Source organism: Humulus lupulus, chromosome 6 (assembly GCF_963169125.1).
Source record: "Humulus lupulus chromosome 6, drHumLupu1.1, whole genome shotgun sequence".
NCBI lineage: Eukaryota > Viridiplantae > Streptophyta > Magnoliopsida > Rosales > Cannabaceae > Humulus > Humulus lupulus.
The window spans coordinates 23,011,150-23,081,866 of NC_084798.1; the positions used below are offsets into that span (position 1 = coordinate 23,011,150).

At 34.9% G+C, this 70,717-nt stretch overlaps 15 protein-coding genes across 15 annotated transcripts; 10 read left to right on the forward strand and 5 right to left on the reverse strand.

The window, feature by feature from the left end:
* Nucleotides 1–5,414: 5,414 nt before the first annotated feature.
* Nucleotides 5,415–6,030, reverse strand: LOC133783880 (auxin-responsive protein SAUR24-like). The gene has a single exon (XM_062223483.1). It carries the CDS (start codon nt 5,882–5,884, stop codon nt 5,603–5,605), a length of 282 nt encoding a protein of 93 aa, XP_062079467.1. The 5' UTR covers nt 5,885–6,030; the 3' UTR covers nt 5,415–5,602.
* A 762-nt stretch (nt 6,031–6,792) lies between these two features.
* On the forward strand, nt 6,793–7,455 carry LOC133783881 (indole-3-acetic acid-induced protein ARG7-like). Its single transcript, XM_062223485.1, has one exon. The coding sequence runs from the start codon at nt 6,955–6,957 to the stop codon at nt 7,255–7,257; it is 303 nt and encodes a 100-aa protein (XP_062079469.1). The 5' UTR covers nt 6,793–6,954; the 3' UTR covers nt 7,258–7,455.
* Nucleotides 7,456–19,685: 12,230 nt separating this feature from the next.
* LOC133781896 (protein SICKLE) lies at nt 19,686–21,673 on the forward strand. Its single transcript, XM_062221007.1, has 2 exons — nt 19,686–20,803; nt 21,277–21,673. Exon 1 carries the CDS (start codon nt 19,857–19,859, stop codon nt 20,658–20,660), a length of 804 nt encoding a protein of 267 aa, XP_062076991.1. The 5' UTR covers nt 19,686–19,856; the 3' UTR covers nt 20,661–20,803; nt 21,277–21,673.
* A 524-nt stretch (nt 21,674–22,197) lies between these two features.
* On the reverse strand, nt 22,198–23,053 carry LOC133781898 (auxin-responsive protein SAUR21-like). Its single transcript, XM_062221008.1, has one exon. It carries the CDS (start codon nt 22,697–22,699, stop codon nt 22,403–22,405), a length of 297 nt encoding a protein of 98 aa, XP_062076992.1. The 5' UTR covers nt 22,700–23,053; the 3' UTR covers nt 22,198–22,402.
* Nucleotides 23,054–23,417: 364 nt separating this feature from the next.
* LOC133781899 (auxin-induced protein 15A-like) lies at nt 23,418–24,018 on the forward strand. The gene has a single exon (XM_062221009.1). The coding sequence runs from the start codon at nt 23,569–23,571 to the stop codon at nt 23,848–23,850; it is 282 nt and encodes a 93-aa protein (XP_062076993.1). The 5' UTR covers nt 23,418–23,568; the 3' UTR covers nt 23,851–24,018.
* A 1,282-nt stretch (nt 24,019–25,300) lies between these two features.
* On the forward strand, nt 25,301–26,242 carry LOC133781900 (auxin-induced protein 15A-like). Its single transcript, XM_062221010.1, has one exon. The coding sequence runs from the start codon at nt 25,651–25,653 to the stop codon at nt 26,050–26,052; it is 402 nt and encodes a 133-aa protein (XP_062076994.1). The 5' UTR covers nt 25,301–25,650; the 3' UTR covers nt 26,053–26,242.
* Nucleotides 26,243–27,240: 998 nt separating this feature from the next.
* Nucleotides 27,241–27,846, forward strand: LOC133781901 (indole-3-acetic acid-induced protein ARG7-like). The gene has a single exon (XM_062221012.1). The coding sequence runs from the start codon at nt 27,355–27,357 to the stop codon at nt 27,655–27,657; it is 303 nt and encodes a 100-aa protein (XP_062076996.1). The 5' UTR covers nt 27,241–27,354; the 3' UTR covers nt 27,658–27,846.
* A 1,261-nt stretch (nt 27,847–29,107) lies between these two features.
* Nucleotides 29,108–29,651, forward strand: LOC133781903 (auxin-induced protein X15-like). Its single transcript, XM_062221014.1, has one exon. It carries the CDS (start codon nt 29,204–29,206, stop codon nt 29,480–29,482), a length of 279 nt encoding a protein of 92 aa, XP_062076998.1. The 5' UTR covers nt 29,108–29,203; the 3' UTR covers nt 29,483–29,651.
* A 196-nt stretch (nt 29,652–29,847) lies between these two features.
* On the reverse strand, nt 29,848–30,183 carry LOC133784843 (uncharacterized). The gene has a single exon (XM_062224116.1). It carries the CDS (start codon nt 30,181–30,183, stop codon nt 29,848–29,850), a length of 336 nt encoding a protein of 111 aa, XP_062080100.1.
* A 17,006-nt stretch (nt 30,184–47,189) lies between these two features.
* Nucleotides 47,190–47,820, forward strand: LOC133781902 (auxin-induced protein 15A-like). Its single transcript, XM_062221013.1, has one exon. The coding sequence runs from the start codon at nt 47,318–47,320 to the stop codon at nt 47,618–47,620; it is 303 nt and encodes a 100-aa protein (XP_062076997.1). The 5' UTR covers nt 47,190–47,317; the 3' UTR covers nt 47,621–47,820.
* A 2,124-nt stretch (nt 47,821–49,944) lies between these two features.
* LOC133781904 (uncharacterized) lies at nt 49,945–50,512 on the reverse strand. The gene has a single exon (XM_062221015.1). It carries the CDS (start codon nt 50,498–50,500, stop codon nt 50,177–50,179), a length of 324 nt encoding a protein of 107 aa, XP_062076999.1. The 5' UTR covers nt 50,501–50,512; the 3' UTR covers nt 49,945–50,176.
* A 6,174-nt stretch (nt 50,513–56,686) lies between these two features.
* Nucleotides 56,687–57,441, forward strand: LOC133781905 (indole-3-acetic acid-induced protein ARG7-like). The gene has a single exon (XM_062221016.1). The coding sequence runs from the start codon at nt 56,948–56,950 to the stop codon at nt 57,248–57,250; it is 303 nt and encodes a 100-aa protein (XP_062077000.1). The 5' UTR covers nt 56,687–56,947; the 3' UTR covers nt 57,251–57,441.
* A 2,699-nt stretch (nt 57,442–60,140) lies between these two features.
* LOC133783882 (auxin-induced protein 15A-like) lies at nt 60,141–60,768 on the forward strand. Its single transcript, XM_062223486.1, has one exon. The coding sequence runs from the start codon at nt 60,275–60,277 to the stop codon at nt 60,575–60,577; it is 303 nt and encodes a 100-aa protein (XP_062079470.1). The 5' UTR covers nt 60,141–60,274; the 3' UTR covers nt 60,578–60,768.
* A 1,630-nt stretch (nt 60,769–62,398) lies between these two features.
* Nucleotides 62,399–62,677, forward strand: LOC133784844 (auxin-responsive protein SAUR21-like). Its single transcript, XM_062224117.1, has one exon. It carries the CDS (start codon nt 62,399–62,401, stop codon nt 62,675–62,677), a length of 279 nt encoding a protein of 92 aa, XP_062080101.1.
* Nucleotides 62,678–63,841: 1,164 nt separating this feature from the next.
* On the reverse strand, nt 63,842–65,726 carry LOC133781906 (pentatricopeptide repeat-containing protein At1g80550, mitochondrial-like). Its single transcript, XM_062221017.1, has one exon. It carries the CDS (start codon nt 65,529–65,531, stop codon nt 64,164–64,166), a length of 1,368 nt encoding a protein of 455 aa, XP_062077001.1. The 5' UTR covers nt 65,532–65,726; the 3' UTR covers nt 63,842–64,163.
* Between the last annotated feature and the right edge of the window lie 4,991 nt (nt 65,727–70,717).

Here is a 70,717-nt window from a genome sequence, read left to right on the forward strand (position 1 = left end):
AGGTCGTGACTCTAGGCAAGTTAGAGACACATGGCTGCTGGAGGCAATTAGTGTCGTGACTTGGGCTTACAAGTCGCGACTCAAGGGGAAGTCAGAGGCTCAACAAAGGGGAATTCTGGACATGGGCCATGACTTGATGATGCATGAGTCGTGGCGCCTGAGGATTTACACAGAAGCAAAAAGCCTCAAATATAGACACGGGCCGCGACCCAGAGAAGGCCAAGTCGCAACCCGCATATGAAAAACACAGCTCTTATAATTTTTTTACTATAAATTCGTATTTAGGGCTTAATTAGGTCTTAGGTCAGTTTTTAATTACGTTTTTAAAGATTAATTTTGATTCTTAGGCTAGTTATTCTGCATTTTTATATTTTTCTTTCTTCTTTAAGTTTATGAATCTTATGTTCTTGAATTATTATTTTGTTGATTTAGTCATGTCTGATATGAACTAAACATTTTTTTATCTAGGGTTTAATGTAGTCACTTGGATTTCTATCTAATCTAATTATGATGTTCTATTGATTTTTATTCTCTATTCTAATCTATATAATGTGTGTTTAATGCTAGTAAATATCTGATCAATATTTGCTTGATTTATGATTTTGATTCAAAATTCGAAAGATGAGAATTGAATATGCAATCGTTATATAGACATAGGTTACATATTGGATGAAAGTACCTATATGACTTGTGTAGTAATTAGGTTTCCATGCTTAATGTCTTCTATATATTTAAGTTTATCACAGAGATGTAGAAAACCTGCATATAGGTTGAGATCTTATATCTTGAAAAAGAATAGGAATCAATTTATGTTAACCTGCTATTAGAATAGGAAGAAAGAAATTTAGAACTGATTAATAAAATTAGTAGAATGAAAAGTTGATGAAATTAACACCCTAGGTCTTTTTAAGAGTGATTTAAATCTCTTAATTAGATATTTTTGTTCAAAGTTATTTACAAGTTTAAATTTAAATTCATTCATCTAAATTTTAGTGGCCAAATAGAAATTAAAAGAACAATTGTTGGGAATTGGAAAACAATCTTCGTGGGAACAATACTATACTTATCATCTGTATTACTTGAATCGATTGCGTGCACTTGCGTATATATGTATTTTCGCGATCACAAGGCCCTATCAGTATAACTCATGCTTCATATTCAAGCATGCAGATAAGGCATATATATTTCAATTAAACAACTAAGCATATAACCATAGTAATAGGTACAAAACCCTGAGCCGGGCTTGTTTTTAGCGGTGAGTATACATGCCCAGCCGGTCTTCAGGAACCCTTAAACCTAGACTGCTCTGATACCAAGTTGTAACGCCCTCCTAATCCAAAACAATTACATTTTGTAATTAAAATAGTGCTTAACTCGCTAAACGAGTCATTTGGACTTAAATCGTGTAATTAAAACCAACACAAGATTTAGGTACTAAAAATTTTGGTCAAACAGTAACCACTTCATTAAAAGAGTTTAAGTTTGATACACGAGATCCCAAAATAGTTTATAAACTAAAACAGATACAACATAAATACAAAGGCCAGCCTAGGCAGCAAAATCAGGGTCCAACCCTAGTTCCAACAAGCAACCTCGACCGTGGTGGTCGAGCAGGCCGCATATATACATCCCGCCCTTGAAGCTCTCTAACTCATGGTTGATCTAGATTTTCCTTTCCTTTACTTGCACCACGTAGCACTCGTGAGCCGAGGCTCAGCAAGAAAATATAACCATGCTCATAAGCAGTAAATCAATAGATAACAAAATTGTAAATAACATGCTAAGCAGTAATAGCAATACGCAAGTATGCATTCAATCTAAATAAGCAGCCATAGAGCCACGCTAGGGCCTTCTTTCCCTATTTGCTTTTTCACCAGCCTTAGAGCTAGCCAAGCGTACCTCATGATTTCTATTCCAAGCAGCCATAAGGTCGTACAAGCGTATATCACGCTTTTGGGTTGGCCTAACCACATATGTCTGCGTTCAGCACGCTATTTCCGCCCTCGACTTATAATCCAAGCTTTTCAATCAGATATAACAGGTAAACATACATCACTTAACACAGATATGCACATCGCAGTCAAACATGTTTAATAAAACATTCTAAGCACGGTTATAACCATGTTCGATAACTGGGGCTCAAGCCCTAACTACAGTCCAGGTGCATTTTTCTTACCTCAAGTTCCAAGAAGATAGCGTATGGCGACCCCGAGTGCGATCATTTCCTCTCAAGCCTAACGGTATACCCTAGTCACGACCATAACAAGGAATAACTATAAAGAAACGAACCAATAAAGGCTTCTTGACCAAGTCCTAACCTCCTGGGCCTTGAATTATACTAAAACAGGTAGTAGAACCATTCCTAAGCCTTTAGGTTTGGGTTCTCACAACTCAAAACACAATTTTCCCATTTTTCCCCATTTGAGCTGCGGTGCACCCCTAAAAGAGCCACAACGCTAAACTAGGCAGAGAGCCCATGCCCAAAATCCCCTACACATGCGTCGCGACACAATCCGCTAAGCGTCGCGACACAATCCGCTAAGCGTCGCGACACTAAGGCGGTTTGAGGTACCCTTGCCTTGACTGAGTTCATGCGGGCTGGCCGCGGCGCTCCAAGAACAGCGCCGCAACGCGACTCCGCAACCTAGAATTCCTTCCAATTTTAGAACTCACAAATCCTCCAAAAACCATCCCAAGACACGGTTTTGACGAAAATCGACCATAGGAATGGTCTCAGCAGTACAGAAACACAACAATTAACTATCAAAACTTACAAAAACTCCACTGAAACTCAAAATTCAAGAAAACTTTTAAACTTTCAAAAACCAAAACCAAAGTTCAGAAAAACTCAGATTACCTCTGCCAAGAATGATTCCCAGTTGTTCTTTAAGCTTAGCAGCCTCTAATTTCCCCCAAGGCAACTTAACTCCCACCAAGCTTGCCTCTAAACTCAAAGAATTCAAGATTTTTCTCTCAAAATACACAGAAAACTAGAGAGAGAACGTGAGAGAGAAGATAGAGAGAGAGCATTGTTACTTCTAAGTTAATCAACTCAGTCAGCTCAAGTTAATCCAAGGGTCCAAAAGACCGAAATACCCTCACTCACTTACTTTCCTCTCAAAGCCCGCTAAGGGCAAAATCGACATTTTGACTTTCTAATCCTGTATAACTCAAAAATCCCAATTAATTCCCCCACTATTTTTTTTTCCAAAATACAACTCATACTCCAATGAGTCCCAGTACCTCATCGAGTTACCAAAATACCCTTTGGCTCACCCCGAGCCGGGTATTAATCATTGTTGTGACTAAACCGCTATCTTGCTCAAAAGTATCAACTCCTGCCAAATATTTCATATATATCCACATAATAATATGTTCTCAATCACATAATACAATATAAACACAATTATACAATCAACAGGTCAAAATTACAAATATGTCCCTTTAAATAAAAGTGAGCCTTTTACGCATATATTAATATACTTAAACATGCATAATCAGTCATATCATAATATAACTCATACAAATCACATAATCACATAGATATTCAATTAAATCATATAATATTCCAATAATGCCCTCATGGCCCCCTCATGCCCTCGTTGGAATCTAGTCAACCCAAATTTTAAATATGACCATTTTGCCCCTCATTTTAATGATTGATTTGGTCTTCTTTTATTTTTGTTAATTTAAAATAATTTAAAAATATTTTCTGAATTAATAAAACAAAAAAATGCTTTATAAATTAATTAATGAAAAAGTAATTAAAAATAAATTTTAAAATAAAAAATAAAATAAATTAATTTTAAAATAAAAATATTTAATAAAACTGTTTTAATTAATTAAATAAACTTAAACATTTTTAATTCCAAATAAAAGTATTAAAAAAAACTAAAACTAATATTTTGAAATTAATTAAAGTAAACTAAAAAATCTAATAATTTTTTAAAGTTGTAATTAAACTATTTTGTTTGAATTTAGTTTAAATTTTAGCTTTTAAGTTTAGAGTATTGATTTTAATTTTTGGGTTTAAGTTTAGGGATTAGATTTTATTTTTTATTTTTGTTTCCTTTTAATTTATTAATTTATAATTTTTTTGTTTTTGTTTTATTAATTCAAAAAATATTTTAAAATCATTTTAAAATAATAAAAATAAAAGAAAATTAAATAAATCATTAAAAGGAATGACAATATGGTTATATTTAAAATTTAGGTTGACCAGATTTTCGCAGAAGGTACCAAATTATTACAAAGTGCAAACAGATGATATCAAATGATTATTTTTATAAATATAGGGTCTTCGAAGATCACTTTCGGGCATTAAAGAAGCTGATTTGAAGTCCAAAACCATCCCAAAAGGCTACTTCACAGTCTATGTTGGAGAGGAGCAAAAGAAGCGACATGTAGTACCTCTTTCGTACCTAAGTGAGCCTGCATTTCAAGAATTGCTAGGCATGGCTGAAGAAGAATTTGGATATGAGCATCCTATGGGAGGACTCACAATACCTTGCAGAGAAGACATCTTCATTCATCTCACTTCTCGGTTGAATTGATTGTAAATCAGAAAACTAACATAGTTTTGCAGAAACAATTTTGTAGATCATATACTTTGACTACTTGTGAAAGTTGTACATAGAAATTGCTCATTTGAGTCTACATGTTCTCCTTTTATTGGAAATTAAACTGAGATCTTTGGAAAGATTTATGTCTTCATGATATACTTAGTTCAGTTTTGACATCTTTGGACAGATTTATGTCTTCATGTTATACTTAGTTCAGCCATTTTCTATCAAATAAAATCTGTTATAGTAAAACAAAACATTCATCCTTAAGAAGACAAGCAGATTCTTATATAATAACGAAGGCAAGTAATTGTATATTGAATAAGTGAATAAATAAGTTATGCGAAATTTGAGTTTTATTTTTCAATTGTTGATCATATATAGAGCCATTTCAGATCCCTCATAAGCTCAAATAAAGACAATAATTTAATTCTCAAGTCAAAGACTAAATAATATACCATTTTGATTTAGAGACTAGAAATTAAGTGATGTAAAATTAGCAAGATGGGTTTATGACTAGAGAAAACGGTTGGCCCTTCTATGATAATTAAGTTATAGAAAGGAAAGAAACTTATTTCAAGAATTTGAAACATAACTTGTTCTGAAGTTTTGAAAACAGTATATTACAAACAAATTAACTCCCAACCGAACTCATATATGTTGAAACATACACTCAATTGCTTAGTATTTGAATTTTAAATTCCTATGTATATTGCTGATTATACATATTCTATGTCAAGAATTTACTTTGTACTTTAAATTTTTTGGTTTTGAAAATGCCAAAAAAGATAGACCAAGGACTTGGGCAAGGATTCTATGTCAGATTCTTAAGATTAAAAAATAAATAAATATATAGTTCCAATCTCATAAAATTCATGAAAGAAAATTTCAATAATATTGATTTGTATCATTCTTGAGGACAACTTTCTGTTAATCCCCAAGAAAAAATATTTACAAGGTATATGGTATTGTCTGCCTAAAAAATTGTAACACTAAATATCGTTAGTTGTTATCAACTGTTGGTGTCTAAACTCATACGATTAGGAGCTTAAGCTAGAAATAAGATCGATGAAGGCATCTTCTGTGCAGGGAATTGTAAGAGCTCCCATTGGATGATTGAAACCGAATTCTTCTTCAGCTTGACTTAGAAAGTCTTGAAATGAAGGCTGGTTCAAGTATGCCACAGGGATCACAAATCTCTTCATTCTGCTTTCACCACCAACATAAACAGTTAAAAATCCTTTTGGAATATCTTTTGTGCTTGAAAAAGGCCTCTGAATGAGTTGCTTGGCATGAACTAAGCTTGCAAAGCGGAAACCCATGATGGTAATAGTAGGAGTGTCTAAAGGAAGAAGAATGAAGCAAAAGTGGGCAGAGATATTTAGGAAAACTTGCAAGGAGAGATTTTAATTTGGGTTTGAGAACTTGGGATGGTGTTGATCCCAGTTGTGTGTATTTATAATCAATATTACATTTGATAAGATATGTAGGACAGATATATCGATCTTACTGAAATGAATGGTCAAGATAAATTAAAGCAAAATAGCTGAAATGTATGGGGTCTAGTGAGGCATAGTCCTTGTGCAATCACATGGTTTTGTCTTCCTAGTCATCTTTACAGGTATTCATTTTTTCTCTGCAATTTTCTTGTTCTTCTTCCCAGCCCCACCACACCAACTCAGAACAAAACACTTGTAATTAGATGTGTTGGGCTTGTCTCGTATCCACATGGACACACATTTTTTCATATCAAAACTAAAGCAACCCTTAATGTGAATTCTTTATCTGATACTTCAATGGCTACTGCTTCATTATGGGACAAAATTTCTGCTTCTTAATTAGTTATGCTATTCATTGCTTATATGCCACTCATATGTTCTTTGTCAACATAATGGAGAAACAACTTCTTAAAAAACAATATCTTATACAAAAAATTATTATTTGCATTATCTTCATGTTTAGTTGCAGGATAAGACAGCATGTGATTATATATACTAAGATAATCTCTCAAAATGCCTATGTGCTTAAATTGAATGTTACTCAGTCAATCAAAGATAGCTCTAAGCAATAAACATGTTTAGGTCCAAAGCGACATCAAGATTACCTTGCAATGGACATGGTGTCTCCTTCATTAAATGACAAAGAAAGAGTTGTAAGACAATACCATGTGATGTGATATGATATCTGTAGCCCACTTCATAAGCTTTCACCACTCATTCAAACCAACAGAACATATCCTTCTACTTTTTTTCAAATATAAATAAGCATAAGATTGGAAGCTAACCATCAACGCAACAAATCACATAGCCAAAGGTTTCCACTTCCTTTGAGATCTTCTCTCCATTCTTCATTCTCAACTATTCTTCTTCCTTCTCTACATACATCAATCACTATGGGTTTCAGTTTGCCAAGAGTAGTTCCAGCTAAGAAATTGCTTCGACGATCTCTTTCCAATTCAAACAAAGCTGCTTCAATGGCAGTATATGTCCCTAAAGGCCATTTAGCAGTTTATGTTGGAAAGAACGAAAAGAAGAGGTTTGTTGTTCCTGTGTCATTCTTAAGCCAGCCTTTATTTCAAGAGTTGCTTATCCAAGCTGAAGAAGAATATGGATATGATCATCCAATGGGAGGCCTAACAATTCCCTGCACAGAAGATGCATTTATCGATACCATCTCAAATCTGAATGCTTCATGAGACTCAACAAAATTAGGCAGATTAATTGCGACATTTTTGTAAAGCGACCAATGTCAATACAATATAGAACATTTTTTCCATGTTAGATTTTATTCTCTTTTCCTTGAGGAGTGAATTATGGCTCCCAGAACGAGGATGTAATGAAACATGATATATACATAAAAAATATATATATATATATTTTTCTATTTTTTTCCAGATTTTCTTATTAATTTCTGTCCAATTCATTTTCATTCATCTCAACATGTATCAGGACTCTTAAAATGCTTCAGAAATTTGGTTATTATTTCTTTTCTTAGTTGCAATTTAGTAACTTTCAGAGTTTGTTTTAACTCACAGTTGTTCTGTACATACACAGAAATTACTAATCCAATTCATACTGTTAATGATATTTTCTTGTTATAATTATAGAGTTTCTAGACTTACTAAACAGAGCTTTAACTATAGCTTAGCTGTTGCTGTGTTAATATTACAGAACAACATCACATGGTAGGTCAGTTGATGCTATTAATCAACATAAATATATCAAAAGTTTGTAACCATTTAAAACTTGTGGTTTTGAGTAGGACCTTGAATGCTATTGTAATAGGCTCTGTCCCATCAATCCATGTGATTTTAAATTAGTCGGTAGAAGGATCAGTCAATTAGAAATTACCCAAAATTGGTGAACTATGGTATGATATAAGGAGAAATAATTTGGTGATTCATATAGTAGAAATAAAAAAAAAAATTCAATGTTACTTCTCATGACAATATGCCTTTCCAATCCTCATCAATATTTTAATGCAAGACTTATTTTTGGACTATTCTTTATTTATAACATATATGATGCAGAGGATTAGATTCAGGAGTGAGAGTAGCCTTCACTGTTTTTGGAAGTTTTATATCATTATATTGTTCTTTATCATGATAAACAAATGGATCTCCTGTACTAGGAAACAAGATTAGTATGTTATAATCGTTTAACTGTAGAGTCAAAAGTAGCAACTTTATTGAGCTGAATCTTGTTGTTTTTCATGATAAAGAGTAGTTTTCAGACAAATATTATTTTCTGATGAGCAGATAAAGATTGTAAGACTAAGACTGCTTTGATTTCAATTATAGATGTGTGTGACCCTTGAAATTGGGACATGCCTTAGACATCTTTATACAAAATTTGTGATCTGAGCTGGTTTGGTGGGGCTAAGAATGAAGAGCAACAAAACTTTAGATAAATATGAAGGTATGATTAGTAGGAAGACAATACCATGTGATTGCCCAATGGCTAATGCCTCTCACCAGACCCCATTGTGTACAAGATTATTGATTATATATACTCATGAAAACAGGTTCCATAGCACCACAACTCCTCACATTCTAAAGTATCAAACCTTTCTTTCTTCTCTGTGATCTCTTTATTACCCCACTTTTTCTTTCTTTACAGAATTTTACAACAATGGGTTTTCGCTTTGCAAGCTTAGTTCATGCCAAGCAACTCATTCAGAAACCCTTTTCAAGTTCAAAAGATGTTCCAAAAGGGTACTTGGCAGTTTATGTTGGGGAGAAGAGAATGAAGAGATTTGTGATCCCTGTGTCATTCTTGAACCAGCCATCATTCCAAGACTTGCTATGTCAAGCTGAACAAGAGTTTGGATTTGATCATCCAATGGGAGCTCTTACGATTCCCTGCAATGAAGAAGCCTTCATCCAACTTGTTTCTCACTTAAAAGTCTAATGATGAGTAGACAGAAATAGAAGACAACTGCTAACAATACTGCTGATTACTACAATTTTGTAAAGGCATATAATGCCAATACCGTGTACATATTTTTTTCCATGGAGACCAAAAGTTAAAAGTCCCCAAGAATGATACAAAAAAATACAATTGCATGTATTTTTTCTTCAATGATTTATTTGCACAAATTTTTTTCCCTCGTATATTGTGATATAGAATCTTTATCCATTCTCTTATTCTACAAATAGGAATAGCAGCTCAGCTTGCAAATGAAAAAGAATATCTTGAACCACAACTTTTATTTTGTATTTTAGTTTTAAAAAGAAAGAGATTTATTTATAATTACAGAAAGGAAACGTTAATTACTGATAAATGAGTTTTAGACTCATTTATCTATGTGTTTTTTTAGGAAAAATATTAGGTGTTTGTTTTGTTTTTTTCTATTTTACGTTTGTTTTTGTATGTTTTCAGGTGTCGAAGGGCTTAGGTGACTTAGGTGTGGAAACATGGTGGAAAAATTGACAAAATGACAAAAATTGATGGAAAATGTGTTTCGGAGTACTTCCTGCGACCGCAGGAAGTGTGTCTTGCGGCCGCAACTTTAGAGGAGTTTTGCATTTCTAGAGCCTTCCTGCGACCCCAGGATATATCTACAAAAGAGAAAAACCGCAGATTTTTATTTAAGGGCGTTTTAGTCATTTCATGTTTAACAAAACACTAATTAGGTTTAAATGACGATAAATGAGAGGGAAGGAGGCACTTTTTGATATCTGGACTGGGAGAAGAGGCTTAGGAGGCTTTGGATGAAGATTGGATTGATCATCTTGAGTTCTTTTCTTTTCTTTTCTTTTTAGTTTTAGTTTATGTTAATTTCATGTTTATGGATTTCTTAATGATAAACATGAACTAAATTTCTGTTTAGGTTTTCTAATTGACTCTCTTGAAACTCTATTATGGTTTAATGCATTTATCTATTTCTTCTTCATCTGAAATCTATTCAGTTTGTGTTTATTGTGTATGTAATTGATTGATCACCTTTTACATATGAATTATGAATTTGAATCAAAATCTGAAAAGTGAGATTTGAATATGCTAAATTGAATAGACATAGATTTCAATTTAGAATGAGAGTATCAAATTGGTTTATGTGATTTATGGATGTATTGCTTCCTATTGTTTGAATTGACCATAGAAATATAGGGAATTCACAGTAGGTCGAGTTTTCTATTTCTTAACTCGAATAGTTAACACTTTTGCATGCCTATCATTTCAGTGAGAAGAATTTCAGTAGTAATTGAATTAAATAATAATAGAGTGGATAGTAGAGAAGATTATGATTCCTAATTATTTTACAGTGAATTTAATCCTTGTGTTCTTGTTATTATTTGATTTCTGCAATTTTTATTTATTTCTATTTTCTTGTTTTAAAAATTCACAAATCTAGTTTTCATTAGTCAAATAGAAACTAAAAATTAATTATTTGGTAATTGATAAATCAGTCTCCGTGGGAACAATATCGGTCTTACCGGAATAAACTACAAAAGCGATTATGTATACTTGCGTAGCCTTAATTTTCGTAACAATTACTATGTCATAGCCTTGTTCTTGTGAATACTTGATTTAGACCATGTTAAGGAGTAGTTGTTGTGTTAGTTAGTTATTAGTGCTTGTATTAGTTTGTTATGTTGTTAGGTTCGATCACCAATGGCTCAAGCTTCAGATTCCACCAATGGCAGTGCCTCTTCTCAAGCTGCTTCCGCTACTATCACTCTTCCAAGAACAGATCTCGTTCAATTCTCGCACAATCTTTCCATTCGATTAGATGACCACAATTTTCTTCCATTGAAACACCAAGTCTTTCATGCCATCCTTGGGAATCGTCTTCAGAAGTTCTTGGATGATTCCAACATTCCACCAGAGTTTTTGACCGATGTTGATAAAGCTGCAAATCAACTCAGTCCAGAATATCAAGATTGGGAGCAACAGGATAGCTTGCTCATTACTTGGTTTCTTTTTCAATATCTGAGATAATCACCAATCGGATGATCAGACATGATTCTACAGCCCAGATATGGTATGCCCTTTCTGATTATTACACATCTCAAAATCGAGCCATAAGTCAATTTTGAACCCTTCTTCGTAATACTCGCATGACTGATTCTTTAGGTGAATATTTACTCATGATAAAAACCATTGTTGATACTCTTGTCTCCATAGGCCATGTTACTTCTGAACAAGATCAGATTGAAGCCATCTTTAATGGCTTACCCAAAGATTATGAAGTTTTCATTACCTCTGTTAACACTCGAACTTACCCCTATATTGTAGCTGATATTGAAGCTCTCTTGATGGCCCAAGAAGTTCGGATTGATAAAGGAGCTAAGGAGTTGGATATTGTCACTGTCGAGGCTAATCTTGCTTTTTAGTCCCGACCAAAAAACCTTCGTGGAGGGTTCTTCAATGGAGGTTCCCGTGGTGGCTACCCTCAATATGGGTATAACCCTCAATCTTTTGGACACTCACCCTCATTCCACAACCAAGGTGGTCGTGGTTCCTCTTACTATGCTCGTGATACCCCTCTTTCCCCCTTCGGAAGTGCCAAAAGCTACCCAGGTGCTAGTCGTGTGTCTTACAACTCTTGGGGACAGAAACTACAGTGTCAGCTCTGCCACAAGCAAGGTCACAATGTCAAAAATTGCTTCTACAGGTTTGACAAATAGTTCCATGGCCCTGAATAGTTCCAGAATTTTTCCCCAAATTCTTGGAGTGGTGATATGCAAGCTATGTTAGCTACGCCCGAAACGGTATCAGATGGCAGTTGGTATCCTAATTCTGGAGCTACTCATCACCTTACTCCAGAACACAACAACCTCATCCACACATCTGAATACTTTGGTGATGAGAAGATTCACATGGGCAATGGTACAGGTTTGGATATTAACACATGTTTGCAATCTTCATTTCATACTCCCATGCACCCTAAACCCCTTTACTTATGCAATTTACTTCATGTACCCAAAATTACCAAAAATCTTCTTAGTGTCTCCCAATTTGCACAAGATAACCATGTATTTTTTTGGTTTGTGTGAAGGACCAAGCTACATGGAAGATCTTTTTGGTTGGGAGGCAGCACAAGGGTCTCTATTGCTTTGATCCCAAGCTAAATTGCTAAATTTCCACAATCTGTTTCATCAGCTAGTTTTTCCTCTCCTCCTCAGTCAAACTTTCATGAAATTTCTAATGTTATGTGCCTAAGTAGCTCCATTTTTGTATCCCCTAGTGTAATGCCCCGAAATCCCTAATGTGGTTTAATGGCTGGATTAGAAGGCCGGGAGGCCATAATTGTTTCATTATGCCATTAAATGATTATATGCATGCTTATGTGAATTATATTATAATATGATGTTAAATGCATGCATGTGGGTCCGCATTTGATTATAAGGGTATATTAGTAATTTGGCCCGTTGATGGTATATTTGTATATATTGGTGTATGTTCGTGATTAATTGTTGAGGCCACATTATAATGTGGATTTGTTCGAGATATTCGGCATGAGACGATCTCTGAATATAAACTATCGATTTGGTCTTAACAGGCTTAAGCTTGGGGCTCGGGGTGAGTCTCGGGGTGTTTTGGTGAATAGAGCGTTGCCGGGAATTAAATGGTAATGAGATATGAATTATTGGTATTTGAGGATATTGAGAATAACGGGAATTGGAGTAGAGGATAAAGGTCATTTTTGCCCTTACTAGCCTTTAGAGGGTTTTATTTAACCTAGGGGCAATATGGTCTGTTGGCAAGGGTTATATGGGATTCTAGTATACTATAGAATAAGCTGAAGCAATAACAGAGCCAAGTTTCCCTTCCTCACGTTCATCATCATCCTCATGTTTCCTTTGGAGTTTTTGATCCCAATTTGAAGAACTAAGCTAAGGAATCAAAGTTTGGAGCTTACGACTTTAGTTCAACTATTGAGGAGGACTTAAATCCAGCTTGAGGTAAGAATTTATCCATGAAACCTTAGTTATACTATGTTTTTCTTATGGTTTTCAGTTGTGAAATTTAAAATGTTAAGTTGAGAATTAATGGAAGTTTTTGGAGGAAATTTACTTGGGTTTTGATGCTTGTATGGTGGGTAAGTTATAGTAGCAATTGAGGGCTTTGCTTGGAGATGTTGGGGGAGTTTTAATGAGGTTTTAGATTGAGTTCGAAGGGAGGAAAACATGGTTTTTGGCTGAGTTCCAGGTGGGGTCGCGGCTCTGTTCTAGAGCACCGCGGCCCAAGCTTGAGGAAGAGGGTGGAGGGAGCTTCAGGGGCCGAAGGGTCGCGGCCCATGCTGGGAGCTGAAGGGAGGCCACCTCTAGTTGAGGGGTGGGCCGCGGCATGGCCAGAGAGGGTCGCGACCCTTAGTGGCATTTTGGCCCGAAATAGGTTTTTGGCTTGGGGATTCAAGCCTTAGGCCTCGGGATCGATCCTACTACCCGATTTAGTAGTATTCGATGTCTCAGAGGCTAGGTTTTGGTTTGGGAACCTTTGTTATTCATTTTATTGATGGAGTTCCATAATTGGTTATGACCAGGTGACCGTCAAGGAATTAAAAGGTTGATCGTTCTCAAGGATCGTTCTTTTATTCATTCTCGCTTGAACCAGAGGTAAGAAAACTGCACCCTATATGTGACATGCGTGGTTATTATAGAGGCATGTTGGTTGTTAAATGTGGACATTGATTGCATATTAAATGCTTAGCAAATCTTGCTTACTTGTGTATGGTACCGACTATTCAGAATCGGCACTGGTCGCGTATTACTGACCTAAGAGTCGGGAACGGCATAAATGTCATGAACGCAAAGCCGATAAAAGATTAGATCTAATCGATATCAGTGTTGAATGACTCTAGGAGCATTAATGCTAGACCGAACCTAAGGTCAATGAAAATTACAAGTGCTTGACTAGTTACTCAGAGCTAGGGCCAAAAGCCTAGGTGACTGCTTTGTCAGATGGCTAGGGAGCGAAATCCCATGGTTGTGAATCTATGGTCACTCGGTAGGTTATGATAGTGGTTGTTTCATCGAATACCTATCTTGATAAGCTAGTGAAAGGATCACTTATTTGTAAAGCCCCGGTGACCCTATCGTCACATGGCTAATGGGAACATAACCCACCTTAGTGACTTTTACAACTGTCACTCCTTTATTTTGGACTGAAATTCCTGAATGATTATTATGATCATTGTTGATATTATATTCATGCTGTATTGAGTTTTCTTGCTGGGCTTTGGCTCATGGGTGCTATGTGGTGCAGGTAAAGGGAAAGAAAAGCTCACCCAGCCTTGAGTGGAGAGCTTAGGTGGTGATGTGTACATATGTGGCTGCTTGACCACCACGGCCAAGGAGTTCTCAGGGGAACTAGAGGGTTTACCCTATTTTTGCCGCTTAGATCGGTGAGTTGTAAATTTTACATAGTAGTGACCATTTTGTATCATAAACAACTTGTAAACGTTTTATGGGCCCATGAACAGTTTTATGTTTTAAATAAAATATATCATTTCCTTTTGATTGGTTTTCCACCTCAACCTATTAATAACACCTAGAAGCATGTTTTTAACCAAAGAACTCGGGTAGCGAGTTAAATTCACAATAACGGTCTTGGGGTAACCAGGGCGTTAAAACTTGGTATCAGAGTGTGCTAAGGTTAGGGTTCCTGTAGACTGGCTGGGCATGTACACTCACCACTGAAGACAAGCTCAACTCATGGTTTGGTAACTATTTATGTAGTTATATGTATAACTGCTTAAATATATTATAAATGCTCTACTTGTATACATGAGACACCATGTTAAACCTATGCCCTGAATGTTGCATCTTCAGCAACAGTGTGCTAATTAGTAATGATATGGCTGACACGTACTTATTAGTATTGTGGATTGTGAACTATTATCTGATACATGTTAAGTGCTAAATGCTATGATCATGTATTGATTTGTATATTTGTATGTCTATGGAATATAATAATTATCTGCTTGTTCTTGGACCGTAAGGCGGCAAGAGGTTTAGTTATCACTACCTGACTTGCCGTATTGACTATTGTTTCAGCAAGGTATAAGTTGATAAGAATGAACCCGGGACAGACAGATACATCAGCTGGCCAGAGTGATCAAGGCCAGAATAATAATAATCAGGGTCAAGAAAATGACCAGGGACAGATTCCACAGCCATCTCCTGCAAACTGGCAGCAGTTGTACCCGGTTACTTAAACAAATATGAAAAAAAACCCAGAAATCAGAACAGATCGTGACTGTAACCGGTTACAGTTACGTTTTTGAGGGGAAAAAAATTAAATATGAAGTGCAAAATCAGATTTGAAATGGCAAAACAAGATGTGAAAAAGAAGAAGAATAACAAAGAGAATAAAAACAAAACTAGAGAAGAAGAAGAAGAACCAGAAGGGCGGAGGTACGTCGCCATCAGGGGCAGGGGCGAGGGTGGAGGTAGTATCGCCGGTAGAGGGCTGAGATGAGAGAACCAAATGGGGGAAGAGAGGAAGAAATGAGAAAAGAGAGAGATATTGTGAGGGAGAGAAATGAGAGAGTGAGAGAGAGTTTTGTGTATTTATGATTATGATTATTTATTCTATGTAATTACCATATTTTAAATTTTTATTTTTCAAACCTTACCATATTTTGTATAATTATTTCTTTTCCCATAAATATAGAAACTGTGTTTATTTTTTAGTTTATACATTTTTGGACCCTGTGTTTTGTCCCATTACCTATTTGGACCCTGTGTTTTTGACAAATTACTTTTTGGACCCTATGTTTTTGTAAAATGGTTAAAATAGAACCCTAAACTCAATTTTGATAAAGAAAAAATTGAATATAACAACACATTTTTTAAGCAGAATGATTTTATTTTTGTTCTGAATTGTTAGTTTGGTAAATTATTTGTGATTTTAGTTGAAAAATCATTGATCAAAATCGGGTTTAGGATTCTATTTTAACAATTTTACAAAACATAGGGTCCAAAAAGTAATTTGTCAAAACACAGGGTCCAAACAAGTAATGAGACAAAACACAGGTCCAAAAAAGTATAAACCCTTTATTTTTCCTATATATTTATATATATATATATACTAGGTAAAAATAATGTGCAATGTACGTTTGCTTAGTTTTAAAATTATAAACATGTTTATTCAAACATGTATTTATTTTTATTATTTCTTAATTATCATATAATTATCCACTGCTCGGACAGCAACTGGCCATACTCTTTTTTCCTTGGCATATGGTTATGAAGCTATGATACCGGTCGAGATCAACCCCCTGTCCCATCGAAGAAGCACGTACGACTAGGACGAGAACAATCAATTACTGGCTAAATCTTTGGATTTTATTGAAGAAAAGCGAGAAAAGGCAAGCATGAGAGTTGCTGCTTGTTGACCACGATTTTGGCCAACTGCGAGTAGATGCAAAAACGACAATAAACCTTGAATAGAAAGTAAATAACACAAGTAATTTTCATAGTAGTTCAGCCCCAATTTGTTGATAATAGCCTAATCCACTTAAGAGTTGTGATATATTTAGCCTATACTTAAAATCAGATGAACCTTAGTCAACTGAGTTTGTCAAGTATAGGTAGGAAAATACAGTGTTTCTCTCTCTGAACTCTCAGAAAATGCTCCCAGAATGCCCCAAGTAATGGTCCCAAAGTCTCCAAACTAGGGAGTTTTCTTTCAATCCCCGATCCCCCTAAATGATTCCATGAGCCCTTTATTTATAGGCTCATGGATCGTACATGAGAAATATCCTGTTTGACGAGGTCCTTGGTTGTTCTAACCAACTTTAATTAATAAAATATAAATAAATTCAAATTACAACAATATAGCTATTACTTCGGGATATCTGAGAGATTCCTGCGGCAGTTACGAGTGAGTCGGGTTGAAGCTGTTACTGAGGCTTTACTGAAAAGTCACATGACAGTTAACTCCTGAGATTCTGATCCATCCAGTCGACTAAATCCATTCCCTGAAGTGACTTGTCGGCCAAGACACATCACTAGTCAGCCATGGCATATCACTGGTCGCCCATGGCATATCACTGATCGGGCAAAGCACATGACTAATCGACCATGGCATATCACTGGTCGGACAAATCACTTCTGACCAGGTAAATTTATTTCTTGACCAGTAATATCACAACTCCGCATGTCAACTCCCAACCTTTTCACTTTCTTAAATAACGCATTTATTGACTATTAATGTGTCATTTACTGATCATGCAGTGCCATTTGTCTATCTGATTGCCACATTATTGAACAAAAATTTTGGGGATAACAGGTATTTAACTAAGTATTAATAAACATATCTGGTCCAGTTCTATATATTCTCTAATATATAAAGTACCTCCACTAAAGTGTCCTACTACATTAGTGATCTGGATTTAGATCATATGTATTCATAATACTAGTAGACCGTACTTGCAGCAATTAATCTAAAGATTCCATAACTTTATTGTACTGCAAACTATTCAAGTTCATTTATCTCAAACACAATCCTCCCATACCAATACGTGTTTGAGATCACATATATGAACTTAGGAATTTTTTTGATATTTACATAATATTATCACAGAACAATATAGTCCATAAAATATATGCATAACAAATTCAATCTATTTATTTATTTCTTAAAACAATGTCTACTACATATGCTTTCATGGCACAATCCCCAACACTATGATCATGTATCAATTTGTTTATCTGTATGATTGTGGAACATGGATGAATATCTGCTTGTTCTTGGACCGTGAGGCGGCAAGAGGTTTAGTTATCACTACCTAATTGGCTGCATTGATTGTTTCAACACAGTATCAGGGTTGCTAAAGCTAAAGAGTTCAGCATATTACTTCAGGCGAGTCTATCAGTGATTGAATATGCTCTGAAGTTTGATAGATTGACAAAGTTTGCCATGGAGTTGGTGCCCACTGATGGGACCAGAAGGGAGAGGTTTCTCTAGGGGCTATAGACTAGAATAGCCCGGGATGTTCACATTACCACTGTGGCTGGGGTTACTACTTATGCACAAGTGGTTGAAAATGCGCTCACAGCTGAGAGTGCAGATAACAAGATCTGGCGAGATAATGCAGCCAGAAGAGAGTTTAGGAGGGCAGGACCTCCATTTGTGGGTACAGGTAGGGGCGAAGGCCCCAATGATCAGAAGAGTATTCTCAGTATCAAAATGTCTGTACAAATGAAATCTCCAATCTATTTATAGACTGGTTAGCAAAATATCTTCCCTTTTATTTCGATAAGTTACAATTCAAACATAAAATACATATAATTAAATACATTGATAATATAATATCTCATGATAATGAGGATTTATTATCAGATTACAACAAATTCCCAAGGAATAGAGATTTTCTAACAACAACGGCGTTCAAAATGGACCACCGACATCGAACATTCAATTTATACACTTTCGAGATCGACCAACATTACGAGCTCGTCATTCTGGTTACTCTCCGCTTTAACTAGTGATTTCATCGAAATTTGAGTGTAACAATATTGATGTAAGTATTAAATAAATAAATATTATTATAATATTTGAATTCATATTAATATAATTAATAAAAAATTAAAATGATATATTATTATCATAATAATATTTTATAACATTTAAATTAATATTAATAAAATTATTAAATATCTAGTATATTATTATAAGAGCACTCCCAATAGATACTCTATTCCATCATTTAAAATACTTCCCAAAAACATACATTTTTCTATTTTAGCTCTAAGTTTTACATTATAACATACATCAGCTTCTCTATATATTTATCTACATTATTTAAATATTATATCTTTAAACATATTTTATTAATTAAAGAAATAAAATAATTGAAAAAAAAGAAATAATAAATATATACTAAATAGGAGAGAGAAAACTTATAAAGAAAAAAAAATATTATATAAAGGATATGTAAATGTTATGTAAATGTAGATAGTGATTAATTAGAGTTTGTGCATAACTATTATAAATATATGTATAAAAGAGCTGATGAAAGATATTTTTGTGAGTTTTAGCTAAATATTATAGAGAAAGTATATTACAAAATACATCACCAAAATATTTTTTTTTATAATTTACCTTAAACTTTTATATTATACCATACACGAGCTTCTCTATTTTTTCTCTACATTATTTAAATATTATATTATTTTAAAAATATTTTAGTTATTTTAATAAATAAAATAATTAAATATAATAGTATCACACTCGTATATATATATATATATAAAAGTTTATAAAAAATAATAAAATATTTATAGCTTGATGAATAGTATTTCACTACATATAGAAAAATACTATTTATTTAAGTAAAAAAATATAAATTTACATCACTTGTTGGAAGACTATTTAACTATTTTTTATTTATATTATAAAAAATTAGATATTTTAAGTCATTTATTAAGAGTACTCTAATAATATGTAAACCTCTCTAAAATAAATGAAACTATAGTCATCTATATTAATATTATACAGCGCAAGCAAGATGGAATGCGGTTTTTCCAAAACAAAGATAAAAATATCAACACTGAGAAATATGGGAGAAAATATTGATAGCGATATATAACAGTTGTAAAAAAAAAAAAAAAAAATCTTTTAATAAAAATATTCAATAAAATATAAATTAAATTATATTTCAAAAAATATCTCAATACAAAAGAAACCCTAGAGAGTCAATAACACAAAATCCCCCTAACCTCTCCGTGTCTCTGTAGCACTAAAATCCACGGCGGAATCCATTAATCCAACGCCACCGCACCAAGCGATCGACAACCAAATCCAAGCCTCCTCCACCTATCTCAACAAGGAAGGTACTCAGATGGAGGAATCAAAAGAAAGGAGAGAAAGATTGAGAGTGATGCGTGCCAAAGCTGATCAGGCTGAGAATTCTACGAACAATGAAACGACTCCTGCAATGCCTTTTTCTCACCTCTCCAATCCATTGGTCGACACCTCTGCAGCTACACCTTCGCAGGAAGCATCAAGGTTTGATTTTTATACAAATCCCATGGCACCATTTTCTGCCAACAAGAAAAGGAATACAGCAACTCACCATATTCCCTCACATCATTATGCGTATCCTGTTCCAGGACCCACTTCTGAAATGACTCAGGTAGCTCCTCAGTTTCAGAGCAATTACTATCCTTACCAAGGAAATTTAGGTCCCCCAAATGTGCCCGGTAGTACGATGGCTACTCAACCAAGAGGGCATAATTTTCTTAGTCCTGGATTTCGTCCAATGGGTATGGATAGTCCTTCTAATGCAGGAAGAGGTGGGAATCGGTGGCATGGTAGCAGCCTGAGTCCTGGCTCAGGCCGAAGAGGTGGACGACGAGGGATGGGTGGTCGTAGTTCCTCTACAATGGACAGACAATTGGGGCCTGAGAGGTTTTATGATTACTCCATGATTGAAGATCCATGGAAGTTTTTGACACCTGTTAGTTGGAAGGAGGTGGATGCTCCATTGAGTAGGTTGTACACTTCTGAAGCCTCAAGACCCTCCTTTGACATGCACAAAACTAAAGCTGAACATACTTCAAACAGTTTAAATCCTCAGCCAAGCCTGGCAGAGTACTTGGCTGCCTCTTTCAGCGAAGCCGTCAACGATGCACCAAGCCCATGACAGGATGTGGTTCTTGAATATTGAACTGTGCTAAGCAGTTTGTGGTTCATGTGCCATTGTTGAGCCAACCTCTATTTCAAGACTCGTTTCTTCCAGCTGAAGATGAATGCCTAACTATTTCCTGCCAGAAGAAGCATTTATTGGTGAGATTCAACAAACTTTAGGCAGATTCATCACAACAATTATGTAAAGCGTAGAGAAAGTACAAATTAGATTTTTCTTTCTTGTAGTTCTCTATACTTTGTGGAGTGAAAAATATCTCCTCGATTGAGAAATGTGTAATAATATGAATACGGTTGCTGTATAGAAATTTCAGTTAAAGGATATCTTTAGCCCAAAAATTAATATTTTTTTTAGTTCTTGTGTGCACGTATAATGCTTGGCCTTTACTTCTTTCCTATTCAATATAATATCCAGACTTTCTACCATGCCTCCCTCTGTTTCAGACATACGAATAGTCTCAATATTCAGGTCCACAACTACTTTGGTTTTCTTCTCAAAGATTGTAATGATTATGATACATAAGAAACTTGTCTGATCAATATTCAGGAAGTCAATCATCTTACATTTTTAGGATGATTTGAAAAACATAACCATGTGATTCTTTGTCTTTCAGGTGCTTATGTTTCATACATACTGGACTGGTATTTATCCACTAACCGCAGTCACTTATGATATGTACATACTTCTGTAACATCCCCTCACCTATATAATTTTTTTTATATATATATATATATTAACACACATTTATCCCATCAACTTGTTCTCATCAACGTATTCATATTATCTTCTGGTGTTTATTTGTTGGCTTTGTCAGCCAGACAAGTAGGAGTCAATGTTTTTTCCACTGCTGAAACTTTGAATGCATGGTGAGTTGGAAGTCAAAACCATGTGATCAAGAAAGTTGTCCCCAAGAATGATACAAATGAATTTTATTAGAAATTTTCTTTCATGAATTTTATGTGATCATTGGAACCTTTTTTCTTTAGAATCTGAAATAGATTTACTGTCCATGTTCTTGGTCTACATTCTTTTTCAGTATTAGCAAAACTATCTTCAGAATTGGTATGGTCAGAAATATACATACAAAATATTTTTTTCACACCCTTATTTGGATTAAGCAGAGGACAGAGTTATGCTCTACAGATTTGAAAAGAAAAAAAAAAGATGCTGCTATTCTTTCTGTAACAAAGTAATCAAAGAAGGGTGAAGCCTTTTCTCTTGGCGTATTTATGGTGCTTATTGTATGCCACTTATTGTCATATTCTTTTAATTTTTAGACTTTAAATCAAAATTCTCTAGCATGAAAAATGACAACACAAACTAATAGAGTTATAATCAATATACTTAATTGGTATTCGGGCAATGATCGATATGGAAAGGCTTTGTGATCAACAAACTAAAAACAACATTTTAGTTTTGCTGAACACTGCGTCAGGAAAACTAGTGACACTTGTTCAATATAGACAATTATTTCTGAAGTTACTTGCAATTTATAGGATTGTCTTAGTCTTCTTAAGGATGAGTAGTGCTTTGATTAAGAACTGCGTATGATTAATTCTAAGTACTTATCTGCTAAAGGCCAATAGGAGATTGAAGCAAGCAAAATAGAATTGATTTCAAATGAAAGAATAAGATGTAGGCACAAATGAGAAATTTCTTTTCACAACTTTCTCATGTGGTAAAAATATATGATCTACAAAATTGTTTCTACCAAATTATGTTAGTGCTATGATTTACAGTCAATTCAACTGAGAAGTGAAATCAATGAATATGTCTTCTCTGCATGGAATTGTGAGTCCGCCCATTGGATGCTCATATCCGAATTCTTCTTCAGCCATACTTAGCAATTCTTGAAATGCAGGCTCATTTAGGTACGAAAGAGGTACTACATATCGGTTTTTTTGCTCCTCTCCAACATAGACTGCAAAGTGGCCTTTTGGAATGTTTGTGGACTTCAAAGCTGCTTCTTTAATGCCTGAAAGTGATCTGCGGAGAGCCTTCTTTCGCTGAACAAAACCAGGCAATCTAAATGCCATGCTGATCTTTCAATGTATAGAGTTCACAAAATATTTTTTAGTAGAGAATGCGAGGACTCGATGATTTAGCTGAGTGGTTATGTTACCTATATATAGAGAGGAATGACTCATGGGGACGTTTACATCTAAGGCTTCTAAATAACTGGATCTGAAGGAGTTTGGGTACGTTTGGTACATATTTGGAGTCATAAGCACTTGAAACTCCACATGGCTTTGTCTTCCAAGTCATATTTTGAAGTTCGGTTGTGATTGGAACATTTATGCATTTGATCTGTTTAACCATTACCAAACAACTAGTGAACCCACTTAGAATTAAGATTTTCAGCAAAGAGACAATTGTGGCACATATCTGATCCATTAAATGGTCGGATAAACATTTCAAATGGAGGGTTGCATTTATTAAAATGTGTTTTTGTGGATATGGGACATGCCTAAGACATCTAACTTCAATTATCCTTTTCTTTTCATTTCTTTTTTTTTCATGGCGGGGCTGAGAAGTATAGCAAGAAAGTCGTAAAGAAAATTAAAGCTTAAATGGTTCTTTAAAAGAGATTAAGACAAACCGGCCAATCAGGTCGGAAGTATGGACTTTGAGTGGTGACTATAAAGACAATATCATGTGACTGCACAAGGACTATGCCTCACTAGATCCCATCTAGCTAATTTGCCTTGTAGTTTTGACCATTCATTTCGATATCTGTCCTACATTTTATCAAGGGCCTTGATTATAAATACACACAAGACTGGGATCACTATCATCCCAAGTCTTCATCAAACTCTCAACTATCAAGCCTTCCTTGCAAATTCTCTGAGATATCTCAACTCGCTTCTGCTTCTTTCTTCTTTCTTAAGACACTCTTATTACAAGCATGAGTTTCCTCTTTGCTAGCTTAGTTCATGCCAAGCAACTCATTCAGAAGCCTTTTTCAAGCACAAAAGATATTCTGAAAGGCTTTTTGGCAGTTTATGTTGGCGATGAGAGCAGAATGAAGAAATTTATGATCCCTGTGGCATACTTGAACCAACCATCTTTCCAAGACTTTCTAAGTCGAGCTGAAGAAGAATTTGGATTCGATCATCCAATGGGAGCTCTCACAATTCCTTGCTCAGAAGATGCCTTCATCGATCTTATTTCTTGCTTGAATGCATAATGATGACAGATGAGTATACACACTGACAGAAGACAATTATTGACAAAAATGATTTGTAATTATTTTTTGCCAAGGCAAACAATGCCAATACCATGTATATATTTTTCCTTAGGGACTGAGAAAACAAATGTCTCCAAGTGTGATATAAATGAATTCTTTCTTTAACAATTTTATTGAAGTTTTTCTTCCTTTGGATTCTGATGTAGATTATTATGCTAAATTTACGTAGGAGCAATGACAAAACCCACCACCATAGTAGCATTGTGATCAGCAGCTCAACCTTTCAAAATATTCACATAAAAAATAATAAAAGGATTGCAATGAAAGAATAGCCTGATTCTAGTATTGGTATGGAAACCATTGTTATAAGTTTACTACTCACTGAAGGATCATATCATAATAAAATAATGTCAGATAGCAAATAAATCAGTGCAACACTGAAGAGTTCAAGAGTTATGCTCATTATCTACCTATACCATATATATGTGTGATCGCATAGATCTTTAAATCCTAATCCAAGCAATTTTAAAGTAGCTCATTTCTCACAAGTTGGTTTTGATTTGAAAAGGAACTTATTTTAGTTTAACCCTTCAACAAGAAGTAATGATGTATAGTATAGTGTTGCTAATTCTCCTATTATTTACTTGGTAATTTCTGTTAAATGTATTTTTTCAGCTTAATTTCAGTACCTAATCAGATATTTTACCATGATAAATCATAGCAAAGACATTGTTTCTTTACAAGATGATTGCAAGAAAAAATTGGAAGGAAACACAAAACCAGCAGGCATAAACCTTTCCAATAGAATCTCTGCAATATACAAAGTTATCATGTGACCAGAAGAAATGTTTGAGCTATATCTTCTCTTTCTCACATGCATTGCAGTCTTTTAGAACATCTAGAGATGTCGAAAACAAGCTCTTCTGCCTAATATCTGCTTAGCATTTAAAATACTTGTGTGTCCTATTGTCAAATTTCATAATCTAACTCTGATATCATTGAAAAAAGATTGTATATGCAAATTAAGAAGGAACAATACACTCTTTCTCTCTAAATAGGAAAATAAATGTTCGAGAAAAATAAATGACTAAATGTGGATAGATTTGTCATGATGTTGTCTCTCAGCACATCTAAAAAGAATTTGGTTTGAGAGATTGAAACGGTAACATTGTCAGTTTCACATGCACAACCACTTTGTGGGAGATTGGATACAGGCAAACCCCACTCATTAGTTTTAATTGTGTAGAAAGAGGCTATGACTTTTGTGGCCAGTCAAATGACATTCTTATTAAAAATATTTCTACATTTTGTTGAGAAAAAACAGCCTGTAAACAATGAAAAAAGGCTTTGAATAAGAAGAAATCTTCTGTGTCATATGATAAGTAGACAACCGATGGTGTAGCAGATAATGATATGTCCCATTATGCATCAGCAATTGAAAGAGTAGATAATCATATTAAATGGAAGGTTGCTCTACTTTTGATATGAAAATGTGTTCCTTCAGATATTAGACAGGCCTGAGACATCTTACTGTAAATTTAAAATTCTGTGCACTAAATTGGTGTGGTGGGGTTGGGAAGAAGAGAAACAAAATTGCAGAGAAAAAATGAATTAGTATTGCATTTGATGATGAGTAGGAAGACAATATCATGTGATTGCACAAGGACTATGTCTCCCTAGACCCCATCCAGTCCAGCTAATTTGCTTTATAGTTTCTTGACCATTCATTTCAATGCAATCGATATACCTGTCCTACATATCCTATCAAGGGTATTATTCATTATAAATACACATAAGAATATGATCACTAGCATCCCAACTCCTCAAACTCACAAATATCAAGCTCTCCTTGCAAGCTTTCTGAGATATCTTTGCCTACTTTTGCTTCATTCTTCTTCCTTTAGACACTCTTATTACAATCATGGCTTTCGCTTTGCTAGCTTAGTTCATGCCAAGCAACTCATTCAGAGGCCTTTTACAAGCACAAAAGATATTCCTAAAGGCTTTTTGGCAGTTTATGTTGGTGATGAGAGAAGAATGAAGAGATTTGTGATCCCTGTGGCATACTTGAACCAGCCTTCATTCCAAGACTTTCTAAGTCAAGCTGAAGAACAATTCGGATTCGATCATCCAATGGGAGCTCTTACAATTCCCTGCACAGAAGATGCCTTCCTCGATCTTATTTCTCGCTTGAATGCCTAAAGAATGGCATACACATGCTGATTATTGACCGTCTAACAAAAATGATTGTTACAATTTTGTAAGGCAGACATTGCCAAAACCATGTAAATATTTTTCCTTGGGGGCCAAAGTTAAAAGTGTCCCTAAGATTGAGAGAAATTCATACTGCTACACTTTTTTCTTCATTACATGACAACTACCAACTTTTCAAATTTATATGCACACATAGAGCAGTAGAAAATAACTATTTGATTATCATCATAATAAATCTTTTTTGTCATATATTATTATTTAAAAAAAAATATTAAGTACAACTATTCATATAGACTAGACTACCATAACTAAAGAAAGTATCCGTATACATAAATATGTGTATATATATATTGTGTACATTCTGATTCTGGTGTACACGAGTCATTAGACCAGGCCAAAATATTGAAGAAATTTACGTTTGAATATTGGAGTAATATTCATTTCCATATTAAATTTAATTTTAGATTGAATTTACATTTTCATCGAAAGTATTTTAAATAAGATTTCGTTATATACTGATAAGATAATTTTGAAATTTCCAAAATGATATGATGGATTTTCTAGTTTAGACAAATTCAAAACAGAGGAAATATTTGCCACTATCCCATATGTTTTACATAGCATCTACGCATTTTGTTGAAGGTAGAAACTCTATGTTATTTACAGTTTAACTAATATCCAACACCAAGAGTAACGAGCTATATTTTATGTGGTATTTTTTTATGAAATGAACACTGTTTACAGCATTTTTGTTTATTTATATATCAACTAGTGATGAAAGGTAATAAAAACTTGTTAATTAGAATTGATTTTTCAGCCGTACAAACAAATCTACTATATGCATTATCTTCATGTTTAGTTGCAGGATAAGACAGCATGTGATTATATATACTAAGATAATTTCTCAAAATGCCTATATGCTTAAATTGAATGTTACTCAGTCAATCAAGGATAGCTGTAAGCAATGAACATGTTTAGGTCCAAAGCGACATCAAGATTACCTTGCAATGGACATGGTGTCTCCTTTCATTAAATGAGAAAGAAAGAGTTGTAAGACAATACCATGTGATGTGATGTGATATCAGTAGCCCACTTCATAAGCCTCCACCACTCATTCAAACCAACAGAACTTATCCTTCTACTTTTTTTCAAATATAAATAAGCATAAGATTGGAAGCTAACCATCAACGCAACAAATCACATTTCCAAAGGTTTCCACTTCCTTTGACATCTTCTCTCCATTCTTCATTCTCAACTATTCTTCTTCCTTCTCTACATACATCAATCACTATGGGATTCAGTTTGCCAAGAGTAGTTCCAGCTAAGAAATTGCTTCGACGATCTTTTTCCAATTCAAACAAAGCCGCTTCAATGGCAGTTGATGTCCCTAAAGGCCATTTAGCAGTTTATGTTGGCGAGAACGAAAAGAAGAGGTTTGTTGTTCCTGTGTCATTCTTAAGCCAACCTTTATTTCAAGAGTTGCTTGTCCAAGCTGAAGAAGAATATGGATATGATCATCCGATGGGAGGCCTAACAATTCCCTGCACAGAAGATGCATTTATCGACACCATCTCAAATCTGAATGCTTCATGAGACTCAACAAAATTAGGCAGATTCATTACAACATTTTTGTAAAGTGACCAATGTCAATACAATATGTAGAACATTTTTTCCACGTTATTTTTTATTCTTTTTTCCTTGAGGAGTGGATTATGGCTCCCAGAATGAGGATGTTATGAAACATGATATATAAATAAAAAATTATTTATCTATTTCTTTCCAGATTTTGTTATTAATTTCTGTCCAATTCATTTTTATTCATCTTAACATGATTTAATCTTGAGGACTCTTAAAATGCTGCAGTAATTTGGCTATAATTTATTTCTTTAGTAACTTTCAGAGTTTTATCTAATTCACAGATGTTCTGTAGAAATTACTAATCCAATTCATACTGTCAATAATATTTTCTTGTTATAATTATAAAGTTTCTAGATTTACCAAACAGAGGAACTTTAACTATTGCTTAGCTGTTGCTGTGTTAATATTTACAGAACAACATCACATGGTAGGTCAGTTGGTGCTTCTAATCAACAGATATATATATATATATATATATATATAAACCAAAAGTTTGTAACCATTGAAAACTTATGGTTTTGAGTAGTGCCATGAGAGAGTGGCCAGAAGTTATTGTAATAACTATAAGTGGCTCTAATCCATTAGTCCATCTGATCTATGGACCAACTGATTTTTCAAAATAGTCGGTATAAGATTCAGTCACTTAGAAATTATATAAAAGTTGAGAAATATGATGTTGGATTATTCATCATGACACTATGCCTTTCCGATCCTCATCAATCATTTTATTAAGAGTTATCTTTGGATTTTTTTTTGACATATGTATTATGCAGAGGATTAGATTCAGGAGTGAGACAAGCCCTCATTGTATTGCTCTTCAACTTGACAAACAAATGGTTCTTATGTACTAAGAAACAAAATTAGTGTGATTTAACTGTTTAACCAAACATTAAAAAGTTTTAACTTTAATGGCTTGAATCTTCTTGTTTTTCAGGAGAAAAAGTACTTTTCAGACAAATATTATTTTCTCTGCATTTTCTCATTAAATGAAATAAAAGGAATAAGTTAAAATGTTCTCTGCATTTTCTTATTAAATGAAATAAAAGGAATAAGTTAAAATGTTCTGTGCCACTAAAAGATAGGCCATGCCAGTACAAGTTGTACCACTGATACTGATATGATCCAGTACATGAGCAGATAAAGATTTTAAAACTAAGGCTGCTTTGATTTCAATTATAAATGTGTGTGACCCTTGAAATTGGGACATGCCTTAGACATCTTTATACAAAATTTGTGATCTGAGCTGGTTTGGTGGGGCTAAGAATGAGGAGCAACAAAACTTTAGATAAATATGAAGGTATGATTAGTGGGAAGACAATACCATGTGATTGCCCAATGGCTAATGCCTCTCACCAGACCCCATTGTATACAAGATTATTGCTTATATATAGTCATGAAAACAGGTTCCATAGCACCACAACTCCTCACATTCTAAAGAATCAAACCTTTCTTTCTTCTCAGTGATCTCTTACTTTTTCTTTCTTTAAAGAATTTTACAACAATGGGTTTTCGCTTTGCAAGCTTAGTTCATGCCAAACAACTCATTCAGAAGCCTTTTTCAAGTACAAAAGATGTTCCAAAAGGGTACTTGGCAGTTTATGTTGGAGAAAAGAGAATGAAGAGATTTGTGATCCCTGTGTCATTCTTGAACCAGCCATCATTCCAAGACTTGCTATGTCAAGCTGAACAAGAGTTTGGATTTGATCATCCAATGGGAGCTCTTACGATTCCCTGCAATGAAGAAGCCTTCATCCAACTCGTTTCTCACTTGAACGTCTAATGATGAGTAGACAGAAATAGAAGACAACTGCTAACAATACTGCTAATTACTACAATTTTGTAAAGGCATATGATGCCAATACCATGTACATATTTTTTTTTCCTTGGAGACCAAAAGCAAAATGTCCCCAAGAATGATACAAATGAATAAAATTGCATTTTTTCTTCAACCATTTGTGTGCAATTTTTTTCCTCTTATATTATGATATAGAGTCTTTATACATTGTCAATTCTCTTATTCTACAGTTATAGCAATAGCAGCTCAGCTTGCAAATGAAAAATAATATCCTGGAACACAACATTTATTTTGTATTTTAGTTTTAAAAAGAATGAGATTGATCTATTGATACAGAAAGAAAACGTTAATTACTCTGTCCTAGCCTTGTTCTTGTGAATACTTGGTTTACTAAGGATGAGCGTGGCACCTGAAAACCACTGAAATGGTAATGGCTCTTCAAACAAAAAGTGCCCAACTAGGCCAGAAGTGAGAAAGTTGGTAGCAAAATTGGTGACCGTAGCTTGAAGAGAAGAGAGAGCTCTAAGACTGTTGACATAACATCCCCACATTGTGAGGTTGAATAGTACTACCAAACCATACCTGATTATCTGATGAGAGCTAAAAAGCTTGGCGGATATGGCAGCTAGAGCGGCGTTGAGCCCCGCTGACACTGCCCACCCGTACCCTGCTTTCTTGTTCTTCATACCCCTCACGCCGTTGTATTCGATTCGGATCTCTAGCAAGAGGGAGGAACCGAGTGGAAGACAGTTCAGTTGCCAACCTACTGATTTAATTAATTTTTTTTCTTTAGGATTTATTTTAGTAAATATATTAATTAGAATAAGTTTTAAAATAATTAATTTGACTTTTAATTTTTTGGCCAATAGTGTATTAATTTATCTAAACTTAGCCTTTTGGATTGATTTTGTTATAATTTGAGCTAATTTCTTTATTATAAAAAACAATGATTTAGCTTAGAGAGACTGCATGCATGTACGAGTTATTTTATTGAATAGAACTCACTGCTAAATTGAGATGATGACGGGTGTCAAAGCGAATTCACATTATATTCAAAAGTAGCAAAAGTGAAATAAATTGAATGTAAAGGAGTACCCAATTTTTTTGTTTTTTTTTTGCCAGTAAATCATCTTTGTAACTCAAGATTGGGAGTTCAAACATTCACACCCTCCATTTGTACCTATTATATAATATTGTATAGATTTGTATCCTTTTTATATAATATTGTATATAAAAAACTTATAATTTTACATTAAGTAGTTTGTTGTTAGTATTTACTCATAAAATTGCCCAAATTGCAAATTATTTATTGAGCAAGCACTCTAGGGTGCCCAACCCTCTAGGACGTGGCATATCTTATTAGTGTGATTTAGTATCAAGTCTCATATATTTTAATTTAAATTCAATTTAATGAAAATATATGGAACCCGATATTAATATACTTCAATATCAATTGAGTCACTTTGTAACTGATGCTAATGAAATGGTATTTGCGTCAGTTACAATACTAACACATCTAGATATAGCAGTGTTTGCATCAGTGGGATACTGACAGTAATAGAGGGAGAGTTAGCGCCAGTGGCTAACTGACGCTAAAAAGAAATTGTATATGGGTCGAAGCCCTTTTATCAAATACCCTAATGATAATAACAAACCCTATCTCTCAATCTATCATTTTCTTTATCTCCGCCTCCCACACTTTCTTTTCTCTACCTCCATCTCTCTCTTCTCTTCTCTTTGTTGTCCTCTCTCTCTCTCTCTCTCTCTCTTGCTTAGGGATGAATGTCGGAGCTTGGGCTACTCAAGGTCGGGGATGGAGATGAATGTCGGGGTTGGGGATGAACAGTAAGGTCACGGCTGGGGTTGTTTTCTCAGGTAGTGGCTTCAGGATGTAGACAAATGACTGGGTTGGATGTGCATGGGGCTGGGCTCGCAGGGTTGGGGTTGTGGGGGGTGGCTAGGCTCGCGGGGTGTGGCAGGGGGATGGGCAAGCGGGGGGCTGGGGTCGCGGGGGCATAGGGGTTGGCTGGGATTGCGGGGGGTGGTAGGGGTTGAGTGTTATGATTGGTTAAATACAAAAGATAAGTGTTAAAATACAAGCTAGGTATAAACACTTAGTGAATTTCACACAGTGAAGATGTGAAATTTTAGTTTCAATTGTAGGCGCTTTTAAAATATGTTTTTGGGTCCAAAATGATGCATGAATGTATCTAAAGATCCCCAAAAAAAGTTTGGTAGCATTTGGAGCGTTTTTAGGACCTTTGGAGGAGTCCAAAAACAGAGAGGAAGCGATGTGTCGCCACCCAAGTGGCGTAGCATTGCCTGCATGTAGGCAATACATCGCCTATATGCACGCGACGCGTCGCCTACTAGAGTCCGTACAAGTTACGTAAATTGGTCTAAATGGCGTGTTTTACAAGTCTAATCCTATTGGTTAGACCTAATGACAGTATTGTTAGGGTTAATGCCCTAAAAGCATGTAAAGACATTTTATTGATTTAAATAAAAATACATTTTTATTATATTTTAATATTATAATTATTGTTTGAATTAATTATATAATAATATGAAGAAAATTCCATATTCATTTATGAGAATATGATCTTGTATAAGCACGAGAGAATTATTATCATATATAATGAATAAAATAGTCAGTAACATATTAAAGTAAGGAATCTTTAATGAATGGTTACTAGTTCGGTTCACTAAGCATACGAGATGCTTTTACATGCTAAATTGTGTTATAATTTGTGGGGTGAAGCTTTCCTTGTTGCATGTCATATATTGAATCGAATTCTTATGAAAAAGAACAATGTATCTCCATATGAGTTATGGAGAGGAAAGAAGCCTAACCTAGGCTATCTTAAAGTGTGGGGGTGTCTTGCTTATTGCAAGAGCACGGAGCCTGAAAGGACCAAGTTGGGTCCAAGGGCCGTTAAGTGTGCATTTGTTGGCTATGCCTCAAATAGCAAGGCATATAGGCTACTAGACTTCGAGTCTAATGTGATAATTGAATCAAGAGAAGTGGAGTTCTTTGAGAATATGTTATATTGTGATAGCGATTCTCAAGAACCCACAGGTGTTGGAGAATCTCGTAAAGAGAAAGATTCAAAGGTTGATGAGCAATCTAAATTGCATTGGAGAAGCCAAGGGCTTAAAGAGTTTTGATCAATTGAGAGATGTTCTCAAGTAGAGATACTCTACGATAAACTTGAGAAGTCACATGGAAATTTCATATGATTCTTCAAGTTGAGGATGTAAAGCCCTGGATAACCAAGACCGTTACACTGTGTGTTTATAAAGGTGCAAGACTAGCTAATCAAATCATTTAGTTAAAAATGTGACACTAAAACCATAATTGAATTAAGGTTCAAAGATTTTGGTCATAAAAAGATAAATTTCATTTAAATAAACATTTAATACATGGGATCCCAAAAACAGGGTTTAAAGGACAATTTACAAAATTCCAAAGTTATGTACAATCACAAGCCACTTTAATGGCAAAATAGGCATTTTAGGTTCTCCTGTCCCTGTACCATCCCCCAGTCGTGGCGGATGAGTAGCTGACTATGTACATTCCACCCCCAGAGGTCTCCGATTCAGGGTTGGTCCACCTTACCCTTGCCTTTACCTGCACCATGTAGCACATGTGAGCCAATGCCCAGCAAGAAAACCATAGTACAGAGCATAAGAAATAACGGTAATCAAATAATTCACAAAACATTAACCAGACATTCAGCAGACCATAGCGTTCACATAATCAGTGATATTAATCAACAAATTAACAATCTATCATCCAGGTATTCAACATGCCATAATCATCAGATTAACAACAGTAAACATATCATACAATACTCAAGGTCGATGCCCTTAGGCCGCACCCTCTGTTTAACCCACTGTCCTCGGCTTGCTTAGGGCGAGCCCAGTGATTATTTAACTAACCTCAGCTACCAATGGCCAAGCCGCGTCTTGTGCGCAAATATTAATTCTGGCACTCTTAAACCGTTTAATTCATGCTCACATGGCATATCTTAATCATATAACATTGTATACAAATATAGGGAACCTTAGTCCCAACATAGCCACACAAACGGGTGCAATTTTCTTACCTTTGATTCCGAGCGGAGAAGATGAACTGGTTCTGAGCACGGTTCTTAGCCTCGAGCCTTGGCGATAAACCTAGTCACAAGGGCCATTGTTTTCTATCAACTTCCAATCAAAAATAAAATACCTAGGAGACAGAAACTAACTCTGAGACCTCAATTTCTACTAAGCCGGGTAGTAGAAATTGTCCCGAGCACCTAGGTTCAAACCCCCAAGCCCTAACAATTCTTAAAACACTTCCAAGACTAAACTTCCCAGGCGGGTCACGACTTGGCTAAGGATGTCGCGACTTGCCCCAAGTCAGAGAGCAAGCTCCCATGCCAAAGGGGAGGCGGATCGCGACTTGGCTAAGCAAGTCGCGATGCGCCCCAAGTCAGAGAGCATCCTAGGCCAGAAGGGCCACACGCGCCGCGACGCCCCTAGGATGGGTCGCAGCGCGCCCTACGAACCTAGATAAAACTTGGGTTTTCTCCTCCTTCTCCCAGCCAAGAACACTCAAACTTTGCCCAGAATTTTCCCCACTCATCCCTTCAATTCAACACCAATCAAGTTACGAATTTAAACCCATATTCACTTATTTTCATCAACTAATTCCCAATAATTAATACAGAAATCTCACCTCAATTCAGACATAATAATCATAGTAATATTCCTCAATCACTTGCTTAATATAACTAAAATCCATAACCTAATTCAACTACAATCATCACTTGAATACCCAAAACTCTACCTAGCAAACCCAGTAAAATTCAGAGTTGAAAACCAAAATTCTTACCTCAATTGTGACTGAGTTTCTCTATGTTTTTAGCTTCAATTCCAGCTTAAATTCTTCTCCAACTCCTTCAATGGTCACCGGCCCAAAAACTAGCCTAAGCCCTTGCTCCTTAGCTTCAACTCAAGTGAAAGCAAGAAATAGAGAGAGAGAAGAAATCGTTAGAGAGAGAGCTTTCTGTTTCTTTCTTCAGTATTCCTACAACCTTCTCCTATATTCTAACACAAAACCTGATTATATCCTTTAATAACAAAAAGACCATTTTACCCTTCTAATTAAAACTAACCCTTAATTCAATCTAAGGGTAGAATAGTCATTTGTTCCCAATTTCCACTAATTCCTCAAGTGTTCCTAATATTTACCACTTAAATCCTGTCATCCAATTAATCACCAATTATTTACCCAATGTTTAATAATCTCCAATAAATTTCCTAAGTTCCAAAAAATAACCCCAGGCTCCCCCGAGTCGGGTATAAATCCCCGCCGTGACTATTTCGCCAAACAACCCACTAGGACCGTCTTGAGCCATATGCTGCAAATATATCCACATAATAATGTGGTCTCAACAATTTATCACATATAATCACATTTATGCCCTCAATGGGCCAAAATTACAAATATGCCCCTATAAGCTAAACAGGGCCCACATGCATATTAATACCCAGAACATGCATTTCACATATCCATATAACCATATAATCATGCATATCACATAATCATGCATTTAATCATTTAAATGACACATAAACCAATTATGCCCTCCCGACACGCTAATCAAGGCCCTTACGCCTTATTAGTGATTTTGGGTCGTTACAGAGGATGATCCCAAAACCTACCAAGAAGAAATGTCTTCGAGAGACTATGTTTTTTCTTTTTTTGGAATGAGGCAATAAATGATGATATATATTCAATTATGTCAAACCACACATGGAAATTGGTAGACCTTCCACAAGGTTCAAAACCAATTGGGTGCAAGCAGGTATTTCGGATGAAATATCACACTGATGGCACATATAAACTCCTAAAAGCTAGATGAGTAGCTAAAAGGTTTAAACAAAAGGAAAGAATCAATTATTTTGATACATATGTACCGGTTGCTAGGACAACCACAAAAATAGTTTTGTTTGCGTTATCATCAACATATAACCTTTATGTTCATCAAATGGTTGTCAAAACAACATTCCTAAATGGAGATCTCGTTGAGGAGATCTATATGGAACAACTGAAAGGTTTTGTTCTAAGGTCAAATGAACATAAAGTGTTTAGGCTTGTTAAATCTTTATATGGTTTAAAACAAGCACCGAAACAATGGAAATGAGAAGTTTGATAAAGCTATCGTTTCAGATGGGTTTTGTAACGTCCCAAAACTCCTAATAAGGCATGCCTTGATTAGGAGGCCAGAAGGGAAATATTGGATTATTGTGTGATTTTAATTGGTTAATTATGTGATTATGTGAATTACATGGGTTGTATTATTATATGACTAATTTTGCATGTGTTAAGTGTATTAAATGTGCTTATAGGCCGATTTTTGGTAAAAATGGCATTGTTGTAATTTTAGCTCGCTAAGGGTATATTTGTGATTGTATGTGCTATGTGCTTGAGCCCACAATGTTATGTGGGTATATTTGAGATATTCGACAAGAGACGACCCTTTTGAGCAAGGTAGTACTTTATTCATAACGGGGATTAATACTCGGCTCGGGGTGAGCCAATGGTTATTCTGGGTGATCTGGTGAGTCACCATGACTTATTGTAGTATGAATCATATTTCAAGAAAATAGTGGGATTCTGGGTTTAGCGGAACATCTGAGGAATTTTGAGCATAGAGCGGGATTAAAGAGTCAAAATGATATTTTTCCCTAATGGGGTGGTGAAGAGGAACATGTTAAGTGATGGTATTTTGGTCATTTGGGACCATTTGAATATATGAGTTAGAGTAATTTCATTAACTCAGAAAACTCAAACATTCTCTCTCTCCCTCTCTCTCGTTCTCTCTCTAAACTCTTCATCAATTTTTGAAGACACCTCGAGTTCTAGAGCTTGGATTCAAGCAGGGTAAGAATTATAGTGATTTTGGAGAAGTTTAGAAGTATTTTAAGCATAACTTGCTGCTGGGAAACAGTTTTATCAGAGGTAATTTAAGGTTTTAAATTCTAAGTTTTTGGTTTTTGAGTTTTTAGAGTTTTCTTTGAGTTTTGAGTTTGGTTTATGTTTTGTTAAGTTTAAGGGCTGGGGTTTGATGTTTGTGAGCTGATGAGACCATTTGTGTGGTCGAATTGTATTAAAATCGTGTTTTGGGACGATTTTGGGGAGTTTAGAAATCTGGAAAATGTTGGAATTCTGGGTTCGCGGGGTTGTGTCGCGGCGTGTGTCCACTGAAAATAGGACCAGGGTTTTCTGCCTTGAGGCGCTCTGCGGCCCTTCAGGGGTGCGTCGCGATGCTAATTGGGAAGAATAGCCAAGTGAGGTTTTCAAGTTGTAGGGACTCAAACCTAAGAGCTCGGGAAGGATTCTATTACCTGGTTTAGTAGAATTCGAGGTCCCGGAGGCTAGGACTCGGTCTGGAAGCCTTTATTTTCTCGTTATTAATGGTTATTCTTTATTATGGTTGTGACTAGGATACTGATTGGCTCAGAAGGAAAGGGTCGTGCTCGGGGTGATACGTGCCTCGTTAAGGACCAGAGGTAAGAAAACGAGTATATGCACATAGAGCACTTGATTGGTATGCTTATTAGCTTTGAACCATTGGTGAATATATGATTTAATTTGATTTTTGGCCATCGTGTTGAGCGAGGGGCCACTGGCTATCGCATTGAGCGTTGGGTCATTCGGCAATGTGTGTGGAATCCAAGTCGTAAAGGCGAGTCTTAGATAAGGGTTCAGTCCCTACTCGCCTGGAAAGAACCGCGAATTTAATGCTTGAGTACGCATGTCACTCAGTTGGGCCGCTCAGCAATGCGTGTGGAACGCAGGTCGTAAAGGCGAGTCTTGGATAAGGGTGCAGTCCCTACTGAGCCGACAAGAACCGCGAGTTGAATGCTTGAGTATGCATGTCGCTCAGTTGGGCCGCTTGGCAAGGCATGTGGAACACAAGCTGAAAGGCAAGCGTAATATGAGGGTGTGATCCCCACTTTCCCCGCATGAGCCGAAAGTTGAGTGCTTGAGTACGCACTCCCTCGGTTGGGCCGTTCGGGAGGATTGTTTCCTGGACCGTGTGACTGAGACCAAGTCTAATATGAGGGTGCGGTCCCCTAAGCGGTAGTTGTAGTAAAATTGGTACACCCAAAATGTGACTACCACTAAGCGATAGTTGTAGTAAAATCAGGAGGTCGATCCACAAGGAGGTAACCTAAAACCAAAAGATTAGTAGAAAATAACATAAAAGGTTAGTAACATGAAATAAATAAAAATGGAGATGAAAATAGATTTGAGATTTTTTGTGTTGTCTTTTTGATGGAATGATAAAATGAGATGAGTGAAATAAAAGTAAGGTGTAATCAAGAGTTTGAGAAATAGAAAGGTTTCAAGAATCATTCATATGCTTGTTTGGTTACTTAGTTACTTGATTTACAAAAATACACAAGTAAATAGTTCACATCCCAACATTTACTTGGAAAATCTAACATTAGAGTCCATATTCTTTTTTAACAAAATTCCATTTAAGTTATAAAGTTCTTTACTTTAAAAGCACAATGTTAATCTTATGAAAAATCTAAAAATGACAAAATACCCAAGGGCAATAATGCAATAGAAGATTAGACATAAAATTATGTATCAATATTACTTTTACTAATTAGAAGCACATAGAAAGAGCATGACTAATCCTATATACTATTAGCATAAGTAAATAAAGATAACAAAATAGATATGAAGATGAATGAACATAAATAACTCAAATGCATTATATTAAGAACATAGTAAATCAAAGTAGCAAAATAACATAACTAGCATATGGAATCATCCCTAACCTTCCTAGGAAGATTAGACCATTATTGTAACGCCCCAACTCCTGGGACCGTTACGGTGTGCCTTGTAAACAGTGCTAAACTCGCTAACCGAGTCATTTGGGCAAAACCGTGAACTAAGTATGATTAGCGGTTTAGGGATTAAAATTCTGGATAAGATGTAACGTTTCACTAGAACGTTTAATATATACGATGGGATCCCGAAAATATAGTTTCAGAGTTTATTACAGAAAAGTATTTACAACAGGCCGTTCTAAGCGGCAAAACAGGGTTCAACCCTAGTTCCACTATAAACCTCAGCTGTGACGGACGAGCAGCTGCATATGTACACTTCATCACCTAAGCTCTCCAACTCAAGGATGGTCCAGCTTTCTCTTGCCTTTACCTGCACCACGTAGCACCCGTGAGCCGAAGCCCAGCAAGAAAACACAATAAAGCATGATATAATATCAACAACGATCATAATAACCATTCAGGACTATCAGTCCAAGCAAATAGGTGACAATAGCCAAAAGTCACAATAATGAGCATCGCTCCTTCTAGCCATGTGACGATAGGGTCACCAGGGCTTAACTGATACATGATCCTTTCACAAGTTTGATTAGGACAGGTGCAAGGTGATTAGTCACCAACATAACCTTCCTCACGACTCCAGAGTCGAAACTATGGACAATGTCCCTTAGCCATGTGACAAACGGTCACTGGGGTCATATACCTTGGCTATAAACATCTGGTCATAGACCAGGCAAGCGCTTATAAGTTCTTCGACCCTAGGGTCGGTCTAGCATTAATGCCATAGAGCCATTCAATGCGTGATTCTCGACTTTAGAGTCGGTCCCTGACTAGTCAGTGTCATACACAAGTAAGTCATGCCGCCAATCATATATCACATGTTCCATATCCATAAACAAGGTATTCAGCATGCTTACTAAACATGTGCTAGTACAATTAGGACCATGCATAAACACAGAGACTCAAGCTCTGAACGATATCATACCCAGTATACAAAGCATGTCCTAATCACATGTTTCTCATGCATCATATGCAACATATCCAGCAGTCCAACATGCACCAATAACAGCCATGCATGTCACGTTTAATAGTCAACCAACATGCATCAAGAATAGCCATGCATGTCACACATAATAATCAACCGGCATGCACCAATAATAGCCATGCATGTCTCATATACTCAATAATCAACCAACATGCATCATAACAGCCATGCATGTCACACTCAATAATCAACCGGCATGCACCAATAATAGCCATGCATGTCTCATATACTCAGTAATCAACCAACATGCATCATAACAGCCATGCATGTCATACATAATAATCAACCGGCATGCACCAATAATAGCCATGCATGTCTCATATACACAGGGTGCAGTTTTCTTACCTCAAAGTCGAGCTAGAACGATTAAAAGAACGACCCTTGAGAACGACCAACTTTTAGTCCTTTAGTGGTCACCTAGTCATAACCAAATATAAGGTATCATCAATAAAAATGATCAACATAAGTTCCCAAACCAATATCTAGCCCCTGGGACATCAATCCCCACTTAACCGGGTACTAGGTTCAACCCCGAGGCCTATGGCTTGAATCCCCAAGCTAAAAACACAATTTTGGTCAAAACTGCCCTGATGGGCCGCGGCTCACCACAGCCATGCCGCGGCTCATCTCCCTGACAGAGCCAAACCCTTCACAAAAACACACGTAGGCCGCGGCTCACCATAGCTGTGCCACGACCCATTATCAAAACCAGCAAGCACCAGCTTGCTTTCCCCTACGTTTTTCCCCGGAACCAACCCTTCAAATCAGTTCCAAACTTCAACCTAACACCTAATTTAACCACTACACATTATCAACAACTCACCCACACCAAAACCCAAGTTAAACATCAACTAAACTTCCATTAATTCCAACTATTTACCATGAAATCACAAGTTGAAAGTTTAAACCCAAAACAGAGTATAAACTAGAAACTAATGGTTGAAACTTACCTCAAACACGATTTTGATTCCCCTCCAATGTATGAATCAAGTTCCCTAACTCCCACCTTTGATCTCCTAGCTTAACTCCTCAATTGGGCTCTCAAAACTCAAAGGGAAGTGAAGGGAGAAGCTTGTACGGGAAGAGAAAGGGAGAAGATGAGGATAAGTCTCTGTTTTATTCTATTTTCCACAGCTTTCTAAATACTCAAAGCTGATATAAATCCTTAAGGTCAAAAGACCAAAATGCCCTTAAGCCAAATAAACCCCTTTAAAGGCTTCCAAGGGTAAAACCGTCCTTTCCCGCCTATCTCGTTAATTATAATTAACGCTCTCCAATTCCCACTATTCTCAATATTCCCAAATACCAATAAATCATATCCCATTACCCTTTAATTCTCGGTAATGCTCTAATCATTAAATTCACCCCGAGACTCACCCCGAGCCCCGAACTTAAACCCGTTATGACTAGACCGAACACTTACATCTCATGATCGTCTCATGTCGATTAGCTCGAACCAATCCACCTTATAATGTGGCTATATTAATTACTCACAACCATGCACCCAAAATATACAATTACGCCCACAGTGGCCAAATTACCAAATTACCCTCACAATAATAAATTCTCCCATATGCATGCATTCACCATCATATAATAATATAATTCACGTAATCATGCATATAATCATTAAATACTATAATAAATCAATTATGGCCCTCTCGGCCTCCTAATCAAGGTCCTAAACCTTATTAGGAAATTTGGGGCTTTACAATTATGCTCATGATTCTCACAAAATTCTAAGAAGAAAATATGAGAAGAAAGTGAGTAGAAATTTTGCTATAGTTTCTTTTTTATAAAAATTCTTCTATAAGTGAAGAAAAGAGTCCATATTTATAGAGAAAAAAAGGACTAAAAGGAAATTAAAAAACAAATGGGGGTTACATAATAAATCTGAAATATTAATAATAAAATATGATTTTGAAAAATCAATTCTTATTATTAATATTAACCTAGCTATTTTGGTGAATGGTCATTTTATCTTTTTCTAAAACACCAAAAAAAAATTGAGCTTTGAAGCTCAAAATAGCAATGTGCAAGGCCCAATACCCACAAAACATGGGTTGAAGGTGGCTGGTGGTAGAAGTGGGTTTTGATCCATTCCCAACCAATGGGGAGGCACCACATGGCACTGGCTGGGAGAGGAGAAGGCAGATGGGGTGCTGGGCTGGTTGGCATGGGCTAGGCTTGCTAGAGGAAGCTTCGGATGGGCTGTTGGAGACTGGGCCTTCGTTTGGGCTTCAGGTGGAGGAAGCTTCGGCATGGCTGCTGGAGATGGCTTGGATGCTTCGGATGGGCTGCTGGAGACTGGGCCTTCGTTTGGGCTTTAGCTGCGTTGGGCGTTGGAGGCTTGGCGCTGGGGGAAGCTGAAGGGTGCAGACAGGTGGCGCAAGGAGGCACGGACAGGTGGCGCACTAGGGTGCAAGGAGGCTGGTAGGCCTGAGTCTTTGGGCCGAATTTTGGGCCTATATTTGGGCTTCAAGAATGCCACTTTTCAATTTATTTTTCAGATTTATCTCTTATTTCTTCGTTCTTTTTCTCTATGCCAAAATGCACTTTAATTCCTACAAAATAACAATAAATTAAATCATAATCAAATATTTTCATTTATAAAATAAAATATATTAATTCCATGAAAATATTAATTAAACTTAATTTATTTTGACCATTAGAATTAATAAATATGCATTTTTTCCACCACTAATCACGTAATATGAGGGTGTGATCCCCACTTTCCGGGCATGAGCCAAAAGTTGAGCGCTTGAGTACGCACTCACTCGGCTAGGCCGTTTGGGAGGATTGTTTCCTGGACCGTGTGACTGAGACCAAATCTAATATGAGGCTGCGGTCCCCATTACTTGGCATAAACCGTAGGCTGGGTGCCTGAGTATGCACCTCGCTCAGTTGGGCAGCTCAGCAGGACTGATCTCCTGGGTTGAATAATCGATTGTATGATTTAAATGAATATTTTATTTTTACACTACAGAATGTGTTTACAAGTTATATGATTGAGATGAATATTCTCTTTGTAAACTGTGGAATGTGTTTGCAGGTTATATGATGAGAATGAATGTATCTGATGTCTGTGAAGCATGCGTTTATTGCTTTTGAATATCTGAGCATATTGTTATACCTTGTGAGGTTTTCTTTCTAAGTCTTGGCTCACGAATGCTCTATGGTGCAAATAAGGGCAACGATATAAAACTGGACCAACCATGAGTTGGAGAGCTTGAGGCGCGACGTGTACATATGCAGCCTGCTCGACCACCGAGGCCGGGATTTCTTGGGAGGAACTAGGGGTTGAACCCTGTTTTGCCGCCTAGGACGACTATTTTGTAATGTGTTGGTGTTTTGACTGTTTATAAACTGTTTTCTGGGATCCCATGTTTACATTAAACTCTTTCAATGAAAAGTATTACTCTTTTAACCAAAATTTTTAATACATAACTTTTGAGTTAGTTTAATTACACTTTCTAAGTCCAGATAAATTGTTTAGCGAGTTAAACACTAATTCAAACACACAGTGTAATAGTCTTAGATTAGTAGGGTGTTACAAGTTTAAACACAATAACGTGGACAAATGCTTATACTCTAAGACTTGTGATGGATATGTCATCTTGGTGTATCTATATATATTGATGATTTTTTATTTTGAGTAATGAGATGAGATACATAATAGAAACGAATAGGTTTTTATCTTCCATTTTCTAGATGAACGACATTTGAGAGGTCAATACCTTCTTTGGAGTAAAAGTGAGAAGAAATAGTGAGGGTTATGCCTTAAGTCAAGCTCACTTTGTTGAGAAAGTGCTTGACAAGTTTAGAAATCTCAAAATCAAAGAGGCAAATACACCATTTGATTCAAGTATAAAGCTTGAAAAGAATAATGGTAGAGTGGTGGCTCAACTTAAGTATGCAAGTTCATTAGGGAGTCTAATGTACACCACTCATTGTATAAGAGTGGATATTGCATATGCGGTTAGTAAACTAAGTAGGTTTACTAGCAATCCAAGCATGGAACACTGGAAGGTAATTGAGAAAGTTCTAGGGTACCTTAAAAGGACCAAGCAGCTAGGCCTCCAATATTCAAGGTTCCCGAAGATACTTGAAAGATACTCCGATCCAAGTTGGATATCAAGTGTGTGAGATAATCTCTCCACAAGTGGTTGGGTGTTTATGCTCAAAAGAGGAGCGGTTTCTTGGGGCCCAAAGAAACAAACATATATTACACTTAACCATGGAGAATGAGTTTATAGCTCTAGCGGCAAATGGCAAAGAGGCCAAGTGGCTTAAGGATTTCATGGAAAATATCCAATGGTGATAAAACAGGCCACATTAGCTAGAGCTTACAATGGCATGAGAAGTCTAGACATATAAGTCCAAGACATGAGTATGTGAGATAGTTGATTTAAGGAAGAATCATATCGATCTTATATGTAATGACAAGTGAGAACTTAGCGGATCCATTTACAAAAAAAAAAAAAAAAAAAAAAAAAAACCTTACAAAGAGGTTAGTAAGTTCCACTTCAAAAGGGATGGGATTGAAACTCCTAGAATAATATATTCACCATGATGGCAACCCAACTTCCAACTTGTACAAATCAAGGGAAATAGTTCAATGGGTAAGAACAAGTCATTGATAATTGAATATTTTCAACACTAAAACCTATGGCGAGTTCCATCCAAGATGGTTAGTGTTGGTTGCTATCGAGTTAGGGATAAGCTTAGGGATTTTAATGAAGTTTAGTTAAGTGCAACAAGCATCTATAAATGTAGCAACAATGCTATAATAACTTCACCTACGTGGAAGTAGAGGTGGTGCCGCCTCTCATGGTAGTTGAATGTGACAGTCAAAATCCCGTGATCCGCAAGGGGAAAGACCGGGTAAAAACCGTGCAATCCCACATCGCCTGGGGAAGGTCAAGTGTGATGATTCTAAGACTGTGTAGGTATGGGACTACACAGTTGAAGATGGCTTAAATGGATTGATGGGTACTACCTATGCCAACATGATGCGTCTTCTTTTCGGTAGCCCATCACTTGAGAACTACAAAGTTAAGTGTGCTTGACCTGGAGTAGTCTCATGATGGGTGACCTCTTGGGAAGCTTTCCCATGAGGCGTGTGAGTGAGGAAAAAACACGCTGGAAAAACTCGTGTTGGTTTGCAGGGCCAGTCGTCATTCGAGGAAGCATCCATAGTGATGTAGGGCATTACAAATGGTATTAGAGCCTTGACCCAGCCGGAAGTGTGGCCGACAGGGACGTCAAACCCCTAAGGGTGGGTGATAGTGACAGTCAGAATCCCGTGATCCGCAAGGGGAAAGACCAGGTAAAAACTGTGCAATCCCACATCGCCTGGGGAAGGTCAAGTGTGATGATTCTAAGATTGTGTAGGTATGGGACTACACAGTTGAAGATGGATTAAATGGATTGATGGGTACTACCTATGCCAACATGATGCATCTTCTTTTCGGTAGCCCATCACTTGAGAACTCCAAAGTTAAGCGTGTTTGACCTGGAGTAGTCTCATGATGGGTAATCTCCTGGGAAGTTTTCCCAGGAGGCGTGTAAGTGAGGAAAAAGCACGCTAGAAAGACTCGTGCTAGTTTGCAGGGCCAGTCGTCATTCCAGGAAGCATCCATAGTGACATGGGGCATTACATTGAAGTTTTTCCCTGAAAAGTTCATGAAGAGATGAGCACATGGCCATGATAATGTAAAGCGCGAAAGTGGGAAAAAAAAAAGATGTGTTGGAGGTGTATGAGGTATCATCGGTTTTATCATATGAAATATTTGGTTCAAGCTTTTAAGCAACTAATGATTTCGATAGGATTTTGAGGTATTTTCACTAAGGTAAAGTTCAAACCGAAATGTACTTTATTTTATGCACCAAAATTTTTTGAGCTAGAGAATGAGGTTTGTATTTAACTAAGTGGAGGATTGTTATGATTTGTTAAATACAAAAGAAAAGTGTTAAAATACAAGCTAAGTATAAACACTTAGTGAATTTCACATAGTGAAGAAGTGAAATTTGAGTTTCAATTGTAGGCACTTTAAAAATGTGTTTTTTGGGTCCAAAGTAATGCATGGAGGTATCTAAGGGTCCCCTAAAAAAGTTTGGTCACATTTGGAGAATTTTTAGGACCTTTGGAGGGGTCCAAAAACAGAGAGGGTGGCGATGTGTTGCCACCCAAGTGGCGCAGCATCGTCTGATGCTTAGGGTTTCAAAAACCCTAGTAGGCAATGCATCGCCTGCATGTAGACGACGTATTGCTTGTCAGGCAATACATCTCGTAAATGCAGGCAATTCGTCGCCTACTAGAGTCTGACAACTTACGTAAATTGCTCTAAATGATGTGTTTTACAAGTTTAATCCTATTGGTTAGACCTAATGATTGTGTCTACTCTATATAAGGGTCAAAATAGAGTTTAGAAGACTTGATCACTCTCTCCAATCTCTCTCTAACCTCTTTATCTCTCTCTAGCTCCAAGATTCTCAAGTTTTCTCCAAGAAACTCGTAAAGAAAGTGTTTCACTTTGTGAGTTTAAGGCTTATTTAATCTCAATCCTCATTTCCTCTTAGAAAGACCTCAATCATCAATGGTAGCTTGGAAATAGAGTATTAGGACAACGTTAAGAAACGTTTATAATCCTTGGATTTGTGTTTTTGTTTTTGTTCTAAGGATTTGCTCAAAGTGGTGGTTCTAAAAGGGTTTTTGAAGGTTCATCAAAGTTGAAGAAGATCATTCACCAATTTGAGTTTGCATAATCTTTCTCAATCTTTATTTAGTCTTTGTCAATCTATTTTTTGTGTAGATTCTAAATTTTGAGGTGGTGTTATCTCACTCTCTACCAACACTGGGCATGCAGGGGCTGGGGTCGCGGGGGTCTAGAGGGTGACCGGGGGCTGAGGTCGCATAGGGTGGCAGGGGTGGGCTATGAGACGAGGGGTTGAGATTCATAGCATTTTATTTTTTATTTTTTCAATATAGCATTTGTGTCAGTGCCCAAGTGTCGCAAATGCTTGGCATTGCGTCAGTGGAAAACTGTCACAAATGCCACATTTGTGGCAGTTGGGCACTGACGCAAATGCCAGGCTGGTTTGCGTCATGGGATTCTGCGTCACGTTTAAAACTGACGCAAACAATCAATTGTGACAGTTGGGAACCATAAAAAATGATCATTTTTGTAGTAGTGTTAGCAACCTACCCAGAATACTCATATCCTATTATGATCTTCATAGATTACCCAATAAGGTGTAAACACCTATGCATAAGACTAACAGCCTCTGAGACAGTATTCCACAACATCAAAAGTCTGAGATCCCTCCAGCTTCACCAATAAGAACTATATGTGATATTTTGATCAAATAAACCAACTCTTTCACTGCATTTTTATTTATTTATTAAGTAAATAGTGATTAAAGACTAATTCAAACATGCTTATAAAAATTGGGTTCGCAGCCGTGCAAACACACCTATGTTTGCCTTACTTTCATGTTTACTTGCAGGCTAAGACATACCGTGTGATTATATTTATACTAAGACAAGTTTGCATTATCTTCATGTTTAAATTGGATGTATAGTTGTTAGCAATAAACGTATTTAGGACCAAAGCAACATCAACACCTTGCAATGGACATGGTGTCTCCTTTCATTAAATGATAAACCAAAGAGTTGTAAGACACTACCATGTGATTGATATCATCACTGCCCCACTAAGAAGCCTTACTCTATCCACCACTCATTCGAACCAACAGCAGATATCCGTCTTCTACTTGTTTCAAATATAAATAAGCAAAATATTGGAAGCTAACCATCAACCCAAATCACACAACCAAAGCTTTCCACTCCCTTTGAGATCTTCTCTCCATCTTCATTCTCAACTTTTCTCGATCCTTCTCTACGTACATCAATCACTATGGGTTTCAGTTTGCCAAGAGTAGTTCCAGCTAAGAAATTGCTTCGACGATCTTTGTCTAACTCAAGCAAAGCAGCTTCAATGGCAGTAGATGTCCCTAAGGGCCATTTAGCAGTTTATGTTGGAGAGAGCGAAAAGAAGAGGTTTGTTGTTCCTGTGTCATTCTTGAATCAACCTTCATTTCAAGACTTGCTTACTCAAGCTGAGGAGGAATATGGATATGATCATCCAATGGGAGGCCTAACGATTCCCTGCACAGAAGATGCATTTATTGAGCTCATCTCAAATCTGAACATTTCATGAAACTGATTAAAATTATGCAGATCCCATTGGAACATTTTTGTAGAGTGAACAATGTAGAGCATATTTTTTTTCTACCTTACATTTTGTTTTCTTTTTCTTGAGGAGTGAAATATGGCTCCCAGAATGAGAAATGTATAGAGGATGTTATCAAACATGTTGTATCAATACTACTATAAAAGAGATTTTTCTGTTTCTTTCAAGATTTTGTTATTAATTTCCATCCAATTTATTTTTATTCAGTTCAACATGTTTTAATCTTCAGACTCTTAAAATGATGCAGTAATTTGGCTATAATTTCTTTCACTAGTTGACAATTCAATCACTTTCAATGTTCAATTTAATTCAACAGATACTCTATATACACATAAATTACCAATCCAATTCATAAGGTCAATAAATAAAATAATGTTGTTATAATTATCAAGTTTCTAGATGTACCAAACAGAGTAACTTTAACTAAAGCTTAGCTGTTGCTGTGCAAGTATTAGAAAACAACATCACATGGTAGGTCAGTTGTGTGCTTCTAATCAACATATAACCCTTCAGTTGGAGAAGTGGACCAGAAATTTGTAACCACTAAAAACTTGTGGTTTTGAGTAGGGCCATGAAGGAGTTGGCCAGAGATTACTAAATAAAAAAGAAATATGTGATTCACGGACCAACTGATTTTTCAAATTAGTTGATATATGGACTAGTCACTTGGAAGTTATCTAAAAGTGGTGTGTTCTGATGTTTACTTTGAAGAAAACAATTTGGTGATTCATAGAGTAGAAGAAAAAAATCCATGTGATTTCCCATGAGACTATGCATTAATTTCCAATCCTCATTAATCATTTTATGTGAGAGTTATGTGTGGACAAAACTTTGTGACATTTTTATGCATAGGATCAGATTCAGGGGCAAGACAAGCCTTCATTTCTCTTGGAAGTTTTATTATTCTATAACAAATGGATAAAAAAGTATTCACTTTAATATGATTAGAATCTTCTCGTTTTTCTGGATAAAAAGTACTTTACAGCCATATATAATTTTCAGTATATTTTCTCATTACATGAAATAAAGTAATAGGCTAAAATGTTGTGCCACTAAAACATATGCAATCTGTGGATGAGCAGATAAAGATTGGATGGAAAATTAAGGCTGCTTTGATTTCAACTATAAATATGTGACTGACCCTAGAAATTGGAACATGCCTTAGACAACTTTATAAATTTTTTGTGATCTGAGTTGGTGTGGTGGGGTTGGGAATGAAGAGCAAGAAAACTTAAGAGAAATAATATGAAAGTAAAATGAGTAGGAAGACAGTTTCATGTGATTGCCCAATGGCTTATGCCTCTCACCAGACCCCATTGCATACAAAATTATTGATTATATATACTCGTGAAAATAGGTTCTTTACCACCACAACTCCTCCCATTCTAAAGTAACAAACCTTTCTTTCTTCTGTGTGATCTCTTTATTTGCCCACTTTTTCTTTCTTTATAGAATTTTACAAAATGGTATTTCGCTTTGGTAGCTTGTTTCATGCCAAGCAACTAGGTCTGTGTAGAAATTTTTACAACCCGTCCAACCCGAATAATCTGCCCAAATCAATTCGAAAAAATCGCCAAAAAACATAACCCGAATAAACCAACAAAAATTTAAACTGCCCAATTGTTAGATTGGGCGGGTTGAAAATAATTATCAACCCGCTCAATATAACCCGATCTGCCCAATTAAGAACTTATTATAAATTTATTATTTTTAATATATTTAAATAAATATATTAAATTTATATATATACTTAATTAAATTTATATTTGTAATTGGACTTTGGACTATATTAATTTTTTTTTTTTTTTTTCATTTTAATTATATATGTTTGTTACTTTGTTTAATACTTTTAATGTTGATTCAATTATTAATTTATTGCCAATTAATATATAAGAAAAATTTTCAAACTCAATGATCAACCCTACCAGCAAGTCATTGAAAAACCCTTTTCAAGTACAAAAGATGTTCCAAAAGGGTACTTGGCAGTTTACGTTGGGGAGAAGAGAATGAAGAGATTTGCGATCCCTCTATCATTCTTGAACCAGCCATCATTCCAAGACTTGCTAAGTCAAGCTGAACAAGAATTCGGATTTGATGGGAGCGCTCACAATTCCCTGCAATGAAGATGCCTTCAACCAACTTGTTTCTCGCTTAAATGTATAATGATGAGCATATAGAAATACTAGAACAATTGCTAACAATAGTGATCATATATACTACAATTTTGTTAAGGTATATACCATGTACATATTTTTTTTCCTTGGAGACCAAAAGTAAAAAGTCACCAAGAATGATACAAATGAATATAACTGCATTTCTTCTACAATGAATTATGCGTACAACTTTTCTTTCCTCTCATATTCTGATATGGAATCTTTATCCTTTGTCTAGTTTCTTTTGCTGCAATTACATATGCACAGCAGCTCAGCTTGACTAAAAGCCAAAAACTAAAGTCAAATCAACGCGAACCATAGAAAAAAAGAAATAAGAGATTTATTTATTAGTAGAGAAAGAAAGCGTTAATTACTCTGTCCTAGCCTTGTTCTTGTGAATACTTGATTTACTAAGGATGAGCGTGGCACCTGAAAACCACTGAAATGGTAATGGTTCTTCAAACAAAAAATACCCAGCTAGGCCAGAAGTGAGAAAGTTGGTGAGCGTAGCTTGAAGAGAAGAGAGAGGTCTAAGGCTGTTGACATAACATCCCCACATTGTGAGGTTGAACAGTACTACCAAACCACACCTGATTATCTGATGAGAGCTAAAAAGCTTGGCGGATATGGCAGCTAGAGCGGCGTTGAGCCCCGCTGACACTGCCCACCCGTACCCTGCTTTCTTGTTCTTCATACCTTTCAATCCTCACGCCGTCGTATTCGATTCGGATCTCTAGCAGGAAGAAGAAAAGGAGACCGAGTAGAAGATACTTGCTCGCATAGATATCTAGATGTGCCTTTGATATTATATTCAGGACCGGGCTTGAGGGTAGGGCATATACAAAAATTTGTTATGCAAATTCTTTATTCCCTCACATACTTGGTCCAAATAAGTGGGACCTAAATTTTGAACAATTTTGAATCTTGATGTTTTTCTTTTATAAACTTTATACTTGATTAATTAGTTATGTAAACCGAATCTAAGAAGTTGTACTTGTATGATTATGAAAAGCATGGGCAATAAAGTAATTAGTAGTCCAAAAAGTGTACAGTTGAGGACAATAAAGTAAAATATGTATTGTGTTTGAACTTATTTACAATATTGGGTAAGTAATTTTTTGATACAGCTAAGTAATTTTTAATGAAACGACCAGTAATAACGTTGCATCGGAAAGTAAAAAATTTGAAGTAATTTTTATTTGTTTTTTTTTTTTTTGCGTATAAGTAACATTTTTATGCTAGTAAGTAATATTTAATTGGGTGGTGAGTAATAATGTTATAGCTGAAAGTAAATATAGTTTTATTATTATAATAATAATAAAAAAAAAACCAACAATGACTAGAATCAAATGAGCACACCTCATGAGCCTTAGTTGTCTCATGATCACTATAGAGAGCTTTATTGGCTACATTACTCATGTTGACAACATTGCACTAGTAATACATTTTCGACCAAATGAGAATCAGATAAATGGTACTCATGTTAACAACATAAAAAATTTACTTGGTTCAAACAAGTATAACCTAAATCGAGTGGATGAGACCAACACTCTTTAGTAAGCACAAATCGAGATCAATACAAAGTTATATAATCTGAATAAGAATTTTGTTTTTATTTTTCAAACTCTCATCAACATAATACAAGAACACAGTACAACCTTTGTCAATGCTGAATACAAGATGACATCTAAGTTACATATTCTCTCTATAAAGTTATTAATATAATCTATTGACCAACTTGAGTCTAAAGATCGTTTTCAACCACTAAAACTGTCAAATACTCAAATTGCAATTATTACTGCTTTCTGTTGTGATAGTTGAACTGTAATTAAGTCCAATTTGAGAAAGTTTGGGAGCAAATAGTAAGTTAAGAGATTTTAACCTTACATGATATTATGATGAGAATTTTAGTCCAATAAGTTGATGTAGAGGAATGCAGACTGCATCTAATTTGTATAATTTGTACATCAAAACTGTTCATTAATGTACACTCTGGGAAAAGCCAAAAGACAATTTCACAATGTACATAATTTCAAGTCAAGTTAGTTAAACAATATAAAACTCGATGAGAGTAATGATAAAAATGAAAGGAAAAAAATGATCAATAAAAAATGAAACTTAACATGACAAAGAGTATGTGATTATATATTTATGAAACTGCCAATTATTACAGGGGAAACACATTTATACATTGTATAGACACAATAAAAAAGATGAGATTATGAGTTAGAGAAGTACAAACCTCATCAACATTTGATCTCTTGGGATGCCCTCGTGATCAAATCTTAATCCTACCGTCTATATTGTTGTACACAAATAACAATATAAAAAGAACTTATCCTTTTTCTATTTGAAATTGATTAATCAACTAAGAGGCAAAACTGCAGATAACTGATATGTCATAAAACAAACAAATAATGCACTATGAGTTTCACTAATATATATATATATATATTTTCTATTAAAGCAGCGAACCGAAGTCAATCTGCAAATTTTTATAATAAATCTAAGATATATACAATCAAATCTCTTGGATTTTTGTTTATTTCCTAACAACAAAATATGATTACTTGCACATGCTCTATCGAAGTCACAACCACATAAAGCTAGAAACATTGAAATAAATGACCTGAAATTAGTTACAACAAAACTCCCCATGATCTATACTTACAATACAAAAGAAATAAATAAATAAATAAATAAAAGAAGGCCTAAAAGAGTGATTGAAGCACCTTAAGCCTACAATATCACTTATAAAGATTACAAAGCACATAAATAATAGGAATATTAAATAAATGAACATTTCATTTAGCTAATATTTTAAAGAGAGAGGTTTAACCTTTTCTGGCACTATTGCTTCGTCACCTCTATTCTCAACATTCATGTGATTCCTATTATGTTTCATCTTTATTGTATCAAATCTTTAAATTAAATTAACACCAAGAACCTGAAAAAAGAAAAATAATAATAGAAAGAGAACATAATTATGTGTGTGTTCATACATATATATATATATATATACATAAAACTATTTGTCAATCAATATAAACAATTCATATATTATCACATGAAGATGATATGCAACAAAATAATATTAGCATAAAGCAATACCCAAAACTTAAAACCAACCTCATGAAAATATCAACATAATAGCAGTAAGATGGTGTTACTTTTATTAAGCTTAAATTTCCTATAGATTTTCTTTCATAAAAATGACACATAAGTTTGGTTGAGTAAATTTAACAAATTGGTGGAGTGTTGAACCTGAAAGTCTTACAACAACAAACATAGCCCATGAAAATAATCAGATTCTTTAAACCTCTCCAAGTTCTCAGGTACTTTACCAAGGCTAAGAGGACCGAAACCAAAGTCATTGAATATCTATAATCAACAAAAATTTAGTTAAAATACTGGGGATCACACACTCTCGCTATTCCTTTGATTATTTTTTTTAGCAAGATTTCAAGACATTGTTTTTTAGAGTTTTTTTTTTACAGAAATAAAACCAAAAAAAAAAAAATTATACGCAAAACGGTAGTCGGTTGCTAAAGGATGTGAAAGGATATATGTATATTTTAACACATCCTAAACCAAACACCACAATCCCACCGTTCACTATGGATCCAATGGCTGAAAAATAAATGAAGGACTAAGTCCTTCAAATACAAGTGAGGGACTAAAGAATTGTCCTTTTAAAAAAATATAGTTTTTTATTTTATTTTTGGAGGCCTTTACACATTTAAAAAATTGGTTGTCTCATTCATTATGTGGGGGGGGGGGGGGGGGGGGGGGCTAGGCACATGCCTGTCCTGCCTGTGCTCAGGGCCGGAACTAATTATATTTTATTATAATGAATTGTGTTTTTTAAAATAGAGGAAATTATATTTTATATGTGATTTTTAATAGAGTATACAAAAATATGAGTTTTTTTTTAAATAATTTAATCTATGTTTTTTTTTAAAGAATTTTCACTTTTATGAGTTTATTTTCCTATATTTTTGTATAAAAGTTGGTTTATGTTTATAGTTTAACTCTTATTCAAGTTTTAATAATTTGGAAGGGTATGTTTATAATTTGATTATTATTTTTGTAGCTTATTTGTTTTTTTTTTTTATATTATTTTTATATTACTAATTTTATATTAAATTTTTCTTTGGTTATTTTACAATTTTTTTTGTAATATGAATTATGTTTATTTTTTTATTTATTATAAACATTATTTTCTTTTTTTAAGATTGCACGTTTCTTTTTTCAAATCATGGTTAAGGTAACCAACTACTTGATTGATATTTGACAGTTATGTAAAAATAAATTAAGTCGTCTCCCATTCAACTCAAAATATTTTATTATTTATTGTCATTTTTTATTATTGTATTTTTTTTTACTATACATAAAAAAAATCAAATCAAGTTTTTTGTTCTAAATTTTTTTTTAAAGATCATGACTATTTTTTCTTGTTTGGGTTAAGTAACTAATAACGATCACATTTTCATATATGATTTTTTTTCAACTTTGGATGTTTCCATCAGGGTAACTAGGTACCCATTCACATTTTCATATCAGAAGTTTTTTTTTTCAAATTTGAATGTCTACATTAGGATAACTGGTTACCCATTTATATTTTTTATATCTATTTTTCTTTCCAAATTTAGATATTCCTATCAGGGTTACTGGTTACAAATTTGGATATTCCTAGAGTCTCTAGCTTTGTCTTCTCTTGACCAAGCTTCCCAGGTGTCCAATAACATTCAAAAATAAAATCGGTTGAGCAGTTTCATATTTTGAGGAATTAGTATATTTAAATGAGTAATGATATGTGCACCCAAAATATACACACAAACATTATACATAGTGATGTGGCAGTTTAACCTAGCCAATCACATTTATTAAATTTGGGACCCACTGTTTTAAAAAGCAGTGACACGTACTATGTGTAATGTTTGGGTGCATATTTTAGGTGCAAATATAATTACTCTATTGAAATTTAGGCTTATTAGGATTTTTTTTCCCCAAACTATTACTACTACCAAATCGTGCCTCCTGAATTTTTTAGCAAGTTAAAAATTCTCCCTAAACTATTCATGTTACTGAAATGTGGGACTTCCGTCCAATTTTTGTGATATGGCGACACTGGAGTACTGATGTAGATTGCTACATGTATAATATAAAAAATAGATAGAATTTTACTTCCAAACTTTTACCGTTACCAAATTATGCCCCTCGAATTCCAAAATTTAAAATTTAAACAATATTTTGAATATTAAAAAGAAAATATAAAAATAATTAAACTAAAAATTCATTTACATTAAATTAAATCATACAAAATAAAAACTTACGGCGACATAGGTGACACCAAAGCTGAATATCGCAAGGGACCCACATGAGCCCAGTCTGTTGACGATGTCGCTACCCAACCAACTTTGAGCTCATTCTGACGCATGTCTAACACCCAAGCCAATTTTTTTATCATGATCAATTGTTTTTTTTTATAATTTTAATGGTTTTTTTTTCTTTTTTTTAATATTCAAAAGATTTTTTAATTTTAAATTTTTAAAATTCAGGGGGTACAATTTGATAATAGCAATTGTTTGGGGGGCAAAAATCATATTTATTATTTATATTATAAATGATGCGTTGACATGACAATACCACATTGACCACCAAACTGCCACATCACCATTCTGTTAGCGAAATTAGATGGAAGTCCCACATTCAATAACGTGAATAATTCATGGGAAATTTTTAACAAATTAAAAAATTCGAGGGACATAATTTGGATTAGTAATAGTTGAGGGAAAAAATCCTAATAAGCCTTAAATTTAATGTTTAAATTCAAATAGTTGACTTCAAAAAGTAGGGAGTTCTTTGTTATCACTTCAGTTCTTATAAACACAAAAAAGTCTACAGAAATTTTACTATGATTTATTTATAGTAAAATAACTCATGTAGTTGTAGACAGTTGACTTTTATTATTCTTAATGACAGAGACTAGTGGATATGTTAAGTGATTTTTTATGGACATTATTATGGGACTATCTTATATAATTTTTGGATGAGAATTTTTATGGTTTATATTTTGTAAAGTACTTCTAGACTTCTTAGACTTAATCATTATGGACTTTATTAAGTTTTCACTTCAAGTTTCCAACAACCAAAAAAAGTTTTCACTTCAAGTTCAAAGTTTAAAATATGAGACATATTATGAATGTTATTATATATGTAGGAATTATTTTATGTATGATATGAGTAAAATGATATTGACTTTATTGAATATAAAAGTAGTTAGTTGTTAGTATTTAATTAACCTAACCTGCTCATAAAATTGCCAAATTAAAAAAAAAAAAAAAAACCAAAACCGCCCACAAATGCCTAGTCCACCCATTGTGCACTCTTATAGAAAGCATTATATTTTTTTTAGGAGTTTTGGCAATAAAATTGCTTAATATTTAAAAATAGTAGCACTTAAATCCTTAATCAAAAAATATGATTGCAGAGAATCAAAAGTAAGATTCCTCAAGCTTCACAAATAAGCATGAACAATGTGATATTTTGATGAAATAAACCAACTGTTCACTGCATTTTATATATATATATATATATATGCATTAATTATCTGATTGAAGAGTAATCTTGCTAATTAAATTTGGTTTGCAGCTGTACAAACACAGCTATATTTTACGTCACCTTCATGTTTAGTTGAAGGATAAGACATTACATGTGATTATATATACTAAAATTATACATCAAAATGCCTATGTGCTTAAAGTGGATGTTATACAGTCATTCAAAAAAAATATAGTTCTTAGCAATAAACATGTTTAGGTCCAAAGGAACATTAAGAGCTTGCAATGGACTTGGTGTCTCCTAAATTAAATGATAAAGAAGAGTTGTAAGACAATACCATGTGATGTGATGATATCACCACCCCACTTCACAAGCCTTACTCCATCCACCACTCATTCAAACCAACACAAGATATCCTTCTACTACTTGTTTCAAATATAAATAAGCATAACATTGGAAGCTAACCATCAACCCAACTAATCACACAACCAAAGCTTTCCACTTCCTTTGAAATCTTCTCTACATACATCTTTCATTCTCAACTCTCTTTTATCCTTCTAAACATACATAGATAACCATGGGTTTCCGTGTGCCAAAAGTAGTTCCAGCTAAGAGATTTCTTCGACGATCTTTGTCCAATTCAAACAAAGCAGCTTCAATGGCAGTAGATGTCCCTAAAGGCCATTTAGCAGTTTATGTTGGAGAGAACGAAAAGAAGCGGTTTGTTGTTCCTGTGTCATTCTTAAGCCAACCTTTATTTCAAGAGTTGCTTATCCAAGCTGAAGAAGAATATGGTTATGATCATCCAATGGGAGGCCTAACGATTCCCTGCACAGAAGATGCATTTATTAATATCATCTCGAATCTGAATGCTTCATGAGACTCAACAAAATTAGGCAGATTCATTGCAACATTTTTGTAAAGTGAACAATATAGAACATATTTTTTTCCACCTTACATTTTATTTTCTTTTTCCTTGCGGAGTGAAATATGGCTCCCAGAATGAGAAATGTATAGAGGATGTTAGTATCCATATTGCTATATAATATTTTTATTTCTTTCTTTCAAGAATTTGTTATTAATTTGCATCTAATTCATTTTTATTCAAGTCAACACATGTTTTAGTCTTCAGGCTCTTTAAATGATGCAGTAATTTGGCTATAATTTCTTTCATTATTCAACAATTTAGCCACTTTCAAAGTTCGATCTAATTCCAAAATATTCTATTTATACACACTAATTACTAATCTATCTAATCTAATTCATATTTTTAATGAATAATATTTAGTTGTTATAATTGTAAAGTTGCTACATTTACCAGAGGAAATTTAACTAAAGCTGAGCTGTTGTTGTGTTAGTATTACAGAACAACGTCACAATCACATGGTACGTAAGCTGATGTTTGTAGCCATTGATAAGTTGTGGTTATGAGAAGGCCATGAAAGAGGTGGCCAAACGTTATTGTAATAACTATGAGTGGCTGTAATTCATAAATCCATGTGATTTATGGACCAACTGATTTTTCAAATTAGTCAGAACAAGGATCAATCACTTAGAAATTACCTAAAAATTTGATTTAAGAAGAAACAATTTTGTGATTAATAGAGTAGATAGAAAAATTCCATGTAATTTCTCATGACACTAAGCATTTCCAATCCTCATCAATCATTTTATGTAAGAGTTGTGTTTGGACTATACTTTGTGACATATATATGCAAAGGATTAGAGTCATTTCTTTTGAAAGTTTTATTGTTCTTTAGCAAATGGATAAAAGGTATTTACTTTAATATGATTTGATTCTTCTTGTTTTCTTTTGGATAAAAAGCCCTTTAGAGCCAAATATAATTTTCAGTGTTTTCTCATTGCATGAAATAAAAGGAACAAGCTAAAATGTTCTGTGCCACTAAAAGTATGCAATGTCAGTACAAGTTGTACAGCTGATACTGTTATGTCCCACAATGGGGCAGTGTCCAGAAGATGAGCAGATAAAGATTGTAAAACTAAGGCTGCTTAGATTTCAATTATAAATATGTGTGTGACCCTTGAAACTGGGACATGCCTCAGACATCTTTATACAAAATTTGTGATCTGAGTTGTTTGGTGGGGCTGAGAATGAAGAGCAACAGAACTTTAGAGAAATATGAAAGTATAATGAGTAGGAAGACAATACCATGTGATTGCCCAATGGCTAATGCCTCTAACCAGACCTCATTGCATCTTGAGACTTATTTGTCCTACAAGATTTTTTATTATATATACTCATGAAAACAGGTTCCTTAGCACCACAAGTCTTCACATTCTAAAGTATCAAACCTTTCCTTAGCCATCCTCTGAGATCTCTTTGCTTGCCTACTTTTTCTGTCTTTACAGAATTTTACAATAATGGGTTTTCGTTTTGCCAAGCAACTCATTCAGAGGCCTTTTTCAAGTACAAAAGATGTTCCAAAAGGGTACTTGGCAGTGTATGTTGGCGAGAAGAGAATGAAGAGATTTGTGATCCCTGTGTCATTCTTGAACCAGCCATCATTCCAAGACTTGCTATGTCAAGCTGAACAAGAGTTTGGATTTGATCATCCAATGGGAGCTCTTACAATTCCCTGCAATGAAGATGCCTTCATCCAACTTGTTTCTTGCTTAAATGTCTAATGATGAGTAGATAGAATTAGTAGACAATTGCTAACAATACTGATTACTACAATTTTGTAAAGGCATATAATGCCAAAACCATGTACATATTTTTTCCTTGGGACCAAAAGTAAAAAGTCTCCAAGAATGATATAAATGAACACAGCTGCACTCTTTCTTCAATGATTTATGTGTAGATTTTTTTTCATCTTATATTCTGTTGTAGAATCTTTTATCCTTTGCCTATTTTTTGTTCCACAATTACTTGAACAGCAGTTCAGCTTGCAAATGAAAAGGACTAAACAAAAAGTCTTTCTGTGTATTGTTCAGAATTATAAATCAGTGTGAAAAACATTCAATCATGAACTCTAAAACTTGAAGAAATCATCCTTGAATTGGTCAATGCACTCATGAGTAACCTCTGTTTACATAAATTAGTTTGAACTTTGAAGTTATTGTAATGATTTACCAAATCCAATCAAAGAAATCTATAGTTCCATCTTACATGAATACTTTTGTCCATTGTCCCTGCATTTGCATCCCATATACCAAATCAAAATCCAAATGTATAGCAATAAAATGAGCAAGGGGTTTGTTTTCAATCTAATCTATGGTACAATACTCATAGTTCTTTCTTTTACCAATTCTCAAGGTTTAGCAATCATGCTGTTTGATTACCATAACTTCATCAATTTTGGGTGCTAGTGTTAACTAGAATAGAATGTATGTGGTATTTTGAAGAAAAAAAACTCAATTATTTATTGACTGATATGTTAAAACTAGATTTGCAGCTGTAAAAACAAACTGTATAACTTCTTGAACTATGTTCTTGTTTAGTTGTAGGCTAAGACATACCATGTGATCTCTAATGAGCTTATACCACTGAGTAGACCCCATTCAAATGCCTCTGTCCCTTAACATGACGTTGAAACATGCTTGGTCCAAAGCAACATCAAGATCCTTGTAATGGGCTGCTAAGGCGACTCTTCAATTAATCAGAATGATAATGAAGAGTTTGGAAGACAATCCCATGTGATCCCTCTTGTTCCATATATCTTAGTAGACCCACTCATAAGCTTAGATCAACCATTCATTCATACCACAGAAGATACTCTTCTCATTGATGTGAATATAAATAAGCATATAGGATTGGAGGATAACCATCAAAGCAACTAATCACAAACCAAAGTTTCTCTAGTTTTCCACTTTCTTTGAGAGCTTCTCTTCCTTTATATTCTCAATTTTCCTTGTTACTTCTCTACATACATCATCAATAACCATGGGTTTCAGTTTGCCAAGAGTAGTTCCAGCTAAGAAGTTTCTTCGAAGGACTTTGTCGAATTCAAACAAAGCAGCTTCAATGGCAGAAGATGTTCCTAAAGGCCATTTGGCAGTTTATGTTGGAGAGAACAAAAAGAAGCGGTTTGTTGTTCCTGTGTCGTTGTTGAGCCAATCTTCATTTCAAGAATTGCTTCTTCAAGCTGAAGAGGAATATGGATATGATCATCCAATGGGAGGCCTAACAATTCCCTGCTCAGAATATGCATTTATTGAGCTTATCTCAAATCTTAACATTTCATGAAACTGATTAAAATTACAGAGATTCATGTAACAATTTTGTAGAGCAAATTTGTCAACACATTGTTGATCCTTTTTTTCCCTCACTTTCATTCTTTTTTCCTTGTGGAGTGAAAAATAGCTCCCAGATTGAGAAATGTATAGAGAGATGTTTATTGGAATAGTCGTATCAATATAAATTTCTGGTTCTCTTCACTTTGGAGTTTGATATATTACAGTTTTTATCCTCTCAAAACTTCAGTACATAGACTAATTTAATGGTTACTGTGTAATCATTATTTGCTTGTTATAATTATAAAAAAATTCAAGATTTACCAAAGAGAAAGAACTTCAACTAGAAGTTAGGCTTAGCTGTTGATGTGGTAGTATTACAGAACAAAATCACATGGTAAGTCAGTTGTTGCGTTTTATCATTTGACACTACCTTTCACATCAGAGAAAAGTATATAAGAAAATTTCTATCAATTGAAAACTTGTGGTTTAGGCTGGGCCATTAAAAGAGGTGGCCAGAAGTTAAAGGACTAGGAGTGATCCTAACCTATTAATCAGTAAGTAGGCTAACTGATCTGTTGAATTAGTTGGTGCAAGGAGAAATACATGTCCTAAACTTGTCCGGTCACCAAAATATGATTTACTTTATTACACTTATTTCAATGGAAAACTTTTAAGTACAAGAAACATTACAATTTCTCTTCTAAATTTGTTGTTATAACAATTTATTTCATAAGGCATAAACAAAAAGTCATGACAATACATTTCTTAAACAACGACATAGACATAGCTTAGCTGCTGTGAATTTAGACTTCTGATTAAGTTCATCACAAAACACAGACCCTTAGGATGGTTCACATTATGATCTGAATTAAATTCAGATGCAAGACAAGCCTACATTGTTTTTCGAACTTTTACATCACTCTTTTATTTTGTAACTTGATAAACAAATGATTCTTATGTACTAAAAAAAAATTGGGCTACATATGATTCTTGTTCATTAAAAAACAGAGGTGATACTTGTGTGGGCATCTTTTCTTTTATATTTTGTTAAAGAAAAAGTTGAATCATATATTACAGTTTATATCTTCCAGAAAAAGTTCTTTGTGATCAGGTTACTGGGAAATGACAGTATAGTTGAGTATGACAAGTCTTTAAATGCATAAACCAGTCAGTGCAGGATCATATCATTAAGATTAGAAATCAAAGCCTGTATAAGTTGTATGAAAATATGTGGCCCCTTGCAGTAGGGGATATGTCGTGGAAATTTTATTACATAATTTGTGTTAAGAATTGGATGAAATATCTATGTATTAGACAGAGAATTCAATCATAACGGAAATAACGAGCAGGGTGTATCTCAGCATGTTCTGCAATCCTAGTGAAGCTAGTACATCCAGCAGCTAACAATCTGTACTTGCATCCTGCAAATAACAATCTGTAAAGCCAAATTAGAAACAGAACTGTTAGACCTGGTGTTGTTCTGTTTTCTTTTCAACAAGCTGGACATGAAGGTTTATGACCCCCAACTGTGAGAACATAAAATATAAGCATTGACGAGTAGGATGACAATAGCATGTGATTTCTCGAGGGCAATTCCTTTCACTAGACCCCATCTATTTAACTGCTTTAGTCTTCACCTTTTATCTCCATTGAATGGATATACCCCATCAAGGCTATGGAATGTGTATATATACACATAAGATTGGGTTCCTTAGCACCTCAAATTTCACATTCTCAAGTATTCAGCTTTCCTAGCAAACCCATTGAGATCTCTTTTGTATTCTATCTTCTCCATTCATACTTTCTTCTTCCTTTAGAGACAATCACAAGGATGGGTTTTCGATTTCCAAGCATGGTTCATGCTAAGCAACTTATTCAAAGACCTTTTTCAAGTTCAAAAGATGTTCCAAAAGGCTATCTGGCAGTTTATGTTGGAGATGAGACCAAAATGAAGAGATTTGTGATCCCTTTATCATATTTGAGCAAGTCATCATTCCAAGAGTTGCTGGGTCGAGCTGAAGAGGAATTTGGATTTAATCATCCAATGGGAGCTCTTACAATTCCCTGCCCAGAAGATGCCTTCATCAATCTTATTTCTCGCCTCGCTTGAATGCCCAATGATTGGCATAGACAATGATTATTGACATCTCTAACAAGAACGATTGTTACAATTTTGTAAGGAAAACAATGCCAAAACAATGTATATATTTTTCCTTGGGAATCAACAAAATAGTTGTTCCTAAGACTAAGATAATTGAATACAATTCTAAGATATTATCAACCATTATTTGATTGATCTTGAAATAGAATTCTTTCTCATCCACCATTATATTTTATATGATTAGCCTAACATTAAGCAAATTGCAAAAAAAATCTTGTTTCCATATCTTGTCAATAAAAGTAATCTCATATACATTTTTTGAAACAAAACTACTTGTATTGTTGATCGTTTGCCAATAGTACCAACTAGTAAATTTCTAATAGTCTTTTATCTAGTTCAAGCAAAGCAGCTTCAGTACCAGTAGAGAACGAAAAGAAGGGGCATGTAATTCAAGTGTCATTATTGAGCCAACCTCTATTTCAAGAGTCGCTTATTCAAGTTGAAGGTGAATATGGATTTGATCATCAAATGAGAAGCTTAACAATTCCCTGCACAGAAGAAGCATTTAATGATCTCATATCATATCAAATCTGAATGCCTCATAAGACTCAACAAATATTAGGCAAATTCGCCAGAACAGTTTTGTAAAGTGTAGAGACTAAAAGTACAACATAATTTATCTTTACCTTAAAGATTGAAAAATATTTTCCTGATGGAGAAATGTGTAATGATATGACTGCGGCTGATGTATAAAAGTTCCAGTGAAAAACTTAAAGCATATCTTTAGCCTAAAAAATAATACTCGCTAAACTATGCTTGGTCTAGAGTTGCTTTTCACTTGTTTCCAATGCCCATTTTCTTCACATCACTTTTCCTTTAGGTCATCTACATAGCTGCTTGGCCTTTACTATTCAATATAATATCCAAACTTTCTACCATGCTTCCCTACTCTATTTCAGATATACAAAGAGACTCAAAATCTGTTCCAGCTTTTCAAAGGATTCAGTTCTTCCCTGAATTTGATCTGATTGCGAAGCCTTTCACTAGCAAGCAATATGGATAAAGATATATTTAGCATTACACACTAGTGTGAGGATATCCCTGATTGAAAACAAAAAGCAGCTCTAAAAGGTCAGCTTTGTCCAAGGCCAAGGAGAAATCAAACAACCAAAGTTATTTTTTGCAGTAGCAATGGTATGCACTGTATAATAAACTCGTATTAACATTTACAGATGATCAAAAGACAAACAGAACTAGAGGTCTGCGTTTAACTTTAGCATATTCTCCTGGTATATGTGAATCCATACACCACTCCTTTGCACTGCTGCCCACTAGCTTCTATATTCCCTCAACAGATAGTCTAGTCAGAGTGGCCTAATCTTCTAGATATACATACAACAAGTAGATGACCCTGAGGAATTGAACTTCGTAGCATGAGAAAGCAAACCACAAGCCTGATTACACAGCTAAGGGCAGAGTTTATTTCAAACAACGTTTAAGCTTGCAATAATTCATCATCTGGTCCTCCATTACCCAGAAGCTTTGTCCCCAACTCTGCCCTTGGCTTTGGGGAAAGACCTTTCACTAGCATCTCTTCATCATACTTTCTAGCCACGTCTAACATACCCTTGTCAATCAAAGCATCAATCAAAGCATTGTAAGCTGACTCATTGGGACTCATCCCGAGTTCTTCCATCTTCTCCCATACAATGAAAACCGGTCTAAGGAAACCCCATCTCCCAAACTTCCTCATCAACATCACAAAAGTGTCCATCCTCGGCCGAACACCACTGACAATCATTCTATTGAACAATCCAAGGATCTCTTTCGGTTGCTGCAGAGAAGCAAAAAAACAATGATATGTAATAACATCTGGTGAACAGCCCTTGTTAAGCATTTTATCAAGCACCTTGGATGCTTCCCTGTATCTCCCATTTTCACACAAAAGCTTTATAATAGTATTATGACTAACAACATTGGGTTCACAACCACATTCTCTCATCTCCCTAAAGACCCGGATCGAAAAATCAACCCCTTCAGAAAGACCAACCGCACGAATGACTGTATTATATGCCACCACATCCAATTTGATCCCTTTCTTCTTCATCTCCTTATACAATTTCACTGCTTTCCATGGCTTCCCACTCTTGCATAGTATATCCATATATATAGAATAAGAATGCAAATCTTTTTCAACTCCTCTCTTATCCATCTCTTCCCAAAAGTCCCTGCACTTACTCCACCACCCCAACTTAAACCAACCCCGGAGAATGATATTGAAAATCTTAGTATTCTTCTCCAAACCTAACTCACTGTTTTTCCAAAAGCACAAGTCTTGAGCATCAATAACATGCTTAAACTCACAAAGAGCATCAATAAGATTACAATACGAAGTTTCATCCTTTAAACCAAACTCTCCCAAACGATTATAAGTACCAACCGCCTCATTGACGAGGTGAGCGGAGACATAGCGCTTGAACATGATCCGGAACGTGGTATGGTCCGGATAAGAAACTGGGTCCTGGCACATTCGTTGAATTAAATCCCAAGAGAGATCGAACTCGAAATACTTACCGAGAATATCGAGCATTCGATTGTATGTCTCTGTGGTGTGTTGAAAAGTGTGGTGGGTTTCGGCCCATTTGAAGAACTCGAAGGCGCGGCGCCAGTCATTGCAGTAGGAAGAAAGGGTTTCGCGGACTGTGGTGGGGTCGAAAATGGGAGGGTCATCCGATAGAAGTTTGATCGATTTGCAGTGATTAGAAGTGGAAAAGGATTGAGCTCGTGAGAGGGCTTGGGTCTGGGTTCGATAGAGAAGGAGGAGGTTTGTAAGGCACCTGGAGTTGAATGAAGATGGCACCATTTTTGTTTTGGTTTTGTGACACTACCTATCTATCATCACTCTCTCGCCATTGCCAACTGCGGCTGCACCAAGTGAGCCTAATGCCTAAGCTAATTCTGAATAAATAGAAATAATGAACTTTGGTAACACAGTTTCAGAGTCTTGGACTTTTTATTGTAATTGTCTCAAAGTTTCATCCAAAATTTATTCTTGCTTGTAGCATTGACTTAGTTAAAAATTCATAAGCAATTCCAACCACACCAGCCATTTGATAAAATTAGCTAACATTTTTTTTAGCCTTTTCCTACTTCTACTATAATCTCATCATCCTATTATAATAATTTGTTTTTGAACTAGTCAAATAATGCTAGTGTGAAAAATAGCTAAATTAATAACATATTATTTTAATAATAAAAATTAGTAAGGAGGGGACATAAACACAAAATTAAATTGGCAGCACACATATTCTCTATAAAATACAAAATAATAAAATAATTAATTATGTAAATTATTAAAATAATGAACTCTCTCTATAATAGAGAGCATGGTTGGAAGCACATATATTCTCTATAAATACAAGATAATAAAATAATTAATTATGTAAATTATTAAAATAATCAACTCTCTCAATAATAGAAAGCATGGAACCTGATTCTCATATGCTACGTATATATTCTCCCAAGTTTCTGTGAGTTCGGTACAAACAGTGTAAATGGAGAAATATGTGTCTCCATTTTTCTTCTTACTCTCATCCGCCTCAGGAGCATTACCTTCATTTTTCTTGTGTTTGGAAGAATTGTCAATAGCAGGTTGAGCTATGGATGGTGTTGTTGAACTTACTACAGAGTTAATGTTCGTCGTTGTAGTTGTTGAGGCAGGAGGTGCTAATTGTAGTGCTGACCTAGCCTCTTCTACATTGATGAACCTCTGAGCTCGAAGGTTGAACTCTGCTATTGTTCGCACCAGTTTTCGTTGTCTATCATCTCAGAATGGGCTCTTGCTGGTAGGATTTCAGCTCGAATAGTCATTAGATGGCTATTATCATCAACATCCTGGACCCAGGGTTGCCTCGATGTTGAATCTGGCGAGATACTTCTTGAGTTGTTCTCCTGGATATTGTTTGATGTTTTCCAAGGAGGAAGCTTCGGGCTTAATGCTCTTTGCAACTCAAAACTGTTTCATGAACTCCTTCGACAATTGTTCCCATGACGAGATTGAATGTCTTCGAAACTTATTGAACCAACTTTTTGCAACTCCTAACAATGTTGTTGGGAAGATCATGCATCGAAGCTCGAGGCCAACATTACCGACCATCATCACTGTGTTAAATGTGCTCAAGTGGCTACCAGGGTCGGTAGTCGCGTCATATGGTGTCGCATAGGGTATCTTAAATCTGTATGGGAAAGGTGTGCTCAAAATATGGTGAGCAAAATGCTCGAGCTCCTCATCTGAGTCGTAGGCCTTTTCTTTATTTATCTTTTCCTTCTCGAAGGAGCCTGAAATGTTCCTCGAGCTGATTTATCCTCTCTTGGACCAGATCTACTGGGGCGGAGCCTGCACTACTGGGGCCTGGTTATTGTTTAGAGGAACTCTAGCTCCTTGCTGTAGTATTGTGTTATAATTATTCCTGTATACATGATGTAAGGGCTTCCTTTGGGCATTTAGATGTGCCCTTAAGTCCAGTTTTTGCTGATAGTATTTGTAACGACCTGACTAACTTAAAGACCTCGGACTTTTAAAACTACTAAGACATAACTACTATTTTTGGATATATGCATAAAATAATAAAACTTTATTTACTAATACATAGAAAATCCAAAAATACGAGATCCCATTGTTTATACATAAAATCATAAAGAAAACAAAACTTTTATTTAAATATTCAAGTACTAAATGCGGAAACCATAAAGACATAATTAAAAGACTCAAAATATCAACGTCATCCTTGATCGATCGCATCGGTTCACTCCTTAAGTTCCTCGCCCAATACACAAGCCAAAGCTACCTCAGATCCGTCCCGCCTTCCATGTTCATTTACTTGCACAATCTAAATAAAAAGGAATGAGTCTAATGTCAAGTAAGAAAAAACTACTAAAACATAAAAATGAACTACAATATTAATGAACAATAACTCATTACCGTAGTATGTGATGAAAACTGCTATAGTCCTCTTATCTACTATTTTAGAGGTAGGTTTAGACACAACTATAGTCTACGATAATGATAAAAAATCTCAGGATTTGCTATCTAAGCAACCATATTTCCCAATCAACTAAAAGACATAACAAAACATACAAACAAACACATAACACATAAAATCTAACTTATTTTTCTTACCTTGAGTCTTGAGTGTGGAGAGAAAAAGAAAGAGAAGATATTTCTTGCTATAGAAAATGTCCAATAAACCTTAAATACAACATAAGATGTTTATATTAGAGCCTTATAATAAAACTATACTTTCAAGAATTTTCTAAACTTCATAAAGTCATACCTTTAACCTAGAACCAAAATGATGAAATTTCGAGTCTTCTCTCTAATGCCTATCTCCAACAACAACACCAAGAGTTTGGATACTTGGGTAGATTTTAGCTATATATTGGCTTGATGGGGTTCAATTGTAATGACCCAACTATTTCTAAGACTTTAGACCATTAAAACTACTAGACATAGCTACTATTTTGGGAAAGATACATAAGAAATAATATAACTTTATTAAAACTCAAAATATTGTATCAAATACATAATAATAGAAAATATGGCATGGGTACCCATTATTTTAAAAAAAAACATAAAACATAACTTTAATTCAATTGTTAAAAACTAAATGCGGAAAAACATGATTTAAAAGACTAAAAATAAATAACTTCATCCTCGATCGACACGCAGTCCATTCATTCCATTCATCCTCAACACACAAGCCAAGCTACCAAGAATCATTCCGCCTTCCATATCATTTTCCTGCATCACACTAAAAATAAACGAATGAGCCTAATGCCCAGCAAGGAAAACCTACTAAAAACATACATCATATATCATAAGCATAAAACTACATCATAAAAATAAACCATAAAACATATGACTATAAAAACATATATCATATAAGACTACAATGACCATCATTCTTCTTGGGGCTTGCTAGCTAGGCAATCATATGCCCATAATTTACGGGCTTGTTATCTAAACAAATCATATAAATTTATAGGACTTGTTATCTGAACAAATCATATGCCCAAGGAATATATTCTTGGGACTTGTTATCTGAACAAGTTATATGCTTGTTATTTAAACAAATCATATACCCAAGAACTAAAAACATATCATACATATACATATCATAGCATAAACACATCATAACATAACATATAAGCACATAAAATCTATCCTATTTTTCTTACTAAAAGCCGGGATATTTGAGAACAAGAACGGGATTAGAAAACTCCTATAAACCAATAGTAGAAAAATGTGAGAATCTCTAAGAATAGAGATGAATATGAAAACTAAACCATCAAGAAGAAACTTACCAAGAAGGACCTTAAGTTTCAAGAACTTAAATACCTAATCAAGAATCATAAACAAGAGTTAGGATCTGAATAGAAGAAACTAAAGAAAACTAAAGGATTATAAAAAATTGAACTTAAGGAATAGGAATACCTTGGTTGATCTTATAGATTGATCTAAACCCCAACATCGAAATCACACCATATCTCACTTCCCAAGTGTTTAGAAAGCTTAGAATGATAAATATTTTATCCCAAACCCAAGTGTATCTCTCTATACTAACACTAGCACCTTGGAGGCTCTAATCAAGTACTTGAAGAATGAAGAAAATGGTTGAGCACTAGGTCCTATTTATAGAGTTTGAGGAGTGAAACTATCCTATTAAAAAAAAATACTTAAATCCTTAAATAAACATGATTATGGCAAGTGTCATGCTCTTAGTGGTTCTGGAAGATTCTAGAGTTTCCATAACTTTCTTTTATAATTAAATCCTTAAATAAACATGATTATGACAAGTGTCATGCTCTTAGTGATCTGGAAGGTTCTAGAGTTTCTAGATCTTTCTTTTATTTAAAAAAAATACTTAATTTCATTCTAACTATAATTCAAATTTAAATTTAAATAAAATAGAATCCTAACTTCCAACTTACTAAATCTCGTAACTCTAAACTCACCTGTAGTAAAATAACATAACTGGAGCTGTAGGATTCCGATTTAGACCATATTTATACCATTAGAAAGATAATTCAATTATATACAACTTTCTAGAAATACTATTTTTTGAAATTCATAATATAACTGGGTCAAAAATAGGTCGGAAGTTACAGTACCCTAAAGTTACGGAAAATCTATTTAATTATCTAAATAACAGCCTAATCTACAAATATCTTAACTAACCATAAAATAACAAACTCTACTTCCTTAGGCTGATTTAGAATTTACTAAGCCCAAAATCTTATTGGGCTTTTGGGCTTTATGTAGGCTCGATCTAACATTTTTTAATAATACCATAATTAATTTATTCTTATGCAATCACCCCATTTTCCACAAACAAGGCTACTAATATCATAAACATATACTATACTATAATAATCATAACTACTAAAAAAAATTAAACCTTATGTTATAATTAATATTCTTAAACTATAGATTAAACTTATAAAATCCATAACTGTTGCTACGAGTTTCCAACCAAGTCCCGACTTGAACCAAAATCCACGGAATCTAACATACTACTACTAGCTAGCTAGCTAGTTAAGTAAACATTTTGGGACTCTACATCAATATTTCAGCTATAATAGAGTTTAGAAAGGAAATACTGTTTAAGGAAAAATAAAGAAATTAGAAGAAAAAGATCCTGAGCACTATAAGGACTAATGTTTAAGCTATGGCTATGTATAGTGTTTATGGCAAAAATGGAGAGATTTTTTTGGACTATGGATGTCAAAATTATGAGAGGTTTTTGAGAGCTTTTGAGTGTGAGAAAAATGGTGAAGGGTAAGTCTCTATTTATAGGCTTCAAACCCCAATTCTCTTCCTTAATTTTCTCCACACTATTCAACTTAAATTTTAAAAATCAAACATTCCCTCCAATATATGGTTTTGGCCAGCCTATTCTTACTCCCTTCTTGTTGCTACATCATCTCCAAGTATGCCACATAGTGTCCATTTGGTTCAAACTTTAGTCAAAGTCCAAACTATTATCATAT

What these genes read in the sequence shown, in the direction of transcription:
- LOC133784843 (XM_062224116.1), bottom strand. Translation starts at nt 30,183, where the DNA reads ATGAAGAACAAGAAAGCAGGGTACGGGTGGGCAGTGTCAGCGGGGCTC.
- LOC133781898 (XM_062221008.1), bottom strand. Translation starts at nt 22,699, where the DNA reads ATGGCATTTAGATTGCCTGGTTTTGTTCAGCGAAAGAAGGCTCTCCGC.
- LOC133783881 (XM_062223485.1), top strand. Translation starts at nt 6,955, where the DNA reads ATGGGTTTCAGTTTGCCAAGAGTAGTTCCAGCTAAGAAATTGCTTCGA.
- LOC133781903 (XM_062221014.1), top strand. Translation starts at nt 29,204, where the DNA reads ATGGGTTTTCGCTTTGCAAGCTTAGTTCATGCCAAACAACTCATTCAG.
- LOC133781899 (XM_062221009.1), top strand. Translation starts at nt 23,569, where the DNA reads ATGAGTTTCCTCTTTGCTAGCTTAGTTCATGCCAAGCAACTCATTCAG.
- LOC133781901 (XM_062221012.1), top strand. Translation starts at nt 27,355, where the DNA reads ATGGGATTCAGTTTGCCAAGAGTAGTTCCAGCTAAGAAATTGCTTCGA.
- LOC133781906 (XM_062221017.1), bottom strand. Translation starts at nt 65,531, where the DNA reads ATGGTGCCATCTTCATTCAACTCCAGGTGCCTTACAAACCTCCTCCTT.
- LOC133781896 (XM_062221007.1), top strand. Translation starts at nt 19,857, where the DNA reads ATGGAGGAATCAAAAGAAAGGAGAGAAAGATTGAGAGTGATGCGTGCC.
- LOC133781900 (XM_062221010.1), top strand. Translation starts at nt 25,651, where the DNA reads ATGATCACTAGCATCCCAACTCCTCAAACTCACAAATATCAAGCTCTC.
- LOC133783880 (XM_062223483.1), bottom strand. Translation starts at nt 5,884, where the DNA reads ATGGGTTTCCGCTTTGCAAGCTTAGTTCATGCCAAGCAACTCATTCAG.
- LOC133781904 (XM_062221015.1), bottom strand. Translation starts at nt 50,500, where the DNA reads ATGAAGAACAAGAAAGCAGGGTACGGGTGGGCAGTGTCAGCGGGGCTC.
- LOC133781902 (XM_062221013.1), top strand. Translation starts at nt 47,318, where the DNA reads ATGGGTTTCAGTTTGCCAAGAGTAGTTCCAGCTAAGAAATTGCTTCGA.
- LOC133783882 (XM_062223486.1), top strand. Translation starts at nt 60,275, where the DNA reads ATGGGTTTCAGTTTGCCAAGAGTAGTTCCAGCTAAGAAGTTTCTTCGA.
- LOC133784844 (XM_062224117.1), top strand. Translation starts at nt 62,399, where the DNA reads ATGGGTTTTCGATTTCCAAGCATGGTTCATGCTAAGCAACTTATTCAA.
- LOC133781905 (XM_062221016.1), top strand. Translation starts at nt 56,948, where the DNA reads ATGGGTTTCCGTGTGCCAAAAGTAGTTCCAGCTAAGAGATTTCTTCGA.